Raw genomic sequence first — 67,863 nt, forward strand, 5'->3', positions numbered from 1 at the left:
CTTCGTCTATTAGGTAAGATAAAGCCTTTTTTATCTTCTAGGGATCTTGAGATAGCTACTCTTGCGTTTATTTTTTCTCGCCTCGATTACTGTACTGCAACTCGCTGTATTCTGGGATTAACAAATCCTTGATACACAGGTTACAGTTGGTACAAAATGCTGCCGCTCGCTTTCTGGTTGGGGCAAGAAAGTATGACTCTGTCTCTCCTATTTTAGCTTCTTTACACTGGCTGCCTGTCAGTTTTCAAATTGATTTTAAAATCCTGCTGCTAGTTTTTAAATCTTTACATGGGCTTGCACCTGCCTATTCATCTGAACTGTGTGTTTTACATCAGCCATCTAGAGTGCTTAGATCTTCTGGTCAGCTCTCTCTGGTTGTCCCTCGTACCAAGTGTAAAACCAAGGGGGACAGGTCTTTTGCAGCTGTCGCACCTCGCCTGTGGAACTCTTTACCTCATCATATAAAGGAGTCGTCTATAATTGAACTGTTTAAACCAAGATTAAAGACTCATTTCTACTCACTTGCATTTAGTTACCTTCAGTAATACTGATGGCTTCCTCTTTGTGATTATATTACATTACTTCTATTTTTTATGTATATAACATTACTTCTATTTATTATGCATTTTATTTTATGTTCATATATTTTATTTCTATTTACGGTTTATGTTAATTTGTTCTATTTTTGTAAAGTACTTTGGCTACAGCATTACTATGTTTGTTTAAATGTGCTATATAAATAAATTGACATTGACATTGACATTGACATTAAGACTACAAAAACAAGTTCCATGCATCCTTGCATTGGCAGACACATAACTTCTTTTACCTCAAGGTTTATATTTGCTGTCATTTAGGTGTGACCTAAGCTGCTATGGGTGCGATTTGCATCCTTATGCCAATCCACTCCTTGGCTTACAACAATGCAGTGGTAGGTTTGTTTTGTCTTGGAAGAGTAATATATATTGCTCTACTTTCCCCTATTGTATTATTAATATGTAGCCTTTGAATGCCTAATCTCACAGACTTACCACTGTTTATAAGGTATTATTGTATATAACTTATCCCCACCTTCCCTTCTATATCTATAACCTCAGGCAATTAAGATGTAGTAAAAAGACAAGCAGAAGTTAAGTTACAGTTTAAACAGTGTATTATTGGTAACATTTGAATATTGGCAACCATACAATCTGATTAAATGGTGATATGTAGTTCAGGCGGCACAGACTTGTAGTTACTTAAATGTCTCTAGTTAAGGCATCATTGGTGCTAAGCTTTCAGCCACATGTCTGTTCAAAATGGCTGCTCAGCTGTGCTGTTCATTGTGTTCTCTTCATCATCACAGGTTAGCAAGAGAGATGCTTCTTCATCATATGTTGGTTGGTAAGAGAGAGAGTGTGAGGTTAAACACATACATTTATTGATGTTCTGTCCAACCCCTAGAGCCAATAGGACATCATGGTACTTAAAGGCCTCTGAGACAAGCCAATTCCAAACAGCCATACTTCAGACCAATGGGGGAATAGAACATCTTAACACCTGCCCCCAAACCATATGTTAAAGTACACCTTAGCCCATTTGCGGGGGTAGAAATGACTTTAGCAAGGAAACTCTTGCCAAACTGGTTTAAAACACACATCCCCCAAATCCTGTCATAAAATTCAAACAGACCCATTCCTAAGGGGGTTTTGGGCTTGGGGTAGTGGGTAAACACTAAATTACATTGCTTTGTCTAAATTACAAATAAAGATATACAGTACAAAATATTCATCAAGTTATATGTAAAATCTCACATCACAACAAGGTTATTCTTACATTCATCTTTTTCCATTTCAGGGTGAGATAGTACTAGTGCCTACCTGGACAGGCACAAAAGAACCAGATGTAGATGGATGCCGGCCCATTACAGGGAACACTCACTGTGGACCGATTTAGGTCTTTGAACAGCGAGACAAAATCAAAATCAACAGAAGAATAAAATGAAGAGAAGCACAGCATGAACATGTACCCTCACTACACCACCTCCATATAATGTACTCCACTAAAAAATTAAATTCCTAATTGGTCCACTTGATCTTTGTGCCAAAAATTCATTATTTTTTATTTCTGTTTTCTTTTTAAAGCAGAAAAGATAAAGTCTGGTTAATTAATTGCTTTTCTTGCAGCTGCAGGGACCAGGTTTCAGATTATGGTCTTCTCACTTCTGATGTGACATTTGCACACTCTCCCTGCATCTGCATAAGTTTTCTGTGGGTGATCCAGTTTCTCTAACTCTAACCTGGCCAGTTATGAATAACTGGATGTATGAATATACACACCGAACAATATACTTACCTCCTTACCATAGTTGATTCTAACCATCCACCAGAAGATTCCAGAATAAGTCATTGCTCCATGTATTAAATAAAAGAATAAGTCAGTTTGGTTAAAGATTGGTTAATTATTTAAACTTTTAATGGGCAAATATACTGATAGTGGCTTAGTTAGGGTTTAAAGAACAAGCTTCATATTAGCTCAAATGTGGCTGCTGTGCCTTCTACACTTGTCTTTTAGTTTCAACTCGCTTTGGCTAATCCTGTATAAATGGTTCCCCATCACCCTCATTTTGATTATGAGGTATGACAACTTTAGATGTATATCAGAGTTAACTTGTTTGCCACCAGAGGTCATACATTGTGCGATTTAAACATGTTGTCCCGGAAACATAGTATATGAATCATGCCTGTGTTATTAAGGAATATATTAACCATTGCTGATGAACATTATAAGACATGCAAAGAATTTATGGAACATCCTGCTCAGACTCTCAGCTAGGAGTAGGAGACTAAGTTTGAGAATGAATGATGTTGTAATTTTATGGCACCCTGAGCAGCAAAGTAGCACTCATGATGATGTTTTGTAGTTTTCTTGAAAGTCACGATGATACTTTGTAGTTTCCTGGAGCTAATACTAAAGCTTCATCACAAAGATAATAACACAGTTGTAATAAAAATAGTAAAAGAAGAAGAAGGAAAACATAATAATGTAGGGTATTGCACTAAGCAGTACATAATTGTTGCCACTTCAGAGCAACATCAAAAATAATACAATAACAAGCACTGAGATGGAAGGTCAGATACACACACACCAAATGAGAGTTAAGCCTGATACTGGGCACATTTACTTAAAAATGAATGATCCACAGTCATACTTGCAGAAAGATAATCTTGTACTGTACTGCAGTGACACTAAGATTTTCATCAAAGGGATGGTGATTTATTTATTTTTTCATCTGGGATCCCAGGAACGGCCCCTACCTTGCCCTGACTTGCACACACTAATTCACAGAGACACAGTTAAAACAGCATTAATCATGACAGATATTAAATGAAATAGAAGTATAAACAACAAATAAACAGATAACCCTCCCTACTCCCACATGGCAATAACAAAAGCAGCAGTATGGTTTCATGCCAAGAAAGAGTACCACAGATGCGATGTTTGCTCTGAGGGTGTTGATGAGGAAGTATAGAGAAGGCCAGGAGGAGTTGCATTGCGTCTTTGTGGATGTGGAGAAAGCATATGACAGGGTGCCTCAAGAGGAGCTGTGGTATTGTATGAGGAAGTCGGGAGTGGCAGAGAAGTACGTAAGAGTTGTACAGGATATGTACAAGGGAAGTGTGACAGTGGTGAAGTCTGTGGTAGGAGTGATGGATGCATTCAAGTTGGAGATGGGATTATATCATGGATCAGCTCTGAGCCCTTTCTTATTTGCAATGGTGATGGACAGGTTAACAGATGAGATTAGACAGGAGTCCCCGTGGACTATGAGGTTTGCTAATGACATTGTGATCTGTAGCGATAGTAGGGAGCAGTTTGAGGAGACCCTGGAGTGGTGGAGATATGCGCTAGAGAGGAGAGGAATGAAAGTCAGTAGGAACAAGACAGAATACATGTGTGTAAATGAGAGGGAGGTCATTGGAATGGTAAGGATGCAGAGAGTAGAGTTGGCGAAGATGGATGAGTTTAAATACTTGGGATCAACAGTACAGAGTAATGGAGATTGTGGAAGAGAGGCGAAAAAGAGAGTGCAGGCAGGGTGGAATGGGTGGAGAAGAGTGTCAGGAGTGATTTGTGACAGACAGGTATCAGCAAGAGTGAAAGAGAAGGTCTACAGGACGGTAGTGAGACCAGCTATGTTATATGGGTTGAGACGATGGCACTGACCAGAAAGCAGAAGACAGAGCTGGAGGTGGCAGAGTTAAAGATGGTAAGATTTGCACTGGGTGTGATAAGGATGGATAGGATTAGAAATTAGTACATTAGAGGGTCAGCTCAAGTTGGACGGTTGGGAGACAAAGTCAGAGAGGCGAGATTGCGTTGGTTTGGACATGTGCAGAGGAGAGATGCTGGGTATATTGGGAGAAGGATGCTAAGGATAGAGCTGCCAAGGAAGAGGAAAAGAGGAAGACCTAAGCGAAGGTTTATGGATGTGGTGAGAGAGGACATGCAGGTGATGGGTGTAAAAGAACAAGATGCAGAGGACAGAAAGATATGGAAGAAGATAGTCCGCTGTGGCAACCCCTAACGGGAGCAGCTGAAAGAAGAAGAATATGACTCGGCAACAATGAACAATGAACAATGAACACTAATGACAAAGTCCAAAACACAGTCCAAATACAACTGAAGATGATTGATGAGAGAAGGAGAGAGAAAAATCCAGTGAATCCTGAATTCACTGTAAGTAATGCAAAGTTTGTCTTACTGGTATCCTCATGCGATTAGAAGTGATGAGACTGGGAGTGCCCCATTTGACAAAGATGAGACCAATCTGATCAATACTCACATGACCGGCAGACACAAGACAGATCATATAAAGAGACAGGAACTGAAATCCAGGACAAGAAATGGTAATCCAAATGGGTGTGACAGTGATGAAAAAACAGACGGATAAATTCAGACCTCAGACTTCTGACATCAGCTTGTTTTGCCAGTTCCCTCTTTAAAGGGCCCACTGATCAAATCTTCTTCCCAGCAGCCAATGCATCCTCCACTATTGCCCAGTAGAGCAACACTGCTGGGACCACTGGGATATGTAGTCCTTTATTATATAGCACTGCTATATTCCCAACTCTATCAGTTTGTTGTACACTGCTATTTTAGTCCTTGGTATCTCCAACTCTAGTGAATAGGTAACTGGACGTTACTACTGGAGAACAGGGCTGAAAACACTTCTGAGCCACTTTTAATGTGAATTTATCAGAGCCTTTGGTGAGGGGATGAGTCCTGATTCAGACGTTCTCAAAAATCAAGAATTGAGCAAGCTTATGTCTCAGGTTGTACGACTGAGATTGTCTGGACTGGGATGGCACCATCCTCTTCTTCACTGGTGGGGACATGCAGTGCTTGGTCTGAAGTTGATTATGACTGAGTATCCTTTTGAGCAGAGCAATTAGCTGTCTGCCTAAAGCTTACAATACAGGGGTTTCTCCTGTAACCTCATGCACCACTGAATTCAATGGATATTGGACTTCTGGCAGCCACCTAGTCCATTCCTGGTGGTGGTCTCTGACGAAGGATGTAATCATTGTCTTTAGGGTCCAATTCACACACTCAGTGCGATTCAATTGGAGGTGATATGCCATTGTCTTCAGGTTGACCACCTCCCATTGTTTCCACAACTCTGCAGCCACTGAGCCAGTAACCTGCGGAACCCTGTCTGTTATGATGTTCTTAGGTACCCCCATCAAGTGAATATGTCATTCTTCAGGGTGGAGCAGGTCTTCTTTGCTGTGACATTAGCCATTGGGAATAGCTTCACCCACTGAGTGAAATAATCTACTACCACCAACAGGTAAGGGAAAGGGTCCCATAAGATCCACACCTAGGCACTACCCAGGAGCAGTGATAGTTACAGGCTGTTACAGCCCAAAGGGGCAGTCATGTTGTGTCTTGTATTGCTGACAGATGTTACATGTCTGAACATGAGACCAGACATCTTTGAGAACTGTCAGCCATTATACCACCTCTAGGATCTTAAATAATGTCTTGGTGCATCCAAGGTGTACACCAATCAGACTGTCATGATAGTATTGTAGAAATTTTGACACATGTGTCTTGGGCACTACCAACTGAAAATGGTAAACCCATTCATGGACACACAACCACACAGTACATCTTGAAGTTTCTTATAATTTATACTGCGTGGCCTCTCCCCCAAGCTATCTCTCAATCCCTGACATACAAGACTAGCGGCTTATGACTGGACAATGTCCTGCATGTTCAGGGGAAAATCAAGCCAATGGTTGGAGACCGATAATGAACATACCACCTGGGCCTGACCCTGAATATGGGACAGTGCATCTGTCAACACATTTGCACAGCCCTTTTGATAGCACACCCTGAGCGTAAATTGCTGGATGCGCAACATCCACCTGGTTAACCTAGACATAATCTTTGGGCAATTGAATGCCCTGGTCAGAGCCTGATGGTCTGTGTAGACTTTAAATGAACCAATGTAAAATGGCACCACTTCTCTACAGTCTGCAAAACAAGATTCAACACTTTTATTTGTCTTACACACACAGTTATACAGGTACAACGTGCAGTGACATAAAAAAAAACTAGCCTACTCCAAGATTGTGCAAAACAAAAGCAAATACATAACAGAATAAATAATACTGTTAAAAAAGAGAAAATTATTTAAATTAAATTAAATTAACTAAATTTAATTAATTCAACTAAGTTAAACTAGTTTGAAATTGAGTTAACATATGAAAAAGTTAAGAGTATAAAGTGGCTGTGCAGTAAGTTAAAGTGAATGTGCAATTAGGTTTAGATTTGAATGTTTGTTGGCATGTTAGAGTTTAGGATCCTGATGGGCTGAGGGTAAAAGCTCTTCGAGTCTCTCAGTCTTTGACATTAGGCTGCACAGCCGCTTGCATGAGTTGAAGAGGCTGAACAGATTGTTGCTGGGGTGGGTAGAGTCCATAATTATTTTAATTGCCCTGATCCTACAGCACTTGGTGTAAATATCCTGCAGGGAGGGCAGTGCTGACCTTAAAATGTGCTCTGCTGAATGCACCACTTTCTGCAGGGCTTAGTGATCTTGGACTGAGCAATTCCCAAACCATGATGTGCAGCTCTGTGTTAGGCTGCTGTCTATGGCGACCTCGTCCTGGATGGTTTTGTCCACCCATGGTTTCTGATTTGGTAAACACCGGATTGTTGATTTTGGAATGATGGACTCTGCTAGCATAGCCACAAAGCTAACTGCTACATTTGCAAACTAGTTGACATCTTTAGAGCCCAACTGGAATATGTCCCAGTCCATGTCATCAAGCGTGTCCTGTAGCATGGCTTCTGACTGGGCGGACCAGAGTTTGATCTCTCTCGTCACCAGAACCTCTCTCATGACGCATTATTTATACTTGGGGAGAAGGCAAATGACAGGCATGTTATGAAAGTGCTTTGTAACCTGACTTAAACTGAGTGTAACAATGGTCCAGGTTGTTTCACCCTCTGGTTGGATATGTGACATGCTGGTGAAAGTCTAAGGTTAGCTTTATTAAAGTCTTCCGCCACAATAAACATGGAATCCGGGTGCCTGATTGTGGAGTTTAGACAAAATCTTATTTATGTTATCCTGAGGGTAAATATTGACACAGGTGATAATAACAGCAGAAAACTCTTATGGCAAGTAATGAAGTGACAGATGAGCGGCAGACGTTCCAGATCAGCAGAGCAGGAGTGTGCAAGAGTCGAGATGTTCCTGAGATCTCATCAATTATTGTTTATTATTGCACAGACACCTCCACCTTTTGCATTACCACATTTGGCTGTTCTGTCCATCCTAAAGACAGAGAAGTATGCAGATGGGGTTACTGCTTGGTCCAGTATTATGGGTGAAAGCCATGTTTCAGTCAAACAAAGAATATTGCAGTCTCTGATGTCTCATTGGAATTTAATCCTGGCTTGGAGGACATTCATCTTGTTTTCAAGTGACTGGATTTTTGCAAGCAGGATACTAGGCAGAGGAGGATAATATGGTTTATTCCTAAGTCTGTTGCACATGCCGGCTTTTTTGCCGCTGTGTTTCTTTCTCCATTACCGGGGTTTGGCTTTTGTAGTGCCTTTGTTCTTGTTCTCCTCATCACGTAGGATTTCAAAGAGAATCTTACCTGAACACAACAGATCAATAGGTAGGTCTCCTTGAAATATGTGAGTAAACTGGTTCCCATTGTTTAAAAGTGTTCCCCTGTCATAAATAATCAAAGCAGTGGTAGTATGTGCAAGCAATGTGACGAAAAATAACCGAAAAGTATATTCACAGCCTTAATGGAGTGACCAGAATGTCAGCCGAACTCAATGCCATCTTTGATCAGCAAAGCATTCCTTTTTAGTGGTGGAATAATTGTACTTGGTGCCATCCAGTGACCATGAGTTATAGGCCACAACGCTTTCCTTCCCCTGATTCATTTGAGAGAGGATGGCACTGGGTACAATTATTCCACCACAGAGAGAGAATGCCTTGTTGTCACGTGGACAATAGAGAAGTGATGTTGGGAAATTCCACTCCAATGGAAAAAGTAACAGTTATATTGAAACTAGCCACAGCTAGAAGTTGTGCTCACTCTTCCAGTATTCCTGATCATTTCCATTGTGGTGTGCTTTGTCTCTCTCCATGCTCACCTCCTTATCTTCTGCGAGGTTGTATTTATCCAATGCCCCGGTAGTCTGTACCTGCTTTCTTTAACCTTCTCGGGTTCGTAAAGTGTAATGGGAAGGTGTCAAGGATTTGTGGAATGCAGAGCCCAGTATACCTTTGGAACATTTCACTGTCATCACCGGTTCTGCCCTGCTCATCCTCAGGGTAACATGCTGGCTACTACAATACATTCATTTCCACCTGTGTTAATACTGTGCTATAGCTTTCAATTCATACGTATGCTCATCCACACTTGGGACAATGATCTTTATTTGTGTGCCTATTTGTATGAATGCAGCTTGCTTTAACATTATGTCATGTGTTGGGGGATGGTTCAATTTGTACAATACCTGATGCATTGGGAGGGCTTTCAAAATTTGAGAAATGGTCGATTGTGACACACCCAAATCAGCACTATTCCAAAGCTACATTTTACAGCTAATCTACAATCCTTATTAACCTTTACTTTGCTCTTTTTCTTTTCCAGTTCCATTGTGGAGGCGTTCTTTGCTGCCAGCACCTGTGCAACTCCCTATGATGTCTAAATGAAAGTGGATACCCCAACTTTTCATAAGACCTACTGCATGGAATCCTCTGAGATGAAGCCAAAAAAAAAACAACAAACATACACACACCAAAGAATTACAATACTTAAGAACATTTATGCCCAGTGGGGTCTGGGTGGTGTTTTGGCCTGGAACCCACACAGAGTCAACTTTTTTTTTTCCTCCTCGTCTGTTGTCCAGCATTTCCAAAACATTCCACCTTTCCTGTGATGAGCGGCTCCTAGTGACTGGTAAAGTTAGGAGTAGTATTGGGTAAATTGATAAAATGCTTTTACTTCTCCTCCTAAGAATATGACCAAATTTGCATCAATCTCAGATTTTTGAGCATGTAGGAACCATTTTCCTACTCAGAGATGCGTGATAAACATGGGCACTGGTTTCCAGCTTACCACTTAACGAAGCAGAGCACGCTAAGCAACTGTTTATTTACATTTACAAAAATTTATTACAAGAGCAGCTAGACAGGAAACTGGATGTCCTTTACTCTTCTAGGGACTTGGCTAAAAAAGACTGTAGTATAGTGTATGTCTAGCACAAAAATTCAGAAACATTAGTGAGGCAGCCAACACAGCAATGGAGTCTCCCACAAGTCCAATCACTTGTCAGTGCCCACGTTCCCCATTTTTTCTAAAACAGTTTCTTGTTTTGAACAAAGATGGCCTGCCTGATTTTAAGATGCTGAATCTTGTGGTCACCTCATGAGATGCCTCTAAACAAGACTGAAAATCATTTGACATTTTAGTAACCACTGTGCCATAAGTTTGTCACTAACATTATGGATTGAAGGGAGATGTGTTTGTAGACTATCCCCTGCCGCAGCAGCCTGAAAGATCCAAATTTAGCACATGATCCAAAATGAAGGCAACATAAAACATTAAAAAGAGGCAAAAAGAAAAGCAACTGCCAAACTGATTCCAGTTGTTTAATTTCTTAAATAAAAGGTGGTTGGTACATGATGACTGAAAGCAAACTTATTTGTGAAGCCACAGAAATTGCAAGCGAATCCAGAGCAAGTGCATCTCTACTTGCAGCCAACTGCTAGAACTCACCTTGACTATCAGCGGTCATTGCTGTTAGGATAGAGGTGGTCACTCTCCAGAAAATATTAGTTTTTCTTTATAGAATTGTGCTGTGCATTCAATCAGAGATGTTGATCTTAAAAGCAGAGTTCCTTCCACTACCCCATTGGATTATAAATCCAACATAATAGGATTTAAGGACACACAGCATAACTAAAAGTATATGTCCCCAGCAGTAAATGAATTGGGACACAGCAAAATAATGCTAGAGCCCAGGTAGGCTCTGTTCTACCACCAGCTTATTAGAATGCTGGATTGGGACAGGGATCTAGTGATACAGACCCCTAGGAAGGTATTACCCAATCTACACACCTAACCTAAAAGTGGTAGGTAAATAAAACAGATCAACAGGAAAAAACTCATTAAAAACTAGATGGGAACACAGGAGGTTTACAGTAGCAGTGCATTAATGGAGGCTGTCGTATCCATGCATACTAACATTCAGCATGGCCAATGGTCAACTACACACCATCAAGTAGGAGTTAGCTAGTCCAATGTTCACCCTGTTAGTAATATCATCTAGGGGGAAGGCTTTATCACCCCTTAAAGGAACTAAGCCTAACAGGAGGGGAAGGAACACACAGAATGAACCAGATTCAAGGGAGCATCACTCCAGCTTAAGCAAAGTGTTATGGAGTCTGTTATATGTTCACGGGGACAGACACACATTAGTGTCAGTTCCAATGGTTTGCTACTTTATATTCTGGTTCAGTAGGTAAAACTTAAGGAGATGGAGGTATGATTTCCTGATTAGTGGTCAGATTAAGATGAAGCTAAACTGATGGAGTTTCCTTGTCTTCTTCTAACCTTCAGGGGAATAGCCCATCTGGGTAAAAGAGCACAGAGAGACAGAACTTTGAGATGGCCACATTCCTACTGCTCCATAAGTGACCAGCCTAGCTCCTTCCTATGCATGATGGACAAAGCACTGAACCGAGCAGCTCTCTTCTTCAATACCCAATCAAGTTAGCTAGACTGAGCCTCAATAATAGTCATTACCTGAGACAAAGGTTAGGCAGGGTCTTTCTAATAGATATGGGAAGGATACTACCCACCCCCCAAAATAATCAAAAATTGAATAGGCCTATGGGTGGAGGAGTCCCCACGGCTTTCAGTATGGGGAGGGGTTTCCAACCTAGCTGCAGAGAGAGATGCACTTTAAAGATGTTCTAGATATGATGCACGTTGCTGTCAGAGCTCCACACTTTCCACTCAAAAATGAAGTTATCTGTATTAAGCTTCCCACTTTCCCTTCTTTAGATAAGCACAGTTCACCTTGTCCTTCGCCAATCAGCAACAGTACCATCTACTGCCTGAAATCAGTCACAGTGAGCCCTCCTACATCTGACACCCTGCCCGGCCCTGAAGCCATTTGATAGGCAGGCAGCTCCTGCCACCGAAACAGAGGACAGCAAGATCATCGATGGAGCAGAACAAAGCAGATTTGGCAGTTGCACCTAGAATCCGGGAGAATAAAGTTTCACCCAGGCACTTAGAAGGCACACCATTGGCTGCCTTAAAGACAAAAAAAAAATCTGAAATGACGAGACCCTTAGCAAAAGGTGCAAAAAAAATTATTAAAAAAAAAACAAAAAAAAAAACCGAACAATACTCTTATTTACTTGAACCAGAACCTCCCAGGCAGCACCTGTTACCATGAGAAGTAGAGTGAGGTGGAAACCAAGAGCTACATGCTCCTGGACTGCACCCCAAGCAGCAAAAATAAAGACATTTGCTGTTGCATCACTTAGACACAAGAACAGACAAAATAAAAGGCCAAAACAGGGGCAAGGGGAGGTGCAAGCAAACAATACCCAATAGGGGCAGATTAGAACAAAAGAGAACCACCTGCCCTCACAGTAATGTTCCATTGAAAGATCCAATCCAAGCTGGAGGGAGTGAGAGGAGATAAAAAAAGGACCCTATACCAAAAGTACCTCTTATCTTCTTTCACCCTAACCCATATCCAGCAAAGTCCAGCTTCTCTACCAAACCTCGCAGCGTTTCCCAGGATTCATTGGCGAGCCCAGTGTGCAGCCAAAGTGCTCAGCAAAGTCTTTGGAGTTAGAAAGGGTTCCGATAACCCGGTATTTGGGTGGGCTGTGTGGATCTGTCATCAGCCCTTCATGGGCACTTTCAGGAGTCCATACGGAGCACCAGACCTGAAAAATCATAGGAGAATGAGAGAAGTCCGAGTATGCGTTAAGGTCCTCCACCTGCCAATCTGAAATATATGGACATTCTCTTTTCTCTCCTCTTACAGAACAAGCAGAGCTAACAATAGACACTACCAGCTCCACAAAGAACAGGAACTTCAAGCACTTTTTTACATGCATATTGCTAAACAATTCCATATCTAAACCCCATCCTTAAACTCTCACCTGTGCAAAGCCCACAAAGAAGAGCTGGTCATTGGTTAACCCTACAGCTGGCAGATGCTTTTCCTCCCTATTGTTCTTGAGCCATTTCTTATATGCCTGTTGAGATTGAAACAAAGACGTTCTATTACAAGTCAGACGCCGTTCACTGCTCCCCATGAGAATGAGTTATTTGGAGAGAAACCTACATGATAGGCAGCTTTAAGCCCCCCATTGTCTGCAATGTTCTCCCCAAGGGTCTGCTTGCCATTAATGTGCTCTCCATTGATGGTGTATTGACCGTACTGCTCTACCATGCACTCTGTGCGGTTCTTGAAGGCTTCCACAGAGGAATTGTGCCACCAGGGTCGAAGGTTGCCATCTTTGTCATACTCACGTCCTGCAAAGACAATCCAGAAATGGAACACAATAAGCATGATATCTGACATCCAATACCATTTGCCATCCTTGATTTCCAGAACTAACCATTTGGATTTTCCATCCTCATTGCTATGTGTAAAAGCTTGGTAATCTAATCCTGGCCATCTTTTATGTTGCTAAAAGGCCTCTTGATTCTTTTATTAATGCAAATTCCCTCACCAAAAAAAAAAAAAAACTCATATTCAGGATGGGGTTACACCTTCTCACCAAGAGTAAAAAGAAATTTTTAGCATTTCTTAACCTGTGAGTACAGTAACCTAGTTCTTAAATATCTTCTACACTGATCTCTAACTGAACTCTATGTGAACTTCATGATTCTCAATTACAACTTCTCTGGTTGCCATAGCCCTTATTTGCAAAAGTGGTAATGCCCAATACGGACCTTGGTCATCAAAGGCATGAGTTAGCTCATGTCCCATCACAACTCCTATGCCACCAAAGTTGAGGGCCCTGAAAAGGAGGAAAAGGCATCAGCAAGTGACATTTGAGATCAGGTCTATGACAGAAACATTTAGAGAAGTGAACTTACTTTGGGTGATCACGGGCATAGAATGGAGCTTGTAGGATGCCTGCTGGAAATACAATGCCATTCTTGGTGGGCATGTAGTAAGCATTGACTGTTGGCGGCGTCATGCTCCACCTAAAGAATGAACAAGAAGATGCATTTCATAGTAACGTGAGAAGTGAGCATGGCGGAGGGCATCCATGTTCTCAGCTGTACCAAGTCAGTGAGCGGTCTGTCCCATTTTTGAGGGATGGGAAGTAGTGCCTGTTTGGTAAGAGGTTGCTAGGGCCAAAGGCATCATAATAATGATGCTAGCAGCCATAAGTCTTAAGGAGAACTTCTAACCAAAACAAAGACAACTGCACTAGTATTTGGGCAGGTTCAACACATTCCAGTGTTCCCCAGCATGATTGACTGCATCCTTGGGGGGGTAGTTTAATGAAGCTATGGGGGTTAACAAGAGACTAAAATAGCATCTAGACAGTTGGGGGCAGCATCTTGCTCTAAGCAGCAAGAATTAGTGCCATAATTAATAACAAAAAACTGGACTGAATTAAATGTTGCCTTTCCAAAGGTGGGGACATGTGGGAGGTCATCCATGAATGCAGCCCTTTAAGGGGGTGGCAGATGATCCTGGACCAAAAATGTTGGGATCACATTGCCATAAAAAAAAAACAAAAAAAAAACCAGACAGTTGAAAAGCTACTTGAACTGTTAAGGTTATCTAAAGAAGCAGGGGTTCATGGAGGCCATAAGCTGCTACAAGGCATTCTATCTAATTGTCTCTAAGACAGCCCCAACACGGACAGTGATCTCAACAGGAGTTCAAGTGTGTTGTTTGGATGCAAGGCTCAAGTGGTGAGAGGAAGAGAGCAGGGGCCTTGTGTATAAACCCTTGCATAGGATTCCACACTAAAATTATGTATAAGGGTGGGGAATTCTAAAACCGTACTTGTATCACATGCTATACCAAGTTCCTTTATACAGTTGTGCTCATAAGTTTACAAACACCTGTTAGAATTTGTGAAATATTATCCATTGTTTGGACAATATAAGTAATCATGCAGAAAGCTCTCGCTCAGGCGAATCAGTTTATCACAGCCTAATCATGTATGCCATTTTTAAAATCACAATAACTGAAATTACCCAAATGGGTCTGATCTAAAGTTTATATACCCTTGAATGTTGGGGCGGATAATACACACACAGAGAAGTTCAAATTAAGGGTAATTATGGGAGAGTGTCCACACCTGTAACTTCATTGATTGTAAATCTGCGTTTGTATAAATAGTGAATTTAAATTCATACACTCACTAGCGCACACTTGAATTTATTCAAACACACAGTGGGCACTACGTCTATGTTCGGACATAGAACACTTGCAGCTGCTTGCACCAAACCATTAATTTCACACAAATTCAAAGCTGCAGGGAGATACTGCATAAAAAGGCATCTCCAATTACCGATGTCATTCGCTGCACGAAATCAGAGGGTGTTTTTCCTCCTCCAGTTGCACGCACATTTTACCGGTGACTAGCGATCCGCTTTGTTGCCAGAGACAGAACTTAATTTTTTTTTCAGGCTTGGTGTGGCATTTGCAGCAGCAACATGTTGCCATTCAATATATTTGTGCTTGTTGTAGACAACCGCGCCGAGGTCACCAAATAAAAGGTTCTTTTTCTGTCTCACACAACTGGATGCGTCATAAGGCTGCACTACCAGCCAAGGAAGGTCTGCAGCATGGCGTATGCATATGTAGGAGGTTGATTAGCATGGTACATATATGGTTGTTTCCGGGTGGAACCATACACACTTACGAACGTAGCTTTACAAGGCATTGTGGTTTATAAAGGGTAAATTGAGTAGAAACATGCGTACGGCCGATTTTATGAAGTTTATTTTTTTTTGTGTACGCGTATTTCCATGCTCGAATTCACTCGAAGTTTTATAAATGAGGCCACAGGTCTGTCAAACCTTGTACTACAGGAAGTGGAAAATGAATAACCCAGCGACCAGTATACTGTACGTCAGTTCATACATGCGCAGACTCAACTTCTCATACCCAGCATCATAAAGTTGACCCCCGGCGCCACCTCACACACTGCACACACTCTCATCTCACATAACACACTCGTGCACACTTCCATTCAGTCAAACACACAGTGGGCATTATGTGAATGTTCAGACATCCAACACTTGCAGCTACTGCCACCAAACCATTATTTGACACATATATCCACCTTTTCTCACCCATCCCAAGAGCCAACCCCACCCCATGACCCCCCTCCCGTCAACACACGCACACCTTTATGGACATTTCCCCCCCCCATGTATAGGACAAACTATCGAGTAAACTCTTCTAAAAGCATCTTTTCGTAAGCTTTAAATGGTTTCAAGTTCCTAAATTGAAACCTCTCCTACTCATTCATTTGTGCATTCGATCTCACAAACCATATGAAATGGGTATTGCTGTCTCCAGGCATACGAAAATTCAGATTGCTTCTGTACATATGGTGGAATGATTGGGCATTGCGTCGCCTTGCTTTCACAACACATCCAAAGTCAAAAATCCAAAAGAAACTCACTGGTCTTTGTTAGGAGGTTTGCGCAGTTGATCTGCCATCACTTTGGCTGAAAAGTTGTAGAAATTGAGTGTATTCTGGAAGAAGTTATCTTCAGAGACTTCATACTAGGGAGAGAAGATGTAAATCACTTCACTGACACTTTCTTATGTAGTTGCTACTGTTGTTGGGTTGGTATGGAGTCACCCCAAATCCCGACCCCCCCCCCCCCCCCCCCCCCCCCATAGCAGCAGTCTGGCCTATGCTCAAGGATGCGCAGCCGTACTCTGCAGAAACCCACAACCCGTGCCTGTAGCAGATGAATAAAAACTAAAAATGGTAAAGCAAACATTATGCTTTAAGCATTCCTCTTTGAACGTTCTTTGTTTTGTTTACTTTTGTATGCAGTTGAGCCCTTTCCTAGAGTACAGGGATTTTCCTGTTACATGTGCCAATGTAAATGCTCACCCCATCATAGACATCATCTAGTTCCTTAGTGTCTAGGATGAAATCCGGAAATCCTATCATGTCATAGATTGCATCTGCCTGGAGAGAAGGAAAACCAGAGAGGTCAGTTCCTGCAGCCAATAAGTAGGTCTCTTGTGACAGAACCTTAATTTGAACACTAACATGACATTCTCAATTTTGAAATAGGGAACATAGAATTCTCCCTGTTGACAGATGCTGTCAGATGGCATATTGACCTTCTAACTTGGGAGCTAGTTAATCTAAGACAATGCATAGTACACTCCATGTAACAATGCACAGGTTATATTGGTGGGTAAAGCACTTAGAATCATATTGTGTCCAAAAATGGCCCAACTAGCCAATGAAGTAGACAGCTAGCTGAAAATTTCTGTCATTTACTGAGGCAAGATTTTTTTATTTTTAAATATAGAGTGACTCATCCAGGAAGGCAGCATGCCATTGACGGCTGAACCAGTGAGGCAAATTATCATTGGCAACTGATCCAGCGAGACATCATGCCATTATTACTTGAGAAGACTAAGAAAATCAATTAGGCTAAAAGACAGATTCAGGGAGAGTAAATACTACTATTTCTAACAGTGACTGACACAGTTAAACATACTATCACCACAATCCAGATGCAGCGAGGCTACTCATGCTATCAAATCCTGCTCTGATCAAGTGAATTTTTTTCCCCTACAAATAAATAATTTCACCTATGAAAATGTTAGGCTGATCCAAAAAAAAAAAAAATCATTGTGGGCTAATCACGTGAGGAGACAGGTTATCCTCACCAAGGAGGTATCTTAGCAATACCGCTGGTGGTTAAGTACAATTTTCAAAAGTGGAGCATGAAAAGATTGAGTGCCAATATAAAGGTAGTCAAGCTGATGGGACTTTCAACCCCAAAACTCTACTTACTTTCTCCTTTGCAGCAAGTCGAGTCCGGTTGTCCATCCAGCGGAGCTCATCCAGTCCTTCTTTGAAGGCCGTCCTAATTTCATTGATCATTTCTTCTGCCTGCCAATGAGAAATATAGAATAAGCAGAGAAGCAAAAAGAGAGTCAGAAAGGGCAGTCAACAAACCAAGTGCCAGATTCCCACCAAATTACTACTATATTAGCCAAGTTATAGTGGTTACTTACAATCTCCTTGCTATGTTTATCAAATGTGGCTTTAACAAACAGAGCACCCAGGGCAAAGCCTAATGTGTCATCCGTGTTCCCAATGCAGGTCTGCCAACGGGGCATGCAAGACTGTGAAAAGAGTAAGCAACCATAAATTGAAAGCAGTTGCAAATTAGCCACTGATTAGGAGTCTGGGAGAAACACATATATACACATTACTGTTGATACTTGCTATTTACAATATGTCTGATATGTGTGCACACTGCCCCAGTTTATGTCAGACGCACGTTATTTTTTTTTACTTTTATTACACTGATCAGTTTATATGTATACTGCTATATTTATTGCAGTTTGTTTTCACTATAAAAGAGACTTGTGGTGGTATTGTTATAAAATAAAAGTAGGACTACAGCAACCAAAACCTACATTGGCCCCAATGTTCATGATTGAAGGGGTCCTTTACTGGACATGGCTGCAGGGGAGTTTTTACATTTGTAGTGCTTCAAGTTCACCTTGATCATTCTTGACAAGAACTGTGTCAAAGAGAAGTAGTGTGGGAAACAGAATGATCTGGGCTCAAAGAACATACTTCCAAATCAATTTTCTTATTATACACAGTTTGCCCTCTTCAATTTTCATTTTCATTCAGATTTACAATTGTGCAAAAATTCTTGGTTCTCCTGCGGCCCTGAATTGGATTATGTGGGGTTGACATATTATCCTGGTACTACCCTAGAATGCTGACGAGTGCCCCGACAGATGTCATGGCGCTGGACATGTATTATTTTTGTTGTTTCTCTGCTCCACTCAGAATCCGATTGCTTTTTAAGAAGGAGATTACACAGATTAGAAATGAATGCAAAGTAGCCAAAACCTAAATTTTGAAGGGCTAAGCCTAAATACAAACAAGCTGTAATTTACTTTTATATCTTCACAAGAGCAGTGTAGATCTCCGATCATTCCCCACCACAGACAGACAGACAGACACACACACACACACCCCTCACCTTCTTGGTGCCATAGAGACACTCGAGAAGCTTATCCTGAGCATTCTCAAAACGCTGGTCCAGACTGGAAGCAGTCTTCTGTACCAGGTTCCATATAATGTAGTTATTTAACAGACTGGAAGAGAACACAGAAGAAGTGGTCAAAATCAGCCGAATAACTCCTATCAGCAGATAACAGAGGATACAGGATACAAAATTGTTTAAAATTTGCTCAAAACTACCAACAGGAGGATATATCGCTCTCTGATATCTAACACATATAAAGGCCATTCTTACCTTTTGTCCGTTTTGTTAATTAACTCGGAAACCTGCTGGAGGTACTCCTTGGCATAGACAACCACAAGCTCTGTATCATTTAGATCCAGTGGGGAGAGTGCAGAAGACAGGTAGTCCAGCCATTCCACGGAGGGGGCAAGCATCTGCAGTATAACCAAAAGGATGAATGGATAGACACTTAATGTGGATAAAAGGATAAACAAAAGGGTGGAGAAACTGAACAGAGGCAAAAAAATATGGGGTAAGACAGGACAGAGATAGAGAGCACAGTGAAGAGAGAAGATTTTTAAATAAATAAAAAAAAAAAAAAAAGACCGTTCAAGGAAGGCCACAGGGGCCTGAAAGAGGAGGAGGAGGATTGAATCCAAGGCAGAGGATCCAGAAATCAGTACAGTGAATAAAGCAATAGGAAAAAAAATAAGTACTCCCCGATGTATAATAGGAAAAAGCTGGAGACAGAACAATAGTATAAGAGAACAAACATAGCACAGGGAAACAGATTGTGAGAACAAACTATGCACGAGACAGGACTCATTAGCTGGAGGATACTGAAAGAAAACAGAACCGATAGGAAAAGGAAGTAGAAGGGAAAAGATAAAGGACTAAGAATTGACAAGAAAGGAGGATAGGACAAACAGGAGAAGACACAAAGACCAGAGATCTCCAAGCAAACTGGAATATTTGTTATTTTAGAAGCCAATGGCCCAAAACTCCACACATATCTAAGTGTGATGTTGGTCTTAGCCTTGGACCTCCATTCTAAATTACCACTGCACAAAGTTGGGTCAGGAAAGTGAATATCCAAAAGCACAGGATAGGAGCATCCACTTTTGCCTGAGGGGTACCTGTAACTCTGCGATGGTAATCTTATGGTAGATCTTCTCCTCATCTCGACGCTCATCCTGAGGCACAGTGATGTTGGCCAATGTTGTCTCAAAATCCAGGATCTGCTGCATCTGCCAGCGAGTACTGTTACGGTCTCCTCCCAGAAGAGTACCCAATTCCACCATGTAGTCAAGGTATGCAGTCAGGACCTGTAGTCAGGAGGGTCAGAGGCAAGTAATACAGGTATAGCACAGCATTGTGACTCTCAGTTGCTTCAGGAAACATCAGGTGAAGGTAACAGGGGAAAATAGGAAAGCTACATTCTACTATTTGTTACTAGCTCAGGAAACGTGTAACAAACCAAGTATGGCTACTCATTTAAAGAAAAATGTGCACAGCACAATTACCAATGTCTCATTAAATCTTTCTTTACCCTTAAAAAAAAAAAAGAGTATATATGGAAAGAATGTTCCCATATATGTACTGAAATTATTAATGTAAAACTGGTGTGGGACTCTGTCAACTCAAATACAGGAGTCATCACGTGGAAAGGACCACATTCCAGTTGTTAGGATTTCAAATTTGACTATATTGTCAATTGTACATACTACAATGAAATTCTTACTTGCATGTCTCAACAAACTGATAAGGTTTTTGGGAAATACAAAATGTCATAATGCTGACCCTAACATGGGGGCAACCTGTTACTGCGTCCAAGTTTTAGGGGGTTCTGACAGAATTATGATACACTAGTAATGGATTCAAATTATTTTTGGAAGTTGCAACCTTTGCCTGCTTTTTCAACTTTAAATTTTTGGTTAGTGTTTTGGATCAGAATTTTTAGGGTTTTCTGCATTTCTAACTAAAGACACCTGCTTGTTTTTGGACTAATGATTTTTGGACTGCTTCTCCTTGTGACATTTTGCTTGCCATTTTCCTTCACGGACTTACCCCATTTACATCTACTACTCACCTTTTCATTGGCTGTCTTGTTGAGGTAATAATCCCTAGAAGGAAGGAACAATCCGGATTGATCAACCTAAAAGGGCAGAGAGGAGAACAGAGGATTAGGTTGCCATACCCAACCTGTCCACCTTCATTTCCCGGTCACACCTCATTGGTAACCACAGATAAGAACTGTTCCATGGATTGTAACTATAATAAAAACAGTTCAATTCTAAATGGCACTAATTTAGTAATGTGTCTCTTCGGCACTTTTCTCTCAAGAATATACCCTAAATAACACCCCTCCTGTTTAAAAAAAAAAAAAAAAAAGGGCCTCTCTCTTACTAGCCCCCTTACCACTAAGGGGGTATGAAGCTCATAATGGACACAAAACTCAGCAGTGAAGCTTCTTGCTCAGGTCAATCATTTTGTTCCTTCCTTTTACAGCCAAAACCTTGCATCATTCTTTATGGTTTCATTTCACATAATGTTGTGATAACACTACAGTAACTGTGAGGTTCACATAGCTTAATGGGAACACATGCATTTTATACCTTTCTACATGAACTTTTTTTGTGTAATGTTGCTGCAGATCACTTACGACAGGGAGGACTGTAAGCTTTGCGGATATTTTTTGATCACTTTTCATTTTCTGGATGTTTTTCTTTATTTGAAAAGTGTGCAATAATCATTTGTTATACATATTGTGGTTTTGTGCTCGATTCTTGATTACCATCCTCCATATTATCAACCCCTATTCTTCACAGCTGGATTTTGTCCTTCATGGTGTCACGTTCCACTTGAGGAAATAAACAAGCTGGACCTGCCCTATTCAAATATTAAAGAGGCCTTTAAAGTGTACATTTTTGGTACCTTTGGGTAGATCTGACAACAACCAGATTCATCTTATTCTTAATTAAAAGCCTGTTATTTTACAGCAACCGGTTACTGCCAGAAAGTGAGGAAGTGGAGCTTGGTGGTTGAAATGGCTCTGAATGACAGTTTCCAAAAAAAATAAAATAAATAAATAAATAAAAAATGGGGATGATACTGAGGGACTCAGCCACTGCATCACAGACCATATTAACTTTTGGGTGGTACCCTCAAAGCCTATTACTTTCCAAACAAACATGCAGCCCTGGATACAAAAGAGGTAAAACATCTCCTGAAAGAGAAAAATAAAGCATTGAAATACAATGACAAATAGGCTCTGAACAACACACAAGGGGCTGAAGAAAAACTGAGTGAAGGAAAGTAAGCTTACTAGGCCAAAACAGAAAACAAACTCAATCAGATCATTAAGGATATCTGCAAAGAACTATGCAGAATTACTGGACTCAAGCAATCCAGAACTCCTGTGCTAGAAGGGGATGTGGACAAACCTAATGTCCTAAACCAATTTTTTTTTTTAATTGTTTTTTTCCTCCCATTGCTACATCCTACCAATGACCAGTCCTTCCACACCATTTCTACTATATCAACAACTCCTACCATGTCAATTGGAATGGCCAGTGAGAAGTCCGCCTCCGACTATGGGTATAGGCTGTCCATAACTGAGGCCCAAGTGAGGAGACAACCAAGGAAGTTACACACAGGAAAAGCTGATGGACCAGATGGAATCAGTCCTCAAGTTCTTAAGGCCTGTGTAGACCAACTTTGTGGTATCCTCTGTCACCTGTTCATCTGTTCTTAAGGTTCCAGAAAGTACAGCTGCGGTGGAAAACATTTTACATTTTTTATGCTCTAAAGAAAGCAGGCACCTCTTCACCCAATGACTACAGACCAGTGGCTCTTATGCCTCTCATGAAGACATTCGAGAGGCTGTTCCTGGACGATATGCGTCCACTTGTGGTAGGCCACCTGGACCCACTGCAATATCGCACAAAGACTGGAGTGGAGGATGCAATTATCTATCCACTTCACAAGATGTATTCTCAGCTGGACAAAGCTGGCAGCACTAGGATTCTGTTTTTTTGATTTCCAGATTTTTCTTGAATACCTTTAATACCATTCAACCATCTCTGTTAAAGGGTAAACAGAAAGATATGCAGGTGGATGAGCTAATTGTGTCCTGGATAATGGACTATCCATCAGGCAGTCACTCTCTCCAACAGTGGTCTGTGTCTTCAATATGGAAGTGAACAACACTGGAGCACCACAAGGAACACTCCTGTCACCTTTTCCCTTTACTCTGTACAACTCTGAGTATAAATATCAGGTCATGTCACTTGTAGAAATTCTCAGATGATTCTGCACTTATGGGGTGTGTTGATAAGGGAGTATAATAGGAATCAGGTAGAGAACTTTGTTGGTGCAGAAAGAATTGCCTGCAACTTAACATCAGCAAAACCAAGGTCGCTATTCAGGGAGTGGATGCAGAGGTAGTACGGTCTTACAAGTACATTCAAAACAGTAACAGGTTGGACTGGTTTCATGACACAGTGGGACTGTATATATTACTGAAAAAAAAAAAAAGGACAGATAAGACTTTTCTTAGGATTCCATTAATGTGGTAGTCACACCATGCACATCCTCTACAACTCTGTGATGGCTAGTGCGTTTTTCAACACTGCGGTGTGCTGGTCTGGTAGCATCACTTCACGAGAGGCCCATAGAATCATCAAGCTAATTAAAAAGGAAGTTGCAGGTAAGGAACACACTCTGGATCCCCTGGAGGTCACAGCAAAAGGAGAGAATTAAAACAAAATTATGTGCCATTATGAACAATAGCTGCACATCCTTTCCCTGACACACTAACACGGAGGAGTTTTTGTTTTGCTGACGTACTGGCCCTGCTTGTGTTATTAGTGGCTAAGATGAGTTTTCTGTTTCCTTGGAGGCAGAGCCCTTATATATACATACACACACACACACACACACACACACACACACACACAAAAGCAAAGGGATTAGTGGAAAACCTGCAGTGGATGGACTCTTGTGTCTTAGTTGGAAGGACAAGAAAATGGGGTCCAAGACATCTCACCTGGATGACATTACTATTAGAGTTCTTTGGATCCACGCTCACATAGATGGTGAAGAAAGGGGAGGCCCTGTAAGGTCCCGAGACGGTCTTCAGGACCTCCATAAAGGTATCTTTCTCTTTATCCCAGGGTCCACTGATGTTCCAGCCACCTATCTGTGAGAATGGAGAAAGGGAAATGTTTAGCATTATTTGAACCACATCGTCAAAATGAAAGAGGAATTCTTTTCCTTGGGCAGTGTAATTGCACAGGTCAAGTTCCTTTGTTGATCAGACTGGCACAGGAATCTTTGAAACTGATGGTCCAACTCAGATGCCAGACTTACCCTATTGATGAGGTCGATCAGGGGCTGGGCTCCCAGTTCCTCTATCTTGACTTCATTCAGACAGGACAGGTAGTACCGCTGTGCCTTCCTCTCTGCTTCACTGCTGGAGTTGAATGTGGTGTTCTCTACAGGGAGACAATCAGATATTAACTCCCCTTTCCCTTTATGGTTTTCTCAAGTGACTGCTCATGTTTACTCAACTGTATTACTTCAAGTTCATGAAAATAAGTCCCACCAAAACCAATCATATGTTTCACCTTTCAAAACCCACATACCCCGAGCTCCATGGCAAATGAGACAGTATAGAGAAGTTTATCTATGCAGCCTCCAAACCATAGGAATGACAGCTGATCAGCAGCATGTACATATACTGAGCAGCAGAATTAATGAAGCTGCAGAGCCACAGGTCCTGTACAAGGAGATACACCCAGTATGTGGATGTAGGAGTGAGTCATAGATCACCATTGAAGATTTTGATTACATTTTCTCTCCATCTGTAATTCATAGTAGACATCACAAAACTCCAGCTTTGCCTCCTGGATTCAGCCTTATGCAATTTAGCTATAATGCATCTTCTAACAGGATATGTTATGTCTTACTGTCTTAAGTTATGTTGCTTACATTTTGGCCCAATCAGAAGAAAGTAGCCAGCAGCTTTGCAGGTTCTGAGTCAGATGTTGTTATATCTTTTTTGTGCATGTTCAATTAATGGATCCATCTTGGTACACAAGTTCAGAAATGTCAAATTTCAGTAACCCAATGTCTATATAGAACTGGATCTTTGGTAAAATATTCCAACAGTTAAAGCTCCAGGACACTAAAACCTAGCAGGGTCAATCTGTTGCAAGTTTGATTCTGTACTACCGAAGCCTGATCCTGCCAGATCTTTGTAACCTGCAGTTCTATAAAACCTAAAGTTTGAACAAAGTATGATCCCGAATATCTAGAAGTTTTGGAGAATCCGACTCTGATAGATCTCATGGGCCTTCAGTTTGATTAAGTTAAACCTTATCCTCCTAAGCTTCAGTTCTACTAAGTTTTACAGTACCTTTGTAGGTCTCTAACTTTCAGTTTTACAAGCTTGAAGCATGGTCTCAGTAACATGCAGTTTTCCAAATCTGAACTCCAGCCCTGTCAAGCTCAAACTATACTTTTACAAACTTGTCATCGTAGCCTGCCAGATCATAAAAAGCTGTGGATTTACAAGCCTGGCATATGATTTTTACAAGATGCATAAGCAATGATTTCATAAAATCACAGATCAAAAGATATTCCGTTATTTGCCATTGAAGACTTCGCTTGAAGAAATTCACTCACCAAGCAGGTGTTTAAGAATGGCCTGATTTTGGTCCCAGATACTGTTGAAGGTACTCCATCGAGAACGTCCATCAGGAAGTGGGTTTTTCCTCATCCATCCTCCACAGGCATACTGGTAGAAATCCTCACAGGGATTCACACTGCGGTCCAGAGCCTCAATGATTTTGCTGGACACAGTGATGCAGGCTTCAGTCAGGCACAGGGAATGGGCAGGATCTGTTGTAAATCAGGAAATAAACTCAGCCACACACAAAATAAGGGCCATTTAGGCAGTGAGGAGATAATTCACTTCCACTTCTTCAGTAGCCCCTTTGTCAAGCAGTACTATTCCTCTCTGTGCCAACCAACATCAGGCAGCTCTGAAAAGGCTCGTTCTAATCACAGCTTTAATTTACATAAGCTCACCTCTGCTGTAACTGATTCCCAGTGATATCACACAGCCAAGCAAGACCAAAACTGTGAAAAGAAGCATGCCTGACAGCAACATCTCCAGCTGAGTCCTCCGACCCACAGGTCCCAGAAAATGTATCCCTCCTTTATTGAAACCAACCTAAAAGCAAAATAAGAGATCAGTTGTGGTTTCTCCTCCTCTGCAAACTGGCTACCACAATCCTAACTGATGAAGCTGTGAACATTTAGATGCCCTTCTATTGATCCTTGCCAAACACTTACTTGTTGGTCAAAAACTTCTTATTCAAGCAGGTATCTTAAAACGTACTTCGAAAGATGACACTACATGCTTCTATCCTAAACACCAGAAACTCATCTGAGAAACCTCAGGAGAGACTAATTGGATGAACCATCCACAAAAGGAATCCTGCTGTGGGACTAACGCAATCCACGAGAAACGCATTGTGGAAAATTCCCACACAATTGAGCAGAAAGGTTGTCAGGTTGAATAAATCACCTAGATGAACATAAATACATAACAGAAACCAAAACGATGGGTGTCTTCAAGAATACAAGGCATCTGACTTTAAGGGTCAGTAATAAATGTCAAAAAGCAGCAGAGGATGCATGGACACACATGGAAGGACCAGCATATGCTCAAAAAATATATCTAAGAGCTTCCACATTTCTTTTACACCAAAGACAAGAAAATATCAGATATTTTCATGTACTTTTGAGAAAATAAACACATACACATCTTTTAAAGAGGAAAAGACATGACAAACAAAGAAAACCTACCCCTATACCCCTCAGGCATGCAAACCCTACCTCCATAGCTTTATAAGCTTGGGCTTGCATCTCCTTGTGCTTCCATTCAGTGCTAACAGCCATTATGGTATCAATCACTTCAGGAAGTCCTACCCTTATTTAAGATGGTTACCTCCAAAGCTATTCCTTACTTTGGGTACTGTGTTGAATATCTTTTCTATTAGAGACTATTCTTTCTATCATTCATCCCTTTTCAAACCCACTTATTTGATTTTTGGGCTATAAGGGGACTGTGCCTGTCCTGGCACCATTGAATTCAAAGCAGAGCTAACCCTGGTTTACATTCAAGCACACATCTGCTGAGCCAATTAAGAGCAAAAGCAGGCAATTAACCTAACACATGCGTTTAAGAAGTGGCTTGAAAAATGGAGTAGAAACTCATCCAGACACAGAGAGAACTCCATGCAGGCATTGATCAGACTAAGACTTGAATCAAGTTTTCTGAAGCTGTGAGTTGGTAGAACAGCCCTGATAGTAAATGCAGATATCACAACTAAACTGCCACATGGAGTTCTGGTTAGGGATACAGCTCTAATTTTCAGCCCCAAAACACTACAAGTACATTTCAACATTTTCTTTGTCTCTGCAGGTTATATGGCTGTCCTTCTCCATATCAGCCATACTGACAGGCTAAAACAAGCACCAGTTGAAGTTAAAGAAAATGAATGAGGAAGGGGTGATAACCAGCACTGGGGCACAGCTGTTTGCTCTGAGTGAAGATAAGAATGATGATCCTAGAAGCAGGAAGGTTCCTGTGAGGATTTTCAAGGTCTCTTACATAGGATTCATCTTTTTTTCAAATTTGCCCACTTTTTTTACATTGCAAAACCATGGGCTGAAATGAAACGAGAATAAGGTGATAGGCACAAAACCACCAAAGGGAAAGTACTTCTCTGTCATAATCTGTACACTTTGGTGAAATTGGAGCATTGCTCACTGCCTATACATATGAGGTGTTATGCTGGGTGGTATTTGCACTGGTTTTAGAGATAAATCAGGAGTGTAAAAGTCCAGTCCTGATGTAGGTGTTCATTCCAGGTCATTCTATGTACATACTGCTCCTAACTGAACCTGCTTCCTTTGCCTTAATTTTAATTGATTTGCTTTTTTTATATTCATAACCCTTAATTGTTTCTTTTTTCAATACAAGGACATAGATTATCCACTAATTTGGGGAGAGCTCAGACGTAGTTCCTGAAGGTCCACCATTTTCCCTCTTGCCAATTCCATAACTAAAAGCCTGGCCTTGTTGTTAATTAAACTTATTATGTAATTGCATGGCTTGTTGGAGCTCCCAATCAGTTACAACAGACAATCCCAAAATGTTTGTTCTCTTTTTTTCTGAGAGCACCAGCCAAATATTTTTGTGGCCCAGATCTGATCAATATTATTGAGACCTTCACTTTTTTGTTTTCAAATGCTTTATTGAAAGAGATATTGTATGATGGATAGAAAGGTGTAGATTGTATCAAGTCAGCTGGGCATTTGTTGCTTCACTTTATATCTCTTTATTATTTAGTTGTTGGTTAAGGAACAAAGAAACAACCGAGAGGTGTGGATCTTAAAATGCAAGTCAATTAAACTTAAGGGAAAAGAAATATGTGTCAATAGTAACCACAACTGGTTGCCAATTAGGAAAGTGGCTGGAACAAAAACCTGCATGCAGGCTCCCAGGATGGGGTCTTGACCTAGCTGCTATATCTTGCTCACTGCCTCTAATGAAGCAGGCGCTATACTGGGGTGGCCAATGTCTGATTCTGGAGAGCCACAGCAGCTGTAGGTTTTTGTTCCAACCCAGTTATTTAATTAGAAGCCAATCCTCACTAATAACAGCTCTTATTTAATTTAATGGCTTATTAGTTTTTTAACTCTACCATATCAGTTCATTCTTAAATCATAGATTTCTCTTCTTTATAATAATACCTGTATCATCCAAGTGACTTGAAGCCCAAAACAGAGGAGTAATTTTCATCAGTTTCCTTCTGAGTACTTAATTAAACCAAACAGTGAATGATGAATACAAACAGGTGGAAATGGAGACAAGCAAGATGGAGAACTGCTGGTTTCCTTGTCATTTGCATGTTATTGCTAATAAGGAGCAGTTGAAACAATGAATACAGCTGTTTAAGAGTAAAATAAGAAATTAAGGGTTTGAAATCTTAACAAGCTAGACATCTAAAATGAAGCAAAAAAATGTCACTTGAGCAATAAGTGCTTCATCAGCAATGAATGATTTCTCATGAAGCAAATGGGCTGGAACAAAAACCTTCCAGGACCATCGTTGCTTAGCCCTGATTTTATGGCTAAGTCTTACTGAGTCTTAAATAGCAAATTAAATGAAGTTAATTAGTAGAAAAAACTATTCACTAATTAGGAAAATAGTTAGAATGAAAACCTGTAGCCACACTGTGACTGTCCAGGATTGGAACTGGCCACCCCTGTGCTATACAGTAATTTGATTAACTCTTGGCATTCCTACTGAAGAGCATACTATATTGAAAGTGATTAACCATGGTAGGGGACACTTGAATGAATCTAACTCTGTAGACCAAGGATGCTACTCTCTAATTAAAAATTAACCAATAAATTGAATTGTGCCTTCAATAGTGAGCATTATCACAAGATATTGTACAGGCCAAACAATGACACATTCACTCATTTTCTGAACTCAAATATTCCAGTATGAAGTTTTTAGAAGGCAGAAACCAGTTCTTTGAATGATGAACATTAGGCCAGATGACAATTGCCAGTCAATGAAATTGCACATTTTTAGGATGTAAAAAGCTATCAGCTTATGCAGAGATAATCTAGGTAGATAAGTCCTAGGTCCTTCCTGTATGGAGTTTACATGTTCTCCTCATGTCCATGTGGGTTTCCTTCGGGTGCTCTGGTTTTCTCCCACAGTCCAAAGACATGCAGGGTTGGTGATGCTAAACTGACCCCTAAAGTGTCTGTCTCTGCCAGTTTCCCCAGTGACAGGCTGGTGTCCAATCCAAAGATCCAGTGATCTGTTTTAGAGAAGCATGTTTCGAAAATGGATAGGTGGAGTGACCACTAGGAGGTATATCAACGCTCCAAACCCCAGACACAACTTCAAAGACACAAGTCTTGGGTTCAGATTAACTTTTTTTAAATAAAGAAATACCTTTAAACAGGCTTCTTCGCTACAAAGTTCACAAAACCATAAAACAATTTCTCTTCTCTCTTTTTCCTCTTACACACCTCCCAGGCAAGCTTTGCCCTTCCTCCACACCTGACTCTTCCTCCTCAAGTGAGGAGCTTCCTAAAGTAGGGCAAGTCCGTCCCTGCTGCTCCCCTTGGCATCACCCATGGAATCCAACAGGACTACATTTCCCAGCATGCCTTGCAGGTGTGTGCATGGCTGCTTTGGTCCAGGGACACTGCCAACAAGCATATTGGGGTAGCAAATAGTCTCGAAATGCTGTCTCCCCCAGTCCTTCCATTATACTGGCCTCTTGAGGTGTCATCCGCTGCACTCGGGTCCCAATCCATGTGGTTCATTGTGTGGTGGGTGCAGCAACGTGCTATCTACACATGCTCCCAAACTATGGCTAGGTAAGCATCTTCTCCTCAACCCTGTTGGGATGCCAGTCCATCCATGCTGGCATACCATACCAGCCTCCAGGCTAAGACAGGGAATGTGGTTTATCCAGGCTGGAATGCCTGTCCATCCCTTCTGTCTATTACAGAGGACACTGTGGGAATGTTCAAACTACCTACAGATCATGTTTGGACTGGGATTAGAACCAAAGGTGCTCAGCTTTGAGGCAGTGGCACTAAATACTGTTAACAGTATATGTTATTTATAAAAACATGTAGGCATTATACTGAGCAGAAATGTGATTTTTTATGGATGTTAACACTCTGATTTGTACCAAGGGTACCATCAGTCCCACAAACTTTATGGTGAAGAGCAATATATGTCGTGTGACTTCAGCTGCCCCTGTTGAAGTGAAACATTTCTGAGTGTGATTCCAGTGATTGCATGATTGTCACAAATGACCATATGACTGTCACTTAAAGGACTGCTTTCTTTTTGCCCCCTACCCTGATTGGGCACTTACCTCCATACAGTCTGGAGATGCTGCCCCGTCTGCTGGAATTTCGGTGGCATCATCGTCCTCAAATGTTGCCCGCTTGTAGTTTGACATCTGTGAAAATGAAGAACAACAAAGAGCTCTGTGAGGATTACTGAAGTGTAAGAGGGGGAAGTCAGCAGTTGAAAGATGACTCACAAGTCACTCTTCACAATATTGGCCATATGTCTTTTAGTAATAGTGCATAGTGTCCCACTTCTGAGCTGGAGTCTCTCTCAGTCTGATTGTTTGTAATAGACAGCTGCAGTCACCCCCCATGCCAGGACTCCTGAAAGTGCCTAAATTACAGATGTGTGTATTGAGACAAGCAGCACAAAGTCTTTCTGCTCTCCTACACAAGCGAGGTGTAAAGCATTGAATGAGTAGGGTGCAGTCACTCACCATTCACGGTGACCCTAAAAGAGTTTCATCTCAGCCACTGATTCCTGTGGTGACCTTGAGAACTGGTTACTGAGCCTCTGGATGTCCTGGAGTGAGTCACACACTCTGCCAGCATGACCATACCCCACAATGACCTGCATATAGTGCTCCAAAAAGAGTACTCAGCCCACAAAATTTCATATTTTATTGTCTCAACTACTAATATTAAAGTAAGAACATCTCTGGTGGATCTACAGAATAGTGCACACCAAACCAAATAAAAAAAAACAAACTGTAACCCTTTTAACAATATGATAAGAAGGAAAATCAGTCTTGTAAAAGTATTCATACCCTGTGTAAATAGGTGTGGTTTATTATGGTAGGAAGTCACTCTGTTTATTTATTGGTCTCCGCCTGGTGGATCACGTGTGTTCATTTAATTTATGACAATGAATGCTCCTTCTCTCACTGAGGTCCAGTTTCACACAGCAAACCAATATGGAAACAAAGGAGCATTTAAATCAAGTCCAGGAAATAATTATAGACAAGCACCGATCTGAAGAAAAGTACAAGACCTTCTCAGCTGCACTGAACGTACTTTAGAGCTCAATGCAGTCCATCATATGAATGTGGAAAACTGCAGCCACACTAATCAAGACGGTCTGCTTCTCTAAACTTAACTGCCAAACAGGAATGATACTTGTTTGAGAGGCTACTGTGACACCAGCTGTCATTCTGACTGTTGTGCAGAGGTAAGTGACTGCAATTGGAGAGGATGTTCACAGCATAACAAACTCTAAGGCATTGCACAAAAAGGAGCTCTAAGGGAGAGGCCCTGGCAGAAAACGCATGAAGTTTGGGAGTATGATGAGACTAAAGTGGAACTTCTTGGCTTGAACACAGAGTGGTGTGTGTGTGTTGTGTACATACCAGCCTAAGTAACACCATCCCACTGTAAAATGTGGCGGTGGCAGCATGATCTTGTGTGAATGATCTTCAGCAGTAGGGACTGCCAGTCTGGTCAGGATTGTTGGGAAAATGAGTGATGCATAATACAGACAGATGCTGGAGGGAAACCTGCTACCCTCTTGCCAAAAAACTTAAATTAGGGAGGAAGTTTGTCTTTGAATGGGACAAGGACCCAAAGCATTGGACAACAACGGATTGGCTTCTAAAGAAGAAAAGTGACACAGACATAATCCTGACCTAAATGTCATTAAACCCTTATGGTGAAACCTAAAACTTGTAGTCTACTGCTACTCTCCAACTAATCTGGCCCAGCTTGGGCAACTCTGCAAGTAGAAATGGGCATCACTTTTTGCAAAGTGAATTGGAACTTATCCAAAAAGACACATTGCTGTAATAGATGTGAGAAGTGGTTAACTAAGCACTCTATGCTGGGTTGGGTGGCTGAATACTTATTGACATTTCAGTTTTTTTCATTTTATTTTATTTTAACGATTTATGGTTTTCTTTTTTGGGCAGTGCTGTGAAACAGAATACAGTATTTGATCTACAAATAAACATTCCCAGTCAAACTGATCAAAATCTCAGGTTGTAACAATCTCCTCCTCCCTGGACCAATAACAGTTCACTTACAGGGCAAACAGGTCAACTGAGGAGACTGTCTCACTTGCCCTTCACACTGCCCTGTCACATCTAGAGCAGAGGGACAGCTATGTAAGGATGCTGTTCATCGACTACAGCCCCGCATTCAACATCATCCCTCCCAACAAACTGCCTATCAAACTAAACAACATTGGCCTCAACTTACACCTGTGTAACTGGATTTTAGATTTTCTCAGTAATAGACCACAAACTGTGCACATGGGTAAGCACTTTTGTTCATCAGTAACACTGAACACTGGTGTACCACAGGGAGTCTTCTCCTTAACTCCTTCTTCACAAATGACTGCAAATCTACCCATGATACTAACATCATAATAAATTTTGCAGATGACACCACCATGATAGGCTTGATCTCCAATAATGACGAAGCAGCCTATAGAGAAGAAGTCAAGAATCTGGAAAGTTGGAGCCAAAACAACAACCTTGCACTCAATTCCAAGAAAACAAAAGAACTGATTCTGGATTTCAGGAGACTGAACTACAGTGGCCACCATCCCATAAGCATTATTGGTGAGAAAGTGGAGAGAGTCCAGAATTTCAGATTCTTGGGATTCCACATCAGCCAGAATCTGTCATGGACAACAAACATAACGGCAATGGCCAAGAAATGCCTTCAGAGGCTTCACTTTCTGAGGAGCCTGAGGACAGCACAACTCCTTCAACAGCTGCTGGTTAACTTCTATAGATGTACCATAGAGTCTGTCATCATGTACTGCATTGCAGCGTGGTATTCTGGCTGCACCTCTGAAAACAGAAAGACCCTCCAGCATATCATCAAAAGGGCTCAGAGAATTATTGGCGCTCAGCTACTATCACTGGAAGATATCATCACTACCCACTGCAGCAGAAAAGCAAAGAACATTTCTAGAAATCCAACCCACCCTGGGCCATAGCATTTTTATTCTTCTGCCCTCTGACAGGTGCTTCAGAGCCCTGCATGCCCACATTACCAAGCTGAAGAATAGCTTTTACCCCAAAGCAATCAGCCTATTAAATGCACAGCGATCACTGTCCTTTTCTATAACAGAAACGACCACTGATTGAACTGAACATTTGCCTCAGCCACACCTAGTCACACACTTATACATGACCCATATGGAATTCATGACCATTACATTGAGTGTAATTGTCATTGTGACTTCATTTACTTTTACCCTGTGTAAATTTGAAACTGTTAATAGTAACTGTGCTTCTCATAGTTTAATGTTTACTTAGTTTATTATCTACTCTTACATATGTTTATCTAATATATCTATAGGCTTGCTTCAAATGATATTTCATTGTATTATGCAGTGACAGCAAAGGTATCTTGCATCTTACATCATTTATGTGTAAAAGGGATTGAATCCTTTTTCAAGGGACTGTATGAGAAGTAGCCCAGTCTCATTCTTTATGCATGGACACCTTCACTGTTCATGCCCATCAGGACTGACCTGCTCTTCTGCAGAGGCTGCTCAAGCTCTCCTACAAACAGGGGACTTAATTCTGTGGCCATTCTGTGACCCTTCTTTCGCCTGCCCTTAGTCACCTGTCTGCAGTTATTATATAACTGGAATCACTAGGCAGTGAAATGCAGCTTGCAGATCTGACAGTCATGCCACGGGTCTATTGTATCTTCTCCCTGACATTCATCATTGAAGTAATTTCAAGGTTGAGGCTCACAGAAGAAATAGGAGCCTTTCACAGAATGCCAGTGTTATGTACTTATTCATGATTTTGAAGGTCTTCCTTTTTATGCAAACAATACACCTAGCCGAGATCACATGGCATTACACATGCCAGCAGTTTAGTGTAGAGGCAGAGCAAAATGTGGGCACATGGATGAATCAAGATAGGTGTTGTGTGCCACATAGCTATACAATAAACAACAGTGATGTGCATGACTACTAATGGTAAAAAAGATTCTTCCATCTATCTGGGACACCTGGTGAAATCTAGGTGGGCAGTAAGATGGGATTCGGTAAAGAAATTATTTAGTTGAAGTGGGCACAAAAATCATGGTAACCAGGGCATCTCATTTCATCTATCCATCAATCATCACATTCACTTAATTCATTTATAGGGTTACAGAGGACTAGAGCCTCAGCAGAGAACAGCACCTGCAAGGCAGGAACCAAACCTGAAAGAAGTGCCAGTCCATCACAGAGCCCACTCACACTCACACTTAAGGGTCAATTTAGAACTGACACATAAACTAATGAACACATTTTTGAGATGTGGGGAAAAATCTGGAGCCCAAACCATATATTTAGGTAGGCATTTGCATTTCTGAGAACAAAGAACAGCAAAAAATACAACCAGACAATAAACTCATTTAGTGTTCTGGAGACAGAGTCCTTTCTGATCTTATCTGTCATTAGTGGAGGGTGGTTTGATACAATGTCTAATATCAATATTATGATTTTTGGAAAACAATGTTCTCTGCTGTTTAATTATCAGCAATCTACATTGATGATTTTGCACATACACACAAGTTTCATTTTATTATACAGTTAGGTCTGTAAGTATTTGGACAGTGATACAGTTTTCATAATTTTGGCTCTGTGCACCACAACAATGGATTTGAAATAAAGCAATTAAGTTGTGATTGAAGTGTAGACTTGCCTTTTTAATTTAAAATGTTTAACAAAAATTTTGCCTGAGCCAATTTGAAAAAACAGCCATTTTTATACATGGTCCCCCCATTTTCAGGGGTTCAAAAGCATTTGGATAAGCTAACATAATCATAAATATAATGATCACTAGTACTTGGTTGAATATCCTTTGCAGTCAATAACTGTCTGAAGTCTGGAACCCATGGCCTTCTCCAAGTGCCGGGTTTCTACCCTATTGATTTTTTTCCAGGCCTTTACTGCAGATTTCCTCAAGTACTGCTTGTTCGTTGGACTTTCTGCTTTCAGTTTTGTCTTCAGTAAGTGAAATGCATGTCCAGATGGGTGGAAGTCAGTTAATCAACTTGCCCATTGAAGAATATTCCACTTCTGTGCCTTGAAAAGCATTTGGTTTACTGTCACAGTATGTTTCGGCTTAATGTCCATCTGTACTATGAAGCGCCATCTTATCAGTTTTACAGCATTTGTCTGAACCTGAGCAGACAGTATAGTTCTGTACACTTCAGAACTCATCCTGCCACTTTTGCCAGCAGTCATAACATCAATAAACACCAGTGACTCACTTCCATTGGCAGTCACGCATGCCCCAACCATAACACTACCTCCACCATGTTTCACAGATGATGTTGTATACTGTTTCTAAACCTACCAGGGTTGAGCCAAGAAACTGCAATTCCCAATGTGCCTTGTGGGAATCCGTGCTGCGTAGCAACACAGGGGGCCTGCCACCTAGCGATCCGGGGGAGATAATGCCCTGAGCACGCTCTCTGTCCTGATTCTTCCATTAAGAAGGTTTCCCAGCTGGGCAAGTGAGCCGGCCATCCATCGCAACATTTTATTTATATAGCATTGTTCCCATGTTCAAAGAGCTTCACAAAACCTCAGGGCAACAGGGCATATATAACATTGGATGAAATAATATTGACATAAAGAAACACAATGATTAATGTCATTGTAAATGTATCTTGTACTGAGTCCTGTCTTTTGTAGCATTGTCCTGTTTACATGGTCTGTGTCTATGTAAATATGCTCCCCTGGAATCAATGGGGTGGGGGGGGGGGGGGGGGGGGGGGGGGGGGGGGGGGGAGGATAACACTGTGGAACCGTGGCCCCTCACGATAATTGGCCCTGTCAATTCCATTATTTGCTGATCATTTGCTATTTAAATGGAAGGACAGAAAGAGAGAAAAACAAACAAACAAACATACATCTTGTACTACTACCATTCCGCTACAGAGACAGGAGAAAGCACTGATTCAAATCATTCATACCATACAACAACAGCTTTGCATCGCAAAACCCAGGGGTTCTGGATCACGCCACGTACCGAGGATAAACACGGTGAGACTGTTTCTTGTTGCTTGGGGAGAGGAGAAAGCCATCATTTTCATCTGTGTACTTTCCATAGGGCTATTTTTCCAGCTTAACCAGGTTCACAAACATTATCCATTTTCTGTTAAATCTTCTGGACTTTTATGTGCATTTCGTACTTACTCTGTGTCTTATTGAGTCTGTGTTCAGTGTGGGATCAAGGGAAGGGGTGTATTATATATTAACTTTATGCAGCAATTTTTCGTTTTTATTATTACTTTCCGCTGGACACTTTTGGGGTTGAATGTTATGTCAGGGTTGGTTGGTCTGTATATATATAGACCTGCAGGCTGTCAAATAAACAAACCACATGCCGTGGCGCAGCGTAAAGGGGCTTCATCTCTGACGTCTGAGGTTTGATTCCCCAAGAGGGGAGCAGTAGAGTGTGTACGCCTGATGAGCCCAAATGAGGGCGAAACACGTGTTGCGTACTCTTTGCATTATTTGACAGAAAACTATGCAACATTCCATGATCTGCTTCTCGCAACTGAAGAGTGCACCGTGGCGGATGTTTGCCGAGGGCAGACCAACCACATGCGTTACCTGGTAGGTAACCACCCATACAATCAGTTCAGGACTCAGACTACGAATGCAATGAATGTAATACATATATATATATATATATATATATATATATATATATATATATATATATATATATATATATATATATAAATATACTAGGGGGCTTCGCCCCCTGCTCGCTTTGCTTGAGGGGCGTGCTATGTGCCAGCCACTTCGTGTCTCTGCTGTTCGCGTTGTGAAGGGGAGGGCTGAATGCACACTAAGGACATGTGGATGGATCAGCTGTTGGCTTGCTGCTGCCGGGTTGCGTGTTCTGCTTGTCACGCTGCGCGTCAACCATTTAAAAGATGGTACAGCAGCTGCCCTTTGTCTCACTGCCTTGTCTCACAGGACGTTAAAGTGTCTTCCAAGAAGATCACGTCTCGACCCAAGATTTTTTTATTATAACAGAGAGATATACAGTATAATATGTTGTTTGTTGTTTGTTCATTTCTTTTTTATCAATATATACTCACTTTATTATTTTACATAATGTTTGTTTGGTTTATTTTTGATCATCGATTGGGGGAAGTTTATTTGGAAGAAGTATGGCTTGTTGGGTCTAATGTCCTCAGCTTGCCAGGCCACGGGTCTTGGTGGTGTAGCTGCTGGTTTGGGAGAGTGAGTCGGCTGTTACAACCTGAGTAAAATGGAAAATATACTACAAGAAAACACTGAGTAAAAAAAACATAATTTGTGATACAAAGACAAATTATCCCGAGTACCTGGACAGAGAAAGTAAACTAAAAGAAGGGTCAGAATTTCTGGGTAAGTTAAATGCCTTCCTTATGTTATTTCTTGAAAGAATTAATTAAGCCAGCTGATCTAATTAATTTCGGGAGGTCATTCCAAAGTCTCCATGTAATAGAACTAAAGGCTCTGCCCTCCCATAAGAGCACTGGTTGGTCTGATGCATATTGAGATGGCCAGAATCTATGGACCTTAGTGGATGGACAGGAGCATAATGATGGAGGCAGTTACTGATGTAGTCCACTGCAAGGCCATTTAAAGCTTTATAGGTTATTAACAGAAGGCACAGAGAGCCAGAGGCAGAGCAGGATGGGTGTTATGGATTCGTTTTTGGAAGATGAAGGAACAAACATACATAGAAAGAGGGCTCAAATCAGTGTTAAATATACTGTAGGTTTATATAGGGAGTATATTTGTCTTTACAGATAAACAGAAAAACTTGTTTACAGTTTTATGTGTTTTTTCTTTTTACTACATGTGAAGGTAACTAAGTTAAACAGGGGTTATGAAACAAGTGGTCCCCTGTTGTAACAGCTAGTAGTAACTTGGCTCAAGTTTTCTTTTTTATTTTAATAGGGAGTTGCTCACGTAATTCAACATTTGTCTAAATTCTGTAATCATGAAATGGAATAACAAAATGTCTTTGAAATTTTTAAAAAGCTGCATTTCCTGACTTTGCCTGTGTATTATTTTAAAAGTTCAGTGTAAATTTAAAGAGGGAAAAAATATTGTGTTTCAATTGAATATGACTGGGAATATGGTAACAAGCACAGGGTAACCAAGAAAGGGAGAGGTGGCACATGAGTCTATATAAGTGAAATGAGCATGTCAGGGTCAAGGTGCCATGAATATTCCAATGGATAGCTAACATTTTTTCAGTCACTTGTATTAATTTTTTGGTCAAATCTTCACATTATCAAAAAGCCTAAATTTATATGGTTACTCTCTCTTTTAATAATAGTGGTTTATTTTTTCCCCCTGAAAATTATTAAGGATTGTTTTGATGCTCGCCTTTTCCCTTTTAGTAGGCTTAAAGCTATTTATACTTAGGGGAAAATAACCCTATTTTGTTTGTTATACCCCAGTTAAGTATGGGGCTAGATTTGAGAGTGAAGGTCTCCACAGGGCATTTGGATGTTAGGGCCTGCTGGCAGAAAGTCAGAGGTACCACTTCAGCGGTTCAGGCTGTTTTTTCTGAGATTCGCAAGTGGAGAGAGTTCCCAACATCACGTTGACCATAAGTGACCATCAGCTCAGGAAAAGGCTTCTGGTATAATCAGAAAAATGTCTCCCAGTATAACCATAACTGACCTCAACACAGCTAGTGACTCATGGTATTACCATAAATGACTAAATGATTAAATGACATCCAGCTCAGGTAATGACTTCCAGTATGACCATAAATAATAATTGGTTAAGATAATATCACCCAGTACAATTATAACTGACCCCAGCTCATATAGTAACTCCCAGTATGATAATAAATTACTTCCAGCTCAGATAGTGGCTCCAAATATGACACCTGGCTCAGCTAATGGCCTCCACAGCTCAGGTACTAACCCAATGTGGCAATGTGTGACTATCACCTCAGGGAAGGACTCTCAGTGTGATCAGTAAGTGAACCCACTTCAGAAAGATAACACTGTAATATGAAAGGTACCTGCCACATATTATCACCCCAATCAAATCCTACTCTCCATTTTAAGGCAGCCATGCCTCAAGCAAGTGGCAGTATCCTTCGTGAATTTCCCCTTGGGATTAATAAAGTATCTATCTATCTATCTATCTATCTATCTATCTATCTATCTATCTATCTATCTATCTATCTATCTATCTATCTATCTATCTATCTATCTATCTATCTATCTATCTATCTAAAGACTGCAATTATCCTTGGAATGGATAGCAAAAAATATTGTTAATATAAAAAAAAAACCCATTTGCAAAAAGAGGAGGAACAAAAAGGGAAAAACACACATTCAAAGATACCATGTAAGGGAATTATAACAAAGTAAACAATAAGCAGAAAATTCAAGGTACACAAATATAAGCTTCCCTAACAACTCAGTATTACAGAAATGACATATCATAATGCAGCAAACACCCATCTACTGTATATTATAAAACAACTTGTAATTTCTTTGAGTAACATGTGGTCACAAACAATACATCAAGAACTTACTATATCTAGCGATTAAGTGGAACAAACAATATGTTAACAAAATATATATATATATCATTGTACTGTGATAGGATGCCACCTGTGCAATAAGTCCATTTGTGAAATTTTCTTGCTACTAAATATTCCACGGTCAACTGTTAGTGGTATTATAACAAAGTGGAAGCAATTGGGAATGACAGCACCTCAGCCACGAAGTGGTAGGTCATGTAAAATCACAGAGTGGGGACAGCGCATGCTGAGGTGCACAGTGTCAAGAAGTCGCCAACTTTCTGCAGAGTCAATAGCTACTGACCTCGAAACCTTGTGTGGCCTCCAGATTAGCTTAAGAACAGTGCATAGAGATCTTCATGGAATGGGTTTCCATGGCCGAGCAGCTCCATCCAAGCCTTACATCACTAAGTGCAGTGCAAAGCCCTGGATGCAGTGGTGTAAAGCACACCTCCACTGGACTCTAGAGCATTGGAGACGTGTCCTCTGGAGTGCTTCTCTGTCTGGAAATCCGATGGACGAGTCTGGGTTTGGCGGTTGCCAGGAGAATGGTACTTGCCTGACTGCATTGTGCCAAGTGTAAAGTTTGATGGAGGGGGGATTATGGTGTGGGCTTGTTTTTCAGGGGTTGGGCTTGGCCCCTTAGTTCCAGTGAAAGGAACTCTTAATGCTTCAGCATGTGAAGCTATTTTGGACAATTTCATGTTCCCAACTTTGTGGGAACAGTTTGGGGATGGCCCCTTCCTGTTTCAAAATTTCTGCACACTAGGGCATAAAGCAACCTCTATAAAGAAATGGATGAGCGAGTTTGGTGTGGAGGAACTTGACTGGCCTGCACAGAGCCCAGACCTCAACCCAATAGAACACCTTTGGGATAAATTAGAGTGGAGACTGCGAGCCAAGCCTTCTCATCCAACATCAGTGCCTGACCTCACAAATTCTCCTGGAAGAATGGTCACAGGTTCCCATAAACACACTCCTAAACCTTGTGGAAAGTCTTCCCAGAAGAATTGAAGCTGTTATAGCTGCAAAGGGTAGGTCAACTCCATATTAAAGCCTATGTATTAAGAATGGGATGTCATTAAAGTTCATGTGTGTGTAAAGACATGTGTCCCAATACATTTGGCAATATAGTGTATGTACATACAGTACTGTGCAAAAGTTTTAGGCAGGTGTGAAAAAATGCTGTAAACAAAGAATGCTTTCAAAAATGGAAGTGTTAATCATTTATTTTCATCAATCAACAAAATGCAGTGAATGAACAAAAGAGAAATCTGAATCAAATCAATATTGGGTGTGACTGCCCTTTGCCTTCAAAACAGCATCAATTCTTCTAGGTACACTTGCACACAGTTTTTGAAGAAACTCGGCTGATAGGTTGTTCCAAACATCTTGGAGAACTAACCACAGATCTTCTGTGGATGTAGGCTTCCTCACATCCTTCTGTCTCTTCATGTAATCCCAGACACATTCGATGATGTTGAGATCAGGGCTCTGTAGGGGCCATACCATCACTTCCAGGACTTTTTGTTCTTCTTTACGCTGATGATAGTTCTTAATGACTTTGGCTGTATGTTTGGGATCGTTGTCCTGCTGCAGAATAAATTTGGGGCCAATCATATGCCTCCGTGATGGTATTGCATGATGGATAAGTATCTGCCTGTATTTCTCAGCATTGAGAACACCATTAATCCTGAGCAAATCTCCAACTCCATTTGCAGAAATGCAGCCCCAAACGTTCAAGGAACCTCCACCATGCTTCACTGTTGCCTGCAGACACACATTATTGTACCGCTCTCCAATTTTGACTCATCAGTCCAGAGCACCTGCTGCCATTTTTCTGCAGCCGAGTTCCTATGTTTTCGTGCATACTTGAGTCGCTTGGCCTTGTTTTCACGTCGGAGGTATGGCTTTTTGGCTGCAACTCTTCCATGAAGACCACTTCTGGCCAGACTTCTCCGGACAGTAGATTGGTGTACCTGGGTCCCACTGGTTTCTGCCAGTTCTGAGCTGATGGCACTGCTGGACATCTTCCGATTTTGAACGGTAATAAGCTTGATGTGTGTTTCATCTGCTGCACTAAGTTTCCTTGGCCAACAACTGCGTCTACGATCCTCAACATTGCCCATTTCCTTGTGCTTCTTCCAAAGGGCTTGAACAGCACATCTTGAAACCCCAGTCTGCTTTGAAATCTTTGTCTGGGAGAGACCTTGCTGATGCAGTATAACTATCTTGTGTCTTGATGCTGTGCTCAATCTTGCCATGACATGAAACTGTCTTCCACAGCCTCACCTTGGTAGCAGAGTTTGGCTGTTCCTCACCCAGTTTTAAGCCTCCTACACAGCTGTTTCTGTTTCAGTTAATGACTGTGTTTCAACCTACGTGTGACATTGATGATCATTAGCACCTGTTTGGTATAATTGGTTGATCATATACCTAACTATAACCCTACAAAATTCCTGACTACGTGCAAGTGTACCTATAAGAATTGATGCTGGTTTGAAGGCAAAAGGTAGTAGATAGATAGATAGATAGATAGATAGATAGATAGATAGATAGATAGATAGATAGATAGATAGATAGATAGATAGATAGATAGATAGATAGATAGATAGATAGATAGATAGATACTTAATTAATCCCAATGGGAAATTCACATTCTTCAGCAGCAGCATACTGATACAATAAATAATATTAAATTAAAGAATGATAATAATGCAGGTGAAAAACAGACAATAACTATGTATAATGTTAAATGTTAACGTTTACCACCCCGGGTGGAATTAAAGAGTTGCATGGTTTGGGGGAGGAACGATCTCCTCAGTCTGTCAGTGGAGCAGGACAGTGACAGCAGTCTGTCGCTGAAGCTGCTCTTCTGTCTGGAGATGATACTATTAAGTGGATGCAGTGGATTCTCCATAATTGATAGGAGCCTGCTGAGCGCCCTTCGCTCTGCCACAGATGTTAAACTGTCCAGCTCCATGCCAACAATAGAGCTTGCCTTCCTCACCAGTTTGTCCAGGCGTGAGGCGTCTTTCCTCTTAATGCTGCCTCCCCAGCACACCACTGCGTAGAAGAGGGCGCTCCGCCACAACTGTCTGATAGAACATCTGCAGCATCTTATTGCAGATGTTGAAGGGTGCCAGCCTTCTAAGGTAGCATAACCGGCTCTGTCCTTTCTTGCACAGCGCATCAGTATTGGCAGTCCAATCTAATTTATCATCCAGCTGCACTCCCAGATATTTATAGGTCTGCACCATCTGCACACAGTCACCTTTGATGATCACTGGGTCTATGAGGGGTCTGGGCCTCCTAAAATCCATCACCAGCTCCTTGGTTTTGCTAGTGTTCAGGTGTAGGTGGTTTGAGTCGCACCATTTAACAAAGTCATTGATTAGGTCCCTATACTCCTCCTCCAGCCCATTCCTGATGCAGCCCACGATAGCAGTGTCATCAGCGAACTTTTGCACATGGCAGGACTCCGAGTTGTATTGGAAGTCCGATGTATATAGGCTGAACAGGACTGGAGAAACACCAAAGTAACACCAAATATTGATTTGATTTAGATTTTTCTTTTGTTCGCTCACTTTGCATTTTGTAAATTGATAACAATAAACAATCATTATTTATATTTCTGAAAGCATTCTTTGTTTACAGCATTTTTTCACACCTGCCTAAAACTTTTGCACAGTACTGTATGTTTCATCACATAAATGTGACTGGGGATCACCTTCAGAGCTCAGTCAAGGTTAGCAATACCACCCTGGTCTGAGACAAGGCACTCTCACTAATTGTCTTTTCTCCTCCACCTGTAACACTGAGAATGACCCTAGCAAAGGTGTGTAACTCGGCCCACACAGCCCAGAGAAGACCCCGCCCCTTCAGGTTGGGACAATATAAAGGATGCGTGCCCAGAGAGAGGTGTTCCATACTTGAACTAAACTTGCTAGAGGAAGGAGGTTCTGAGTTACCCAGACCTTTAACCTGAGAGTGAATTGCTCTGAAGGCTGGATGGGCCTCATTTTTGATTTCTGTGCCTTCAGGTGAACATTTTTGTTTTGTTTAAATTAAACGGAGCTGGCCCCCAACTGTTATTGTGGACTTATCATGTCCTTCAGGTGATTACAACATATACTCCCAGATGATTGCAGTTGAGGTGGCAGTTTTCTAGAGGACTTTTTACATTTCAGACAAAGACAAAAATACTCTATAAAATCAAGAGGAAAATAACTATTGTACTTAAAGAAAGGATGGTTTCTATTGTTGCAGAAAGGCAGCACTGTTTTACTAGTTGTAACTATAGAAGAACCTGAATTTCAAACAAATGAAGTGTTTAAGTTTTTATAAAAACCTTCAGCTTCTTGGTGGCTCAAGAATATTATGGTTCCCCAACCCAAGCCCCCAGGGATGACTGAAAACCTTGCTGGATACAGCAATACGACTTTTACCCTGCTCTGGATAACTTAGCATTAAAGTACTTAAAGGGAATTCTGGGGCTGGAGACATCCACACTTGATTCTGGGAAAATAAATATTCTATCTAGACAAAACTGGAGATCACCACACTCCATTTTTGCAATACGCAGTAAAAGCCTTCTTGTTTGGTAACAATGAAACTAGATATTTACTGGTCAAGGATAACGTCCATTGGGTGGTTTCGCTATGGGGACCCTATGAACTCAGTCACACTCTAATAGAGAAGTCAGCATCTTGTGGTCCGGCAATTGGACCAGTAAAATAAAGTGTGGTGAGCACCTCTGACTGCCTCAGTCAAAGTGATAGTTTGGAGATCCTAGCTTTGGAAACATCCCTCAAGGTCTGCTAGTTTTGTTTATTATCAGAAATGCGTATTCTCTCAAGTTCCTTCATTTGAGTAGAAGAGTTTTCAGTTAAGTGTAGGTTGATGTAGCTGGCTATTGATGTTAAGGTGAGTACTGAGAGAGGCCAACAAACTTGGGATATTTTTTTTTTAAGTGACATATGAAGTCTGTCAAGCTTGGGAACTAATGCTGCAAGTGATATAGACAGAGAGCATAATGGCTCCGACATAGTGGCGCCTGTTATCAACAGAGCATTCTGTTTAGCAGGCGAGGTGCATATGGCTCTGACTTTAGACAACTTGAACGTTAAACTAATTAAAATGAGAAGAAATTGATTGAGAAATTGGGTTTGACATATAATCACTTTCAGTTTTGTGGGAGAGTGATACACAAATCTGCTCCATCTTGCATTCCTAATTTCAAAAGATTCGCCCTAGCTCAGGTGCACTCCTAAAATAATCCTACATGACTTCAAACTCAGATCATTTTTCCCAGTAAGACCATAAGTGACCCCACCTAAAGTAATGACTGTACATGACCCTTAGCCTAAGTATTTACTCCCAATGTGACCACAAAAGTCCCCCAGCTCAGACACTAACTAAATTCCAGTTTCATGAAAAATGATTTCAAGCTCAGTGACTGGGAAGATCTCTAAATGCTGTGAAGGAGGAATGTAAAAACCTTCATTATCACTTAAAGGAAACATCTGCAGGGAGACACTTCAATGGTCTTTAGACAACCAGAGAGGAAAGAAATGCAAAAAAGAAAAACGTAAAGAGCTGCAGACTGGAACAGGAAATCCAGGCGGGCAGTGCTGTGCCTCTGCAAGCTCTGTCCATGAGGCAGCACGGCGCTGTCGGGAGGAAGGCATTTATTCTAATTGACTTCCTGTCTGGCTGACTGTTTTTTGTTTTATGAGCAGTCATAAGGTCAGTGCATCTGTTATCAAAGAGCACACATTCTCAGAAACAATGCCACCCACGCCAGCACCAGTCAAATACTGTATGGATTTTCAAGCAAATCATGAGAATCTGTTGGGAGGGGGATTGACATTAGTGATGCCTGACAGAAGCATAGAGGTGCACACATGTAATTTAAAGGTGGACATTTGTAGGCTAACATGGGAGTGAGCACAGGGATGAGCCAAAGAAGACAGGGAAGTGCCACATGAGCTTATATCTGGTTGAAGTCAAATAAGGATGCCTGGTTCAAGAAGCCATGTGTATCCTAATGGATGGCTAACATTTCTTAAGCCAGTTTTTTTCAAGGTCCACAAAGCACTGGACTCGCCAGTACAGCTGGTTACAGCAGTCATGTTTGCCACATTCATACTGGGAGCAAATCAGAGGACAGCAGACTGGATAGGAGTGCTGCTTTACAGGAATTAGGAGCTGACTAAACTGGACTGACAGATTCACTCTGTTAGCCCACATCTAGTAGAAGTGTTAAAGGACAGACAAATAGTACAGAACATCATTTTGGCAATCAAAATCTGTGTGAATGCTGACATTCTCTCAGCTCCTAATTGGACTTTCCTACTCCCTACACTATTACAAATCTTACTTGAAGAAATACAAATTCCCACATGCTGGTACTAGTTTTAATATTAGTCTATCACCTGCTACTCCTGGCATCTACACCATTATAACATCTCCATCACTCAGCAGGTGGTTTCCTTTCCACAACATCTCCAACTTGAAATGATGCCAATGGCCGATTTATACCAGTACAACACCCAACAAGAAGCATTCAGTTTTTCTCAGAGTGTTCCTGCTATCTATGGCCACATAACTCTTACTGGTTAGGAGTACTTGAGTATCATCTTCTACTGTCTTTACCAATACATCTCCCACAGGAGAGGACACAGACTTCAATATGCAGCCACTATTTTTGCTTTGCGTCCTTCCCCACCATAACCTATCATCTATGGGGTAGGAGTGAAATCTTTAGATTCGTCAAAATTTTTGATCTCTGTTTGACAGATCACTATGTTTTAGGTTCCCATGATACCGAAAACATTGATATCTCAATGATGAGTGTGTGTCAGTCTGTGTGTCACAGTTTCTTGAAGACCGTCTAGAACTAAAATGACTGGACGGAAAAAAACTTGAAACTTAAGCTTGTTATGAGATGATGATGTGCTGATTAGTTTTTGAGCCAAATCGTGCAAGAGAAAGACACACTCTAGACAAACCCTGAATTACCATAATTCTTCAATAAATTCTGGTCACTTGCTATAGTAATGACCTATTTTATGATCAGAAAGATCTGCATCAGAGCGGGAAATAAGTACTGAAATGTTATAGAATAGTTTGGGTAACTTGGTTCTTAGGGCGCAGAGTCTACTGATGTTCACATCTGAATTTTTTAATCAGTGCATCTCCAATCCAGAAATACAAATGCCCACAGACTGATACTCAAAGGTACACCTCTCCATAGAGGGCACTCAAACTGCCACAGTTTTATGTAAATAGACAGCTTCTATTGGAGAGGATGACAGCTCTCCAATTTATGGAAGTTTATTCCAGTGAAACTCACAGCAGAGGGGACACAGTCTCTTCCCTTGCTGAATGCCCACTCGAGGGACACAGACACCTTATTCTATAAATTGGCACCTCCATTTGGGGCTTGGGGACAATCTCCCACATCCATCTACATGCTTCTATTAATTATATATGAATATAAAAACCATATGCTTTCCCTGAACTTGTATGTGTTACAAGGTGTAAAAAGGCTTTAGCAGGCTACCAAGACAAGGATTTGGATCAGGAGATTGATAGAGAAAAAGGTGTGACCTGGGGATGGATCAGAGTCAGAAGTACAGAAACAACAATTCAAAACAACAAAGCACAATATGTTAATCAAAATCAACGTAAAAACAAATTTACTATCTAACAGGGATCTTTTTTGAGGCTTCCTAGAGAATGAACACTATGAAGATTCATCTACAACTTTGGATGCTGTTAGACTGTATCAGCGTGGCACGGTGGCACAGTGGTAGCACTGCTGCCTCGCAGTTAGGAGACCTGGATTTGCTTCCCGGGTCCTCCCTACGTGGAGTTTGCATGTTCTCCACGTGTCTGCGTGTGTTTCCTCCGGGTGCTCCGGTTTCCTCCCACAGTCCAAAGACATGCAGGTTAGGCGCATTGGCGATCCTAAATTGTCCCTAGTGTGTGCTTGGTGTGTGTGCTCTGCAGTGGGCTGGCACCCTGCCTGGGGATTTGTTCCTGCCTTGCGCCTTGTGTTGGCTGGGAAAGGCTACAGCAGATCCCCCGTGACCCTGTGTTCGGATTCAGCGGGTTGGAAAATGGATGGATGGATGGATGGATGGATGGATGGATAAACACAAAATTAAGCCAATTGAATGCACATAAAATCAGAAGCCAAAATAACACCATGCAAACCCTGCAGACTACTTCCACTTTCTATTACTACACTGGTCTCTTAAATGCTGTTACTTTTCTACACAAATCCGGATGCAGAATTTAAAAAGTGGCCACATACTGCTGTTGGGTTGTGATGCTCTGCAGCCTTTGGCATCACCCATTTACAGGAACATCAAGGATGGACTACAGCAAATAAGGACATAATAATAAATTTAAAGGTACAAAAGTGCAACATGCATATTTATTAACAGCAACAAAATAATCAAGAGTCCAAATTGTGGTGAATTGAAAAAAAAATTTTTCAATGAATAATTGTCCATAAAACCATTGTGCTGTGAAGGAATAAAACCAATAAATACATCTAATAAATACGTAGATTTTCAGGAATAAAATTAAGGGTAGGGATTTGATTCCTCCCATCTCATCTTTAGTGCTTCTTTCTCTCTTTCTTGTCTCCCCAGCTGAACCCACTGGGTCTTCTCAACAGGACCAAGACACCAGTGGACGTGATGCTCTCTCCAACTCTCATCCCAGCCACCTCCGCCGGTACCCACTGGGACCCACACAACTCGATGTCCTTTTCCTGCCACCTCTGTTGGACAGTCCTCCTGATCCAAACCACTCAGGAGGTTTAATCCATCCCTGGAACGCCATTCCCTTCAAATCACTGTGAGGCATTTCTGACCACTTCACCTCCTTTTTTCTTGCACTAACTCAACCACCTGATTCTGCTCACTTCTTCCTGTTTCTCTCTTGTCCTTGTGTTTCTCTCTTCATTTCTCCTGTTTTGTTTTTCTTCATCCCTCTCGCTGACCTACTCAGACTTTTTATACCTCTGTGAATATAGGGGCTTCTCTAAGTCATCCACGGAGCACTACTAAGAGATGGCATTGCTACTTGCTCTTGTGCACGGGAATGATTAAATGGCCAATTCCCCCATGATGCACTCAGGGGCTGCATGTCTTTCCTGCATACAACTATGCTCATGAAATCCGAGCCACACTGTCTTAAAATTAAATCTACACCAATGCTTATCCACAGTGGACCTCTGACATGTTGTATCACTTGGGCTTACACAAGTACATCTCACAATGGAAGGAATACAAACAACCTCTGATGGCCACTGTTGTCTATGCCCATATCGCTCTCTCTTCCAACTCTCACAGAATTTTCAGGCTGATAGTTTGCGTTTTATTGGTAAACAAATCTCTGCTCTAAATAATGACTACACATTTAGATTATCTCTAGAAGTACTTCATCTCCTTGTTCTTACTAAACGTCTAGTCTCTGTAAATGCAATATAATATTCAATATGAAATGGTCTGTGATGAAGTCATAATGTGTTACATTGGGCCGCTGTACTTGGATGTGTGTCTGCTACTTAAATGAGCAGCAATGCAATGAACAAGGGCCTAATTACATCATCTGTGTGTTGTAATGGATGAATTTAATTAAGTTTTTGGTGGGTTTTCTGCATATTTTCTGGTTGAAGTATACATCATATTGTTTTTTTTTTACCTTAGGGAATCCATTTCTGATGTTGCTTTTTTTATAGAAGTCGTTGTGAAATTGTGTATGCAAGCAGATAAATATTTTGTCTTTATTTGTAAGTCAGACAAAGCAAATGCAATTTTAGTGATTCAGGAGAAATGGTTTATTTAATTCAAGAGAACAGCGATGATTTCATGTCTATCCAAACCCTTTAGGACTGACTCAGGATGTGAATTTTACAGCTGGGTTGGCTGGCTCAAACCAGTTTCTCAAGGTATTCTGTGCAGGACATTCATATGAGACAACCCCATAGGATGACCATAAACTACCTAGCTGGCAAGCTTCAGCTCAACAAATGGTCCGGGGGCCAGGTGTGAAAAGGCAGTGTGTGCCCCCATTGGTCTGAAGTTTGGGATTGGTTTTGTTTTGAATCAGGGGCCATTCTGTACCACAACACTATATTGGTGTAAGGGTTTGGACAGAGAATCTATAAATTTGGTCAAATTATCCCTCCCTCTCTCCTTCTCTCTCACACACGTCATGGCCATGAAGTGAAGAACACAAGCAGAAAGCACAACTTGGCAGCCATATTGAGACAGGCATGCGGCCTATCCTGAAGAAAGCAGACTAGAAATGATGACTTGACCAGAGACATTTTAAAGTCTGTGTGCTGCCTGAAACTACATACAGTATCTAGCATTTATCAGATTGTATGGTTATCAATATTCACATGTACTCTGCTTCCTCCTTATTATTTTATGAATATTATCAATAATCTATATATATAATTCATTAAGGCAGCCAACCATGGCAGGCAAGACGCAAGAAAGAGCCCCGCCCACCAACAATTCACTAAGCAGCCAACCATGGCACGCACGACAGAGCCCCGCCCGCCAACTCTAACACTCCTCCCATGTCCATTACCTTCACATTGTTTTCCTTTTATTTCTGATCCCGTTCATCAACTATATGGTGACATCGACTTCTCAACTGTGACTCCGGAACAACTCAGTACGCGAGCTATATTAAGCGTCACCAACGAAGACTCGCTATACCGTAATGAACAAGTGCTGAAACTTATCCCTACCGATGAAGTGACTTTCACCAGCGTTGCCTCCATCATCACAGACGATCCCACAGATCAAGTTTCATTCCCCGAAGAATTTCTTAACAGTCTTACTCCCACTGGCATGCCTCAACATAAACTCAAAATTAAAATAGGTTCAGTCGTCATGCTTCTCAGAAACCTCATGCCAGCAAGAAGTCTCTGTGATGGCACTAGACGGACTGTTACCAACATTCACCGCAATGTACTGGAGTGTAAAACTATTGCAGCTCCTACCTCACAAACTGTCCTTATTCCCCGGATATCCCTGACCCCATCAGATTCAAATTTGCCTTTTACTTTTACACGCAGACAATTTCCTGTTAGATTGGCCTTTGCAATGACAATTAATAAGGCACAGGGACAAACTTTCAAAAAGATACGCCTGTATCTGCCAAACCCAATTTTCAGTCACGGACAATTGTATGTTGCTCTCTCCAGAGTTCCATCTTTTCATTCACTCACAGTTGTATCCTCAAACCCACCCCATATGGACAACTGTGTCTTTCAGGAAGTGTTCACCCATCAATAAATAATTATGCAGCGTATGTTACGCCGCGGGTTGGCTAGTACATTATAAAGTTGTAACTTAACTCCTGCTTGTGCTTTTACTTTATAAAATTGCCTGAGGTTATAAATGTAGAAGGGAAGGGGGGAGAAGTTATAAAGGACAATACCTTATAAACAGTGGTAAGTCTGTGGGATTTGGGGCTTTCTGATAAAGTCTATACATTAAAGAATACAAAAAGGGAAAGCAGTGTAATAAAGATCTCTAGCAAGATAAAACAGAAGCTTTTTTGACAATGCCATTTGGATTTTATTTCGGTGCTGCCATTTTACAGCTATAGTGTGAAGGTTCCTATAGCAATATATTACGGGACACCAGGAGTGCGCAATACCTGATATCATTAGTGCGACTGTAGAAGGGTCGAGGCATGCATTCCTGGGAGATCTGAATATTGGGAATATTTTTTGTGCGATTTTTTGGTGTGTTTCTGGAATATAAAAGTTTAGCTTTGGTTTAAAATTTTTGATTTCCTGGTTAGCATTTAGAATTTTGTGAAAAATCAATTTGACTACGAGGTTAGAAACTTGGCACATTCTTCTGGTCACATCTCTTCTCCAGGACCTTTCTAATTAAAAGATCCTCTTATTATGATGGAGAACACTGTATCAACTGTGTCATTGAACATAGGCTCTGTTATAGTATACCTTTAAATATATATCCCTCACATGCAGCCACTGACTTCTCTTCAATTCATCTAACAGGACGATGATACAAGCTTGTCCAGACTTCTAACTTCAGCTTTCTGTACCAGTGTATCTCCTGCTAGAGGGGATTCAGTGTCCCATATACAGCTAATAGTTTATGTTCTGGTAGAACTTCATATGCTATGACTGGCTTCTCTACCATAAATAGCCCAACTGGAAATGGGACCATCCATTACAATTGCAGCTGATGATGGTGCTCACCTCTCAACTACCACTGGTTTCTATTCCAGTACAAGTCCCACTATTGGCAATAAAGTCTCCCACATTCTGCTACTGGTACATACAAACTGTGTGGGTTGAGTGCTGCTATGTCAGTACAGCATTGATGAGCTGAGATATAAAGTCATGCCAGTGTAACCCTCACAGCAGATATTACACATTTCATTGGACTTCTTTTCAGATGCTTTACTTGTGCAAATATTACTAAAAAAGATACAAACTCTCACAGTCTGCTATTGGCTTGAACTGTAGCTATCTTTCACAAGAAGAAGTCCAAACTCCAGTTGGCTTGTATACGATTACAACTCTTACTGGAGGGAATACAAGACTCCAACTGGCTGCTGCTGACGTCTATTCTGGTAAAAATAGTTACTGGCCTCCATTCTAGTACAGCTCCCCCTGGACTAAACCACTTGGAATGGAATTACCGCACCTGTTCATCATGGCAGGCCTGAAGGAACTCAAAGGCTGAAGACAAGTTTACTCCGCATCTTTCAATCATACTCCTTACAGTTCTATTTCTGAACCGGTGTTGCAACCTCCATGTGCACTTTCTATGTGCCTCTTAAAGGCCAGTGAGACCAAAATGCTAGAAGACGAGGTGTAACATACCTAAGTGATGCGGGGAAGCCCCAAAGGCCTAGTAGCGTGTCCTTGCCTTCCGCGTGATGGGATCCTTCCTCTTCAGCTTGCTCTACTCAGCCTGTGTTTCTGTGCTGGTAGGCTGAAATACTGTCCAAGGAGGCGGAGAGAAAGGGGGGCCATAGGCAACTTTTCTGGCTTGGGTTCTTTTCAATAAAGAACAGACAATTCCACAAGAACAAGAGGAAATGCCCATCCCTGCACCAGTTCCTGAGCCTGGTTAATCACTTGTGCTTGGCAGCTCAGCTTCCAGGGACAGCAGCATCCCAGAGGCGTGCAGGACAACTGCTAAAAGAGCTTATAGCAACAAGTCCCTGAACATACTGGATTACAATTTTTCTAAAAGCAAATAAGAAAATTCTTGAACTTAATCTTTAAAATCCAATAAATACATAAAATGTATCGGGACAAGTCATCCAGCCCAGCAGCTCAAATCCAAACTCAATGTGCCCAGGAACCAAGTCTTTGGCTATTTAATTCCAGTACATCTGTGAGATTGGCATCACCCCTACCAGCTCTGATTCTGACCAGTTTTATGTTGATTTAATCCCCAAGCTGCAGTGTCATAAGCTAAATAAGATTCAAGTTTGTCTCATGCTGCCCAAGTCTGCTTCATCACTCCTGTCACTAATGATCTTATTTTCTTTCACTTATTAATTCCAGGTTTTGCTGAGCAACATCACTACAATTCAATGCTATCACTGACTCCTCGTGCGCTCACAAGCCATGGGATCCCATGTACCAGCATTATCAGCCAGGTCATCTCACCTGACTCACAATAAGACTTTACACCTCTCAGTTTATCCCCATATGTCCTTGAACCATCTCTCCATGTCTTCCATCTCCATATATTAAATACTTATATGTTCTTAAACTCAGACATAAACCACCCATTGTCCGTCTATGAAGTCTCCACACACTTCTATGAACAATAAGGAGCTATACAGACAATTTTCTAGTTCTGATGAGAGTGTGAACCACCTAAACCTCCTTTGTTGCATTTTAAGCTTCTTTGGCAGGTGGTGTTTCTTCTAGTGAGTGTGAGATGCTTAATAAAGACCAACTGAGCACACATATCGAGAAGTTGCCAGTGCACCACAACAATCGGGCCAAAGCTCAAAAAAATTGGCTTTAAAGGTAAATGTAATACACTCTTTTACTTTTAAAAACCTAGATGGACATGGTAGTACAATGGTAAGCATTGCTTGTAAACAAGTCCGCCATCCTGGGATCAATCACTGCACCAGTATGCTCTCCATGTGTCTATGTAGGGTTTTCCTCCCCATCGCCAAAGGCATGCAGGTTGAGCTAATGGGTGAGTCAAAACTGACTCTGTGATGGATGGGTACCCCACTCAGGGCTGGGCCCTGCCCGAATAGCTCTGTAATCCTGAACTGGATTATGCAGATTTGAATATTTTAAATAATAAGTTTAAACTACCCCCCCCCCCTTACCCGAACCCCCAGACACAAGACAGAGGGGCAGACCCCATATGCCATTAAGAATTTTTCTAGGAGCTGTTTATACACGATGTGTTGTCACTCCAACCCATCCATCCATCCATTATCCAACCCGCTGAATCCAAACACAGGGTCACAGGGATCTGCTGGAGCCAATCCCAGGGCACAAGGCAGGAACCAATCCCGGGCAGGGTGCCAACCCACCGCAGGACACACACAAACACGCCCACACACCAAGCACACACTAGGGCCAATTTAGAATCGCCAATCCACCTAACCTGCATGTCTTTGGACTGTGGGAGGAAACCGGAGCGCCCGGAGGAAACCCACGCAGTCACAGGCAGAACATGCAAACTCCACACAGGGAGGACCCAGGAAGCGAACCCAGGTCCCCAGGTCTCCCAACTGTGAGGCAGCAGCGCTACCCACTGTGCCACCATGCCGCCTCACTCCAACCCTCATCAGGATAAGTGGAGTGAAACTTTACCTGCTGATTTTATTTTGTAATTCAGTCAACACCAAGTCTGCCACCATTTTGTAGAGAGGCTGCCTGACTGCAGCCTAGTGGCTCTCATTTTTTTGTTTTACTGTTACATAAAGTGAATACATTTTTGTTTAATATTGTATCATGTGTTCACATCCACAGAAAAAAATGGCATGAATGCAATAGCTGGAAGTGGTGCCAGAAGGACACCCCTTTCTATATTTTATTTAAGAATATACAAGTTTAAGAATTAAAATGGTGGCCCAGTGGGTAAAACTGCTGCCTCGTGGATCCAGCATCCTGGGTTTGGATCCTGTCTGTGTGGAGTTTGCATGTCCTCCCCATGTTTGTTATTCCCGTTTTCCTTCTACATAGCCAAAAATCATTTATTGGAGACTTGAAATCAGCCCTATGTGTGGGGTGTGGGTGCATGAGTGGACTCTGTGATGGACTGATGTCCTATCCAGGGCTGATATTCACCTTATTCTTCTGGGATGGGTGCAGCCCTTCTGATTTGAATTAAACAGATTTGAGAGTTATGATTTTTTTATGAAATCAGACTGCTACACAATAAAATAGTTTTCCACAAAAATGAACAAAATGATAACTGTTTTTAAAAAATGTTAGCATAGGCACTAGAATGGCTGCCTTAAAGCTCCAGGGGCTCATCTTACTGTCTGTGTGGGATCTGGACATCTATCCAAGTCTGAGAATTTTGTTCTCACATCCCAAAGACGAGTAGTTAAATTAGCTTGCAATTTTAAATTCATCCAGTTAAAGTATGCCCTGTGATGGACTGGCACTGCGTCTAGGGTTTATCGTCCCACTTTGCAACAGATGCTGTCAGACTGGGCTCCTGCTCCCTGTGATTACAGACCTGGAAATGGCAGGTTCAGCAAATGCATGAATGCTCTGTAAGAACTACGGCCACAGTCCTTTCCATTTCTTTGTCATGCAAAGTTAGACTGAAAAGCTCTACTCGCCTCAAATATGGTCCCCTCAATATCTTAGGAAGTCAATACAACACGACCACCCAACAGAAACGGCTTGGAAAACAACACATGCCCTGTGAGGTCCACCCCAGGACCACCTCTTCTAGACGCATGACCTCAGGAGCATGCCTAAACTGGAGGAGAGAACTGCAGTTCCCTTTCTACTTGAACCAAAGTGGAACTCCATCCATTTATGTAATTGGCTGACACCTTCATCACATCGATTTACAACTTTTATACTAGTACTAGGGTGTTGTACTGTGTTAGCCATTATGAATGTAGTGAGAAGTCAAATAAAATGTGCCTGAAGAAGGGGCCTGAGTTGCCTCAATTGTAATCTTTTTTAGTTAGCCAATAAAAGGTGTCATTTTACTTGACTTCTCACAACATTTTTCATACAATTAGTTACGTTTCTTTCGGTTTTCCAATTGGAGCACAAGCAGGTCAAGTGACTAGCTCAGGGTCATACAATGTCAGTATTGGGATCTAAACCCACAACTTCAGGGTTTAAAGTTCAAAGCCCTAACCACTACATCACACTATGGGTGCCCACCAGAAGGGTCATCCATCCACCCAATGGAAATCCGTAAAAAAAAAAGGTTTCCGCTCATTTTGACATTTAGTTGCCCTCCCTAAGATATCCAAATGTCTAACCCAGGATGACTTCCTAATAACAACACTTAACATGACTAGTCAAATGTCTGGAGGTGTCAAGAAATTTTCATGCTTTTTATTGTAAATTATTACCTTTTTTTATCAAGATACCTTGCAGCTGATTTGAAAATATAGCCAAGAAATTTCTAGTGTTTCTAATGGCTATTACTGCTTGAAATGACTGATTTTTAATGCATTATTCACATATAACTGTAAGGCCCCAGTTTGAGCAGCCATTCGTTCAGTGTGCTAATGGTCAACTCCCTTAGCTTATCCTTAATTCGTCATGCGTTAATTCTAATTGGTTATTAGAGAAACCTTTTTAATTGCATTAGCACAGCTGTTTTTGTATTCAGTTGTGTTGCAAGGTACTGGCATTCCTAAAGTTCGGTTCTAGTTCCAAAAATGGCTAAACTGAAACAGCTTCCTCAAGAGGTGTGTCAGTCTTATTGTTTTATTGCAGATTAAAGGCTATTCCATGTGGGAAATGGCCAAAAAACTAAATCTTTCATGCCAAGATATCTATTACTTTCTTGAGAGAAGAGAGTGAACTGGAACAGACCAGGACAGAAAAAGAAGAGGAAGGCCCAGATGGATAACTTCATAAGAGGAGAAAGACATCAGAGTCTGTACTTGGAGAAACAAACACCTTGCAGGACTTCAGTTGGCTTCTTTCTTAAATAAACACCAGACACCATCGTCATCTGCATCAGAGAAAAAAGACGACTACAGGATGCTGAGCCATAATATGTTTTTCCAGTCATCTTCTGTCCAATGTCTGTGTTCTTTTACCCATTTTCACTTTTCTTTTTAATTGTCAGTTACACATATGGTTTTTTTCTTTGAAACTCTGCCTCTAAGGCCAACTGGTATTGGGTGCGTATTATTTAACGAAGAAGCCAAATAAGGACCTTTAGAGCATTTGTTTGTCACACTAGTACTAGGGTGTTGTACCGTGTTAGCCATTATGAATGTAGAGAAAAGCCAAACAAAATGACACCTTTTATTGGCTAACTAAAAAGATTACAATATGCAAGCTTTCGAGGCAACTCAGGCCCCTTCTTGCCTGAAGAAGGGGCCTGAGTTGCCTCGAAAGCTTGCATATTGTAATCTTTTTAGTTAGCGGGGCCTGAGTTGCCTCGAAAGCTTGCATATTGTAATCTTTTTAGTTAGCCAATAAAAGGTGTCATTTTGCTTGGCTTTTGTCACACTACATATTCTGATGTCCTTCTCCTCTTATGCAGTTGCCCATCTAGGCCTTCCTTCCCCATCTTTTTCCATCCTGGTTGGATCCAGATTTCCCTTTTCTCTCAATCTTTGTACGGAAGCTTCAGTTTCTTAGCAATGTGTCATATAAAATAACCTTTATTTTGCCAAAACAAAAAAAAAAAACTAACAATAGACAGACATGTTTAATGAGAAAGTGGTTTAATTTGGGCCATTTATGAACTCAGATCTGAACTTTAGCAATGCCAGTATCTTGTAACCCAAGTGAACAGAATAACAGGCTTCAGTGGAGCTAAATGCAATCACAAAGGTTTCTCTAATAACCCATTAGCATTAACATGTGACTAATTAAAGATAAGCTAAGGGAGTTGACCATGAGGACATTGAAGGAACATTGTTATAAAAAAGGGGCTTTGCATTCATATGTGAATCAGGGCTGTCTTAACATATGGGCACAATGTTGCACTGGCCAGGGGCCCACGACTTTTCTGATGCTGATGTATGTTTGTGTTGTACTATCAAAACAGTGGCCCCAGTGCATTGCTTTGCCCTGGGGCCTATGATGCTGCTATGATGCCCGTGATTCAGTCATTTCAAGTGGTAATAACCATTATAAACACAAGCAATGTCTTGGCTATATTTTAAAACCAATTTAATGGTATCTTGATACAAGATGATCAATTTCTATCAAAAACATAATGTCCAGACTTTTGACTGGCAGTGTATGGAGCTTATGTGTAGAGTGGGAATAGTCTGTGCAGAAAACAGTGAAAGACATCTGTAAAGCTCTTAAACAAAAGCCTAGAAGCATGTTACTTTTGACAAGGCTGAATGTGTGGGAATGAATTAAAGATGCGTTTTTATATAAAAATGACGTGACGTTTCTTTCTGGAGGTTGGCCTTTTGGTGTATTTGTTTAGGTGTTCAAACATCTGTTCGCAATGCTGCTCAATATATTAAGGGGAGACTTCATTAGTGATCCTCAGTCAGTTTGAAATGGCTATAAAATGAAGGCTGTGACGCGTTCCAGCAAAACTCCGAAACGAAGCCATGTTTCGGGACTCTGCGTGTGTCCTTTCAGATACATTTGCGGAGGTGGTGAACTTTGTAAGGTAAAACGAAACTGATTTCATCTGGGGAAAATGCATAGTTACGTTCAGGTGTATTAGGGATATATGCTATGCAGTTATATAATTAAAAATGCAACATGTTTGAAGCCGGCGGTGAACATGTAAACTGTATGGCTGCGAACGCCCGCAGTGTGGCTAACAAGCGTTAAGACTTCGATTTTAACACCTAATCCGAAACACAAAGTGGAAGGCAACGCGTTGGCACCTCTCACCTACTGCTGTCTCCGCAAGGGGAGCTTCAGGATAAACGGCTTTCAAAACACGCTGCGCCCAGCGAAATGGGAGGTGGAGGACGAAGAGGAGGAGGAGGTGGGAGAAGAAGAGGAAGCGGAGGAGGTCGCATCTCGGCGCCTCAATAGGCTTCTCCACGGCTGCCATGGCAACACTCCTAAAACACGTCAAGCGAGATCCGTGTACGGACGGACTAAAGGATTGTGTCCTAAAATCGATGCTTGTCAGAACAACTTGGGAGCAACCGGGGAAAGTGCGCAGGGCAGTAAAACCACCTGTGGATAAACGAGCGCCACCCAGGGTTCCAGCGAAGGAAGCAAACTGGGGGCTCCGCAGTTTTCGCTCTTTGGCTTTCCTGGTTATGAAAATGCGATTGTATCTTTCTGGAAATTATGCCAACGCCCAAAGTGCAAGCCGAATGTTTATGCTGAGCACCTCCAAGCTCGTCGCACGGCTTACGGGTTGTGTCTACAGGAACACTAACAACGGGTCTATCGATCGGGCACCCGGGCTACGGTGGCAACAACCGCCACCCCATTTTATGAGCACAGATCATTCTGTCATGCCATAATTTGGAAAGTTTTTCAAATAAGAAAAAAAAAACTCGATTGCTTATTTATTCGCCTATTTAGAATGTCGTACCGCAGAACAGGTATAACGTGTTTAAAGCTCAAATAGGAACTGCTCATCACTTACTCAGAATTGAGAAAAGTACGCGCAACAACATCTTGGTATGGATTCGTAGCCAACGAAGTATGAATGGCTTCACCCCGCCGATCGTGAAGACTATGACCCCACATGACAGTTTAAATGCGGGTCACTAAAGCTCAGGGGTTTAAACTCGCTAACCAGTTGCGCGCACACACACACACACAGAAGCCCCCTCCCTTTCCATTCCGTGCCCGGCTCCCACCCTGCACCCTTGTCAGTGTCTGGGCGATGATCAGCTCGGATGCGGCTCGCGGAAGCAGAGAGCCACGGCTTCCTGAAAAAAAGCAAGGACGAAACAAAGAAGCGGCGCGGCGCACTCACGTTGATCTTCAGGTCCTGCAGAGCCACGCTCATGGTGGACAGAGGGGGGCTGCCGTTCAGCTCTCCCGATTTGCACCGTGCGACTCCCCAGCCATTATCTTAGCTGCATCGCCATCCGCGCGGGCGCCGCTTCCTCCTGGTTGCCTGCCTCTCTAACCGGCTTCGCAGCCTTTCCCTGGATGAGGCCGCTGATTTTTTTTTAGTTCGATCGCTTTGATTTGCGCTGGACTCGCATTCGCAGACCGGTCCTTCAACGCCAGATCACTCCCCCCCCCCTACCCCCCACCTCTTCTCTCTCTGACTCTCTCTTCTCTCTCTCTCTCCCTCGCTCCCCCTCTCCCCCTCCCCAACGGTTACTATGACAAAAAACCCATTGTAGTTCACTCAGCATCAGGTGAGACATGTGCGCTGTGCTCCCTGTGCTCTCCTCTGCTGTCCCCACGGTGCTAGCGTAACGCGTGTAGTGAATGACGCTCCTTCAATTGCTCAGTGCCAGAACGCGAACTGACACAGAAGAGTACCCAAGATAGACCTGACATCAGCCCATCCCGATGGATCCGCCGGGATTTATTGATTATTTGTGAGATCCCCATCTGCTGATGCCAACCGACGCCGAAGCCTCATCACAATCTTTCATTACATCACGTCTGTCCTTCATCACCCTGCACCATCAGATTAATTCGGCTCATACTTATTTACAGATGTGCGGCATTGAGAGGCTCATTTTCTGTATGAGCCTAAAACCCCTTCATGACAAATGCTCTTTGTCTGGGTTTTAATCTTCCTCTGAGAAACAATGCACCCATTTCTTCTCTGGCTGGTGTTATTCTTTGGTTGTCCATCCTTTATCATTTCCATTCACATATGTGTTCATTTGTGTTCACTTTTTGTGTGCTACACATAGTATCAGAATATGGTCGAAGTTTAAATGAAAATAGAATTTTATGCAACATTCAGAATTATCCATCTGGTTTTGCAAAGCCACTTAAGCCAATTATGGATGTCAGGAGCATTTCTCAGCAGAACTGAATGTGAAGCATGAATCAAACTAGATATCATGGCAGCTCAGGGCAGGAAGGGTACGCTCATGACCAGACTCATCCAAAGTTTTTTTAGATAAATAGACTGACAAAGAACTAACATTGTGGAAAAAAAACACTATCTATTTTCCTACTACTTTCACATTTAAAGGTGGTATACTGACATAGCAGATTTCACAGTTGCCTCACACTGCTTGAACAGGGATGCATTCTGTGTGAAACTGGCATACTTACCCTGTGTTCATGTGCACTTTCTCTTTAGACACTGGCTTCTTTTCACATCTTTATCCAAACTTACCTGAGATACAATTGGCTACAACACTTTTATCCATCCATCCATCCTCTTCCGCTTATCCGAGGTCGGATCGCGGGGGCAGCAGCTTGAGCAGAGATGCCCAGACTTCCCTCTCCCCGGCCACTTCTTCTAGCTCTTCCGGGAGAATCCCAAGGCGTTCCCAGGCCAGCCGAGAGACATAGTCCCTCCAGCGTGTCCTGGGTCTTCCCCGGGGCCTCCTCCCGGTTGGATGTGCCCGGAACACCTCACCAGGGAGGCGTCCAGGAGGCATCCTGATCAGATGCCCAAGCCACCTCATCTGACTCCTCTCGATGCGGAGGAGCAGCGGCTCTACTCTGAGCCCCTCTCGGATGAATGAGCTTCTCACTCTATCTTTAAGGGAAAGCCCAGACACCCTGCGGAGGAAACTCATTTCAGTTGCTTGTATTCGCGATCTCGTTCTTTCGGTCACTACCCATAGCTCATGACCATTGGTGAGGGTAGGAACATAGATCGACTGGTAAATTGAGAGCTTCACCTTGCGGCTCAGCTCCTTTTTCACCATGACAGACCGATGCAGAGCCCGCATTACTGCGGATGCTGCACCGATCCGCCTGTCGATCTCACTCTCCATTCTTCCCTCACTCGTGAACAAGACCCCAAGATACTTGAACTCCTCCACTTGGGGCAGGATCTCGCTACCAACCCTGAGAGGGCACTTTTATGATTTTTCCAATTGGAGCACAGGCAGGTGCGGTGACTTGATGGTGTCAGTAGTGGGATTTGAACCTACCACTTCTGAGTTTGAAGTCCAAAGCTTCACTACCAGCCAATGTAATTTGTTTTACCTATTGGAGCACAGGCAGGTGAAGTAACTTGCTTATGGTCCACACAGAGTCAGTAGCAGGATTTGAACACACAACCTCAAGATTTCGGGTCCAAAGCCTTAACCACTACATCACACTACTGGTTCTTACATTTTTTGACAGCTTAATGTGCCATGTCATGAGTATAAATATGTGAATGACTGTGCTTTGTCATGGAGCAATGTACCCATTTGGCACTGGTCCAGGTGTTAAAATAAACAAATACACAAAGTGGGTTTATACTGTACATATACAGTATCTATCTATCTATCTATCTATCTATCTATCTATCTATCTATCTATCTATCTATCTATCTATCTATCTATCTATCTATCTATCTATCTAAACATTCCTTAGAGTTTATGGTCCATGCCGAGATGATAGTATCATGCAGGACAGTGGATACTGTTAGGCTAACCTGAAGTTGCATTTGTGGTCCTAGAACCAGATTAAGATGATACATGCTTTGTGAGATGTCACTTTATTCTGTTGGGCGTATTAATTTGGAAAAGAGTTAGCATTGGCCATACAGGGATACTTGTGTAAAGCATCAATGCTTAAGAATGCTGTGATGTTCAAATGAAGCTAAACTGGCATTATAAGGCATTACGTGAGCTGAGAAGACATTCCCACTTCATTATAGTATCTCCACCAATCTGTACCACAGAAACAAGGAAGATCTATAGTTCCGTGATGTTTATACTACAGTATATTCTATTTCCATTATCTGGATGTCATAGCAAAAATTAATATTCTTCCAACCTGGGGACATTTTTTTTCAATCTTTAGTCTCCCAGTTTTGGTGACAACACGCCCACTTATGGTGATGATTGTATATTTTTTGTTAGACTAGTGATGCTTTCTCTTGGAATTATTGCTAAGTTTGTATTATACCTCATTTCAGAATATCAAACAGGGGTTAAACACTAAAACATTGTTAGATAATGTTAATGAAAGGGCATGCAGGAGCCACAAGCTGGGCTCAATGACCCTCAGGCACAGCTCGTCACTAAAAGTAACGAAATGGCATCCTCAGGTTGCAAGGAAGTTAACACATTGCTGGCTACTGTTGAACAGCCGCTGAAGGAGCCAGCATACAAAAAACACAAGCAAGCTAAAGCTGAAAGTCAACTGAAAGAGGCACAAAGTGAAGACGCACAAGAGAGAGCTGCAATAGGTCAGAGAGTGGGTGTGACCCAGACTCCTGATAGGGGGGAGACAGACAGCAGTAAGCAAGACATAACTGCTTTACTGTAAGGGTTGGCAACAAGAAAACAGAGAGGAGAGATTGCAGTCACCTATTATGATGGACTGATGCGTTAACATTTCAGTACTGTTGTAACTCAGGTTGTATAATATAATTTGGTTATGCCTGTTTGCTTGTGTTTTGGCATGATTTATGATTTGTTAATTGATAAATACACTGAGAGCACCTACTCTCGTGTCTTGCTTCTTGCACTAGCCATTAGCTAGGAAGGGTTTGTTGGGAGACGTCACTCAAGAGGTGTAGGGTCATTTGACTATATTTGATTGAGTGCAGGCTTGTAGGCCCAGAAGTAGGGCATATTACTGCCATGGGGTCAAGTGATACCCTGCCACAGAGGAGGAACCAATAGCAGGAAGAGGTGGATCAAAGTAACTGCCTTATGACCAACTGATGTCAACCCATCAGACATGAGCTGGGAGGTACGTTAAGAGGCACAAGTAACAGGCTGTGACACTCCAGGCTGTATTCCAGAAGAACAGGACAGAGCAACGGTCATGTACAGTAGCTGGTAAGTGGCTTAGGAATGGGATATCTTGTTGCACAGAAAGGGGATTATCTTTTAGAGGGAAGCACATCCCACACCTTCAACAGCAAAACCCTACTACAGAATTATCTTCCTATTCTTACCTGACAGATGTTGAGGTTAGTGTGATCTTCCTATCTGTTGAAAGATCAGAGAAGTCCTTCTGCACATCACTGTTGTAAAGAATTGTTATTGAGTATTGTCATTTCTGCTACACCTTTCCTACACCATGGGTATTAATATAGAGTTTCCCCATCAACCTCTTGCAGTCTTAACAGCTTCCAATTTTCCGGGAAGGCTTTCCACAAGATTTTGGAGTGTGCCTGTGGGAATTTGTACTCATTTATGGGGTAAGGCACTGGTGTTGGATGAGAAGACTTGTCTTGCAAATGGCAGTCCAATTCATCCCAAAGGTGTTTAATAGGATTGAGGTCAAGGCTTTTTGCAGGTAACTCAAGTTCCTGCACCTCAAATGCATCAAACCATGTCCTTATAAAACTGTTACCACAAAGTTGGAAGTGCCCAGCTGTCTAAAATGGATTAACAGTATCCTTCACTTGGTCTAGCCCAAACCCTGAAAAAGAACACCAGCCCACTATCTCTCCTCAACCAAACCTTACAGTTGGCACTATGCAGTCCGGGTGGTAGTGTTCTTTTGGCTTCTGCAAAACCCAGAATTGTCCATCAGATTGCCAGATAGTGAAGCGTGGTTCATCACTCAAGGGAACACTTTTCCACTGATCCAGAGTCCAATGGTGTCATCCTTTACACTATTCCAGCCAGCACTTGGCTTTGCACATTGAGATTTTAGGCCTGCATGCAGCTGCTCGACCATGAAAACCGAGGTCATGATCCTCCTGATACACAGCTGGTTTGCTAATATTACTTCCAGAGGAACTTTAGAACTCTGTTGAGAGTATTGTAACAAAGGAGAGAGTATTGTAACAAAGGATAGGCGATGTCTATGTACAATATGCTTCAGCACTCAGCAGCCCCAATCTACCAGTTTGTGTGGCCTTCCATATCATGGCTGAGATGTTGTTGGTTGTAGATGCTTCCACTAATTCCACTAACAGTTAGCTTGGGTGGATCTAGAAGAACAGAAATTTCACATATTGACTTGTGACACAGGTGTCATCCCATGACAGTGCCATGTTTAACGTCACTGAGCTCTTCAGTATGACGCTGCCAGTATGATTCAGTATGATTCTACTGTCAGTGCTTGTCAATGGAGATTGAATGGCAATGTGATTGATGTTATGTACCTGGTAACTACATGAGCTCAAAAAATCTATCTATCTATCTATCTATCTATCTATCTATCTATCTATCTATCTATCTATCTATCTATCTATCTATCTATCTATCTATCTATCTATCTATCTATCTATCTATCTATGATCTCTCATTTGACAGCACTTAGCATCTTCATGATATAATAGATAGATAGATAGATAGATAGATAGATAGATAGATAGATAGATAGATAGATAGATAGATAGATAGATAGATAGATAGATAGATAGATAGATAGATAGATAGATAGATAGATAGATAAATGTGTGTGTCTGAGAATTATCTTAGTGAAAATGGCTGCATGTAGGCCTGACATATATTGTCATATTATTGGTTATAGGTTCTTTGTGACATGAAGCCACTAGGTTAAACAGGAGAGTGGATATGGTAGGTGATGGTTCTGCACATTGTGGCACACCTCTCGCCTTCTGGCTGTATGCAATTTAAGAATGTTGTGTAGACTGAACCGTTAAAGTGAAGACAAACTTGATGCTGAAGATAACCCAATGCCAGTCCATTGCAGTCCATAGTGCTCAAGAATGACAACATTTCAAATGCAGAGTGTAATGAAGAAGAAACTCAGTACCAGACAACATGAATGAAATTTCACCTGTTTGTTACCACCCTGTAGCCCATAACCTGGGGTGTTACCCTGAAACCAACAAAAAGTGTTGATGTACACAAGGAGACTAGAAAATCCCACAGATTTACATGGTGTTTCTCTTGAAACTTGCATCAGAAATATCTCAAAAGTAGCATGAACGCCTTCCTTCTACTCTTGTTGGCAGTCACATTCATTTGCTATATTTATGTGGCCAACAAGGGAAGCAATGTGTTGTTGGGCTCACCATCTGATCCTCAGGTCTAGTCAAATTCTTTTGCTCATGTAAATATGTCCTTAAGAGATTTACAATGTGCTGCAGCTGTACAAGTGTCCTTGTGTCACCATATTCTACTTTCCACATTTACAGTTATCACTTATTTTAAATGACCTCAAGGTGACCAGTGACATTTACAATGTTATGTTACAGCCAGGGTTTACTACCTAGTTTATGTTTATTTTACTTTTTATTGTCATTTCATTTTTTTTGTTCTCTATGTAGCATTTTTTTTAATATTGCTATGCTTTATTTAAGATTATGTTTTGAATACATGTGCTAGACGGGTACATTCTTTGTTTTCTGTGCATGGAACCCCACAAGATGCGTCAAATTTCAAATAGTGAGTATCATATTAAGGTATTGTGAAATTTTAATTCTGTACTTTTTATTTAGTCTCTGCAATACAGATTTGGACTTGTTTGCTTTGGATGACCTTCTTTTAGGTGGTCCTCACAGGTGGCGCAGTGGTAGTGCTGCTGCTTTGCAGTAAGGAGACTGGGGAAGATTGTGGGTTTGCTTCCTGGTTCCTCCCTGTGTGGATAGCGCTTTGAGTACTGAGAAAAGCGCTATATAAATGTAATGAATTATTATTATTATTATTATTATTATCCCTTTTCCCCCTATTTTGCCTTTATACATTTTTGTTCTCTTGTTATTTATGTAAATAAATACTTTATTTTTTAAAGATAAATGGATGATTTTGTCCTGTAAATGAGAGGGTTTTTGCAGTTTCCCTCTCACTTGGAGGGCATTTTTGTAGATCTTGGACATCTGAAAGTATTTTTGAACTTCTAAATCCTATGTCTGATTTTGAGCCTGAGCAAGCTTTGAAGTCTGCCAGTTGAGTTTGGGGTCAGGCTGACTGGGTGGAGGTCTATTACCCCTTTTGCTATTTTGTATATACAAGTCATGATGCATGAGTGTAACACATGTGTATCTATCTATTCACTGAGTGCAAGGCAGGAGCCAAACTAGACATAGATACGAGAAGATGTATTGATCTAGTCATGAACAGATGCAGAACTGCTCTAACCTCATGGCAGTTTCCATGACAATTTCAGCAAGTAAGTATTTCAGTAAGTAGCTATGTTTTCCCACAAGGTGCATTTCATTGTTTAATTTGGTTAACATTATTAAGTTGTTCACTAAAAACATATATCCCATCAGAATTAGTCTCCTTCCACCAGATTCATGAAGTTAAGCAGAATATAAAGTTATTGTATCTTATTTTATTTTTTTATAATAATCCCAACACCCTCTCTGTAGGGTGTACCATTTATTATAGATACCAAAACAAAATAATCTGTGGT

General features: G+C 41.5%; 1 protein-coding gene across 3 annotated transcripts; it reads right to left on the minus strand.

The window, feature by feature from the left end:
- Positions 1–10,160: 10,160 nt before the first annotated feature.
- ece2b (endothelin converting enzyme 2b) lies at positions 10,161–60,726 on the minus strand. 3 transcript variants are annotated; one of them, XM_028794995.2, is made up of 19 exons: positions 60,406–60,726; positions 30,773–30,859; positions 25,875–26,019; positions 25,470–25,685; positions 24,153–24,277; positions 23,830–23,982; positions 20,872–20,937; positions 19,919–20,107; positions 19,074–19,216; positions 18,798–18,912; positions 17,809–17,919; positions 17,585–17,683; positions 16,664–16,741; positions 16,220–16,323; positions 13,659–13,769; positions 13,512–13,579; positions 12,898–13,088; positions 12,713–12,808; positions 10,161–12,493 (listed from the first exon to the last, which is right to left on the minus strand). In XM_028794995.2, exons 1-19 carry the CDS (start codon positions 60,436–60,438, stop codon positions 12,317–12,319), a joined length of 2,307 nt encoding a protein of 768 aa, XP_028650828.1. In that variant the 5' UTR covers positions 60,439–60,726; the 3' UTR covers positions 10,161–12,316. The 3 variants fall into 3 exon arrangements, with proteins under 3 accessions (XP_028650828.1, XP_028650830.1, XP_028650831.1); XM_028794997.2 differs by lacking the exon at positions 60,406–60,726 and adding an exon at positions 53,166–53,286; XM_028794998.2 differs by lacking the exons at positions 30,773–30,859; positions 60,406–60,726 and adding an exon at positions 26,688–26,779.
- Positions 60,727–67,863: the final 7,137 nt, after the last annotated feature.

Source organism: Erpetoichthys calabaricus, chromosome 2 (genome assembly GCF_900747795.2).
Source record: "Erpetoichthys calabaricus chromosome 2, fErpCal1.3, whole genome shotgun sequence".
Taxonomy (NCBI): Eukaryota; Metazoa; Chordata; class Cladistia; order Polypteriformes; family Polypteridae; genus Erpetoichthys; species Erpetoichthys calabaricus.

Excerpts from the sequence above, each read along its gene's own strand:
- ece2b (XM_028794995.2), bottom strand. The coding sequence starts at position 60,438 with ATGAGCGTGGCTCTGCAGGACCTGAAGATCAAC. Across the intron at positions 16,324-16,663 it reads TAGATGATGTCTATGATGGG|TATGAAGTCTCTGAAGATAA; the intron begins GTGAGCATTTAC and ends TTCTCTCCCTAG. Across the intron at positions 12,494-12,712 it reads TCTTTGTGGGCTTTGCACAG|GTCTGGTGCTCCGTATGGAC; the intron begins GTGAGAGTTTAA and ends ATGATTTTTCAG.